The sequence below is a fragment of the Amblyomma americanum genome, chromosome 10 (assembly GCF_052857255.1).
Source record: "Amblyomma americanum isolate KBUSLIRL-KWMA chromosome 10, ASM5285725v1, whole genome shotgun sequence".
In the NCBI taxonomy this organism is placed as follows: domain Eukaryota; kingdom Metazoa; phylum Arthropoda; class Arachnida; order Ixodida; family Ixodidae; genus Amblyomma; species Amblyomma americanum.
This window is the reverse complement of record NC_135506.1, coordinates 45,100,143-45,161,090: the sequence shown is the minus strand read 5'-3', so window position 1 is coordinate 45,161,090 and position 60,948 is coordinate 45,100,143. Positions and strand designations below refer to the sequence as shown.

Genomic DNA, 60,948 nt, shown 5'->3' with positions numbered 1-60,948 from the left:
ATCACTCTTCTTAACCCCTCGGGTAAAGCATGACTCTTCATGCGAGTGATGGTTCCGCCAGACAGTGATGGAAAGGGACCTTTGACGTCTTAATAACGCGAGTTCCTCAGTTCTTGCTTTTGGCAAGCGATGAAGCGTGAATACCTGGCTTCCTGGCACGGTAAAAAGAATAATAATAATAATAATTGGCTTTTGGGGAAAGGAAATGGCGCAGTATCTGTCTCATATATTGTTGGACACCTGAACCGCGCCGTATACGGGAAGGGATAAAGGAGGGAGTGAAAGAAGAAAGGAAGAAAGAGATGCCGTAGTGGAGGGCTCCGGAATAATTTCGACCACCTGGGGATCTTTAAAGTGCACTGACATCGCACAGCACACGGGTGCCTTAGCGTTTTTCCTCCATGAAAACGCAGCCGCCGCGGTCGGGTTCGAATCCGGGAACTCCGGATCAGTAGCCGAGCGCCCTAACCACTGAGCTACCATGGCGGGCCTGGCACGGTGGAAAACGAGAAAATTGTTGATCCTTCATTAGCGAGAGAATACTATCCCGTACTTAAATGTGTATTATTTGACAAAGTGTGCCACCCACACTTAAAGGCCTGCTCTGAATTGTTTGGATTAGATGAATGATTAATAAGAGATTTATAAGGTACAATCCTTCATACTGTAGATTGAAATGGTCCTACTAGAATGCCCAATTATTCAGCACGTTTCTGTGACACCGCTGTGAGGAAGTGTGTGGGAAGACGTGTCATATAGAAAAGACGATGAACATTATTCAGTACATTGAGATGCCTTATGATGTTATCTGAAGTTTATTATCCGTGACGCATGTGCTACGTAACGTTCTCTGCTCCCCCCGCGTTGCACTCCTCCTCCCTCCTCATCACCTTGCTGCTCCAGCGTGGCCGGTACAGTGAACGTCACGTGGCGCGTGAGTCACGGAGTGTTGCGATTTGATGGACGTTGCTTTGCGCTACCCGCAGGCGCGCGGTTTTTGATTGACGCGAGAAATGGCGCCAATTTGTTGAGCCACAGCTGCGCGGGACATTGCGCTTTGAAAATTTTAACAGAAAACACTGGCGCCAAATCACGCAACACAAAGCAAGAAAGACAGTCTTTCTTGCTGGTCTTTCTTGCTGATATGGCTATTACTCATTGTATTATTAAAACTATATTATTAAAAAGTGATATGGCTATTACTAAGAACCGGCTGCAAGTCGTTGACTGCAGTCAGGTGACTATCTGTAAAAGTTAAAAAAATAACTATAACAATTAGGCAAACCCACTGTAAGGCAAAGCAAAAAATTTGGAAGGAGGCTTATAGCGCTACGCTACTATTGCTACACGACTATTGCAAAAACGACTACGTAGGAACGGAGCAAATATTTACTGACTTGTAGTGGCACTTGGCTGTTCAACGTTGCTTTTTTTTAAAAGGAATTCCGTAAAGAAAGCAAATGTGCATTATTATGAATGCCAGTTCTAACTAGATATGTCACTGAAATTCAAAGACGTAGGAGAACTGCGGGAGAAAAAGCCCATTCAGGCAGCCAGGACAGTGTCGCAGGTGGGCTGGACTCGGGCACGAACCTAACAAGGAAAAATATGCGGATTTACTTGTGCATGCCACGCCAGCCACGGGACGAGGAAAGCTCCCGACCCGAAGGAGCGTGACCGCCTTTCACGCAACTTCGTGCTCTCGGGGAGACATTGAATAATTCGCAGTGTTGTCACTTAGCTGCCCCCGTCATCTCGGACCATTTTTCAAGAGTCGCGACTCAAGGACGACGTCCATCTGTCTGGCGCGATTTCGCAGTTGTTTGATCGTCATGACGTGAACGAATGAATGCCTCGTATTGAGCCTGCTTTTGCATGCTCACTCAGGCGAGTGGACCCGTCTTTTGAGAGAAGCTTTAAGAGGGCGGGGGTCCGTCGCTTATTCATACATCGACATTGTAGACAGCCCGACCCTCTAGGCCACTGCTTTGGGCTGGAGTTACCATGCGCCTCAAGTTCCTAGCGGCTTTGCTCCTCATCATCAATGGCGCAGGACTCGGACGAGGTGAGTCAGGTGTTCAGTGCACACGGAAGGCTTGAAAAGTATATTTGAGTATTGCCTCAAACGCGTCTGTGCTTTCTTGCTGCGCTCCTGGGCTGTATATTTCTTGACAGATGAGACAGAGAGTGGGAAAAAAAAATTGTATGGGCTAGAAGAAAGAGCTGCGCAAATCCAACAATTTTTGACAAAAGCATTTTCGAGTGATAAAATGTTTACGAGCGCAATTTTTTTATATATTGTAAGTTTTCGCCATAGCAATCAATAAATCCGCAGATCTCTCGGCAGCAGCCATGAATTTTATTGCTATTAGTGTTTTTGCTACCATCAAAAGCGTTACCCATTTTTGTTCTACGGCAGTCTTAACTGTGCGAAGCGAGCGATGGAAGCACTATAAAAGAATGATTTCACTACGTATCAAATGAGTGGAGCATTACCTCTAATATACCTATGCCAGTACCTTACAGTTTTCCGATATTCAAAATTTTTGTCCATGATTGTTGGACAAGCAAGACAGATCGTGTTCTGAAAGGGACAGCCATACATATACTTTTCTTGAACGGAACTTGTATTCTAACGACGGCAACTCTGCACACCTAACTGCAGTTACGACAGCACGTCCGCAAACCGGGGCTGCAATTAAATGTTATTTAAAGAAAGGCACTAACACTATGCCCACAAAGTGCATCACAATCCCTTTACTGGGTTGCCAATAGCTTTAATACCTGCATTACTGGATGCTGCGGGCGTTGTTAGTGCAAGAGCTTTTTCGCATGATGCTTTCAATCGCCCCCTTATATGATAACCGTAGCAGCCGTAAATTAAGGCGGCATCAAATGTTTTGCGTTCGGTCATTCATGTTTCGCGGGCAAATCTTGGTAAAGCCAGCGGGCATTCACGGTGAGCGCTCGATTAGCCTGAATACGAATAAGTGCAGTAAATCGACACGCAGACGGAACTGCGAGGCACGAATGGATGTTGTCGGTCCCTAAACAAGATTTTAGAACCTCAGTAGTGACGTAGTGGTGGCGCGCTCGGGCCGTGTGGGGAAGACAGCCATGCCTGCGTTAGAGAAAACCGTTCGCGTCGTCAGCGTTATAACCACACAGAATGCACAATCGTTAGCGGAGAGGCTGCTGGGACTCAATCCACTGGCTCGGTGGTCGATTCTCTACTCCTCAGGGGATGAGAGGTTCGGGAGAAGCCTGTCGAGCTGCCACCTCAGGCTCCGAGCAAGTTTTTGGCATTAGCCGAAATGTTATCTCACCCCTACTTGCACCCTGCAGGTCAGGAAGGCGGACTCAAGGAGATGCTGAAAAAAATCGTCGAGGAGAAGGTCACCGACCCGTACAGCAAGGAGTTGTTTATGAGCAAGTTCTCAGACATGCAGACGTGCCTCCTGGACATGGCATCGATGACTCCACAAGTGGCCATGCAGGTTAGTAAAGGCCAATAATAATGAAAAGAAGAGGGTAATTACTCGTTAGCATCCGTGCAAGACTAGCAATAGGTCTACAAAGGAGTTTTACAGCTTTCACAGATATTTAATAATTGAAAGAAAATTTGTCCTGGTCCGGAGATCGAGCACGGGACCACCGCCTGTCCAGGGCATTGGCTCTATCAACTTAGCTAACCAAGACCGCTAGCATGCTGATGGTATAAAGCTAGACGGAATGCACCAACTACTCGAAGTGGGGGCAATGTTTGTGCGATCGATTTAAGGAAATCCCGCAAGGTGGAGTCGATTTATTAAGAGAGTAATTACTCTTAAGCATCCACCTAAGCGCAGCCAGGGGCGTGAAAGGAGGATATAAAGCGTTCGCAGAAACTTCTTAATTGATGAATAATTTATCCTGGCTCAAGATTCTGTGAAATCTGTATAGCTTTTTTTTTTGTAGCCGCAAGGCATAGTTTGGGTTTCGCTAATCAGTAATCACTCTAATATTACAAATCTGCTCCACAGTGGAGGATTCCACTAAAACATTACAAAACATTCTTACAACTGCGAGTTGTTGATCAACTCGGTCTCACGCTAATCTACATGCTGGTTGCTAACTAGGAAGCGCCAAAAACGGACGAGGGACGGAGTTGGGGACACAAAAACACGTTAAGAGCGCTACTACCAACTGTTTATTCATGCTGTAGTACAGGGGATATATACGGACAGAACTTCGAGCATGATACTAGTGCTAATCTCGTGCGGCACCTTGCTTCATGCACGTGTAGGGCAAGATTTGAGAAGACCACGATTCTTGACAAGAGCAGTAATTATAAGGCTAGGCTCGTTTTAGAGGCTTATTATATCAAAAACCTGTCCGTACGTTGTGTCAGTGACACGTCTGTACACGTATATTCATCTGAATGTGCTTTTTTAGATTCGTTTTTTGATTAACTTGTGCGCTTGACTGATGTCCGCTCTTTGTGCCTTCTCTACGCGCATGCTCGCCATTCCCTTCTTTTATATCCCCTGTACTACAGCATGAATAAACAGTTGGTAGTAGCGCTCGTGAACGTGTTTTTGTGTCCTCTACTCCGCCCCTCGTCCGTTTTTTGCGCTTCCTAGTAAACAACATGCATCGCCAACTAGCCCGACAGCTTTCTTTCCTGAACTACATGTTTGTGGTGAAACTTCATTCAGCAAGAGAGTTCGAGGCCCGCAGGCTCCCTGTGTCTCCGCACGACCCCGCTCACGGTCAAAACGTTCATATGGTGTTGGTCCATGACGTATGCGGCCCGGCTGACGGCGATCTTCTGCCTGGTCAGGCCTGCTGGATGTAGTGAGGTCTCCCAGTCCTCCCAGGTTAGAAGAAGCACCGGCCCGGCGGGGGAAGGGGACTCCGGGCATGTCAGGAGGATGTGGGTAACGGTGGCCTTGGGGTGGGAGTACAAGATGCATGCAGGGGCTACCTGCATAACTTTAGAAAGATTGGCTGGTGTAGCCAGTGTTCGCGCCTGCAGGGGACGCCAGACTGTTCGCTGGTAGAGAGGGATGGGTGAGGTGGCGAGCAGATTAGACTCTCAGCGCGGGAGTTTGCGGAGAGCTCAGCAAACGAGTGCATACGCTCCTTCGAGAAATCCCCCACGAGGCCCACCTGTTGAGAGTTGAGAATTGAGGGCTCCCTGTTGAGCAGGCGACACGTTCCTCCATTCCGCGCCGTCATCGTCGGCGTAGTCGGCTTGATACGGCACCTGACAGGTGGCATGTGAATGCATGTCACAGGTGGCTTGGCAGGTAGTAGCAGAGCTAAGCGCCACCTGTTACTGCAAGAGTGAATGAATGCACAAACGGAAGGTGGCTGCCACAGGAAGATCTCTGAGGGTGGCTAGCAGCGTTACACGCTACCTGCCAGCGGCGGTAGGTGGCGTCTGAAGAGCTGCGCTAAAATTTCGCACTACCCACGACCGTAATCGTCTGTCAATTTTTTCCGCAACTCACGTGGTCTAAAGTGAACTACACGTCACAGCCATTGTTCGGTTGATGAAGCCGAAACAACACGAGAGAAGATATTAAACTGGGAATTATTTAGCGGTCGTAGGCGAATACCACGTGGTGACCCATGTATCAATGTTTAACGTATCACTTGAAAGAAGAGAATACGCAATTAAATTAGGTGCCTATAATCTTTTAAGAGGAAACTACGAAGAGCATCCGGCGACTGCATTAGGCTCCATAGAATGAGAGCGCGTGTTTCATCTCTGTAGCTTAGGCAGCACTGCCAAGAAAAGTTGTATTTGTAGTTGCATTACAGTTGTGGTTGCAGTTGTATTGCCAACAGAAGTTGTAGAAAAGTTGTATAGCATTGCTTCTTGTTTTGGTACCACAATATACCTTATATGTTACGCTGCTGCAGCGGCCACTATAACGACTACTACTGTTCCATTGATATTCTATTCCAGGCAGTATAAATATCCTTTTCCACCAGCATGACGTGTTTGGATGGCCTCGGGCCAGCAGACAGGCCACATGGGATTAGTGACTCTGGCGGAAAATTTTCTCGACGTTTAACGCTGCTTTTCAGCAGAGTACTTTTTTTTAACCACTACCATCGTCCTGATAGTATTATGGCTTGTAAAAAAACGGAGACCACTGAACTACCTGTTGACGTTTCTACACAAGCATCGTATTTTTTCTTACCAACTTGCAGGTCGTCCAGCAGATGGTACCGGCCCTCAATGACTGCGGCTCGAAGCTGGCTTCGGAAGCTGACGACCAGAAGGCAGCTGTGGTAAAGGCGTTAGCCAATCACTAAATTTTCCGGCTCCTCAGTTCCGCTCGAAACTCGGTGTAATCTCCTTTTGTCCTGGCGTCCCGAACGCCAAACAATCGAAGAATGTTTAGATATGCTCTGGCGCTAGTTCGTGCTAAGGCAATATGGCGCAAGCTGGGTCCAGGGGCGAGGATGCGGCTCCAGAAATAACCGCACTACGACGCAGTGTCTGTGCCCTTTTCTTTCTATCGGCCTCGTCCGTAAACGGAGTATACGCTTTCTTGTCTTGCAGCCGGCACAATTGTTTGACGTGCTGTTGAACTATTAGTATACCATGCACCTACATTCGGCCACAGGGGCATTGCAGTAGTAGTGTTCACCGCTTTCAAGCCGTATAATAAATTAAACAATAAAGTGCAAGCAGTAAAACAAGATAAATCGAATATTCCGGTAAGGACAAAAGAACAGCATGTGCACAAAATGTGGTAGTAAAGAACACTCGAAATGAAAAAAAAAAGATTCACAGGCGGTCAGTGGGCCATGCAACGAAAATGTGTAGCAGTAGACTTTGATTCCTGTTTGCATGACACGACACATGAGGCAGGTAATTTCACATCCACCTTTATTGAACACTTAAGACTTTGTTGTACTTTTTTACACTTGACTCCCTTGCAGATTTAGATCTATTTCATCTCTAATCCCCATTATCTTTAGACAACCGCTTATGGAGGTGGCTCGCGCAGAAACACTTCAACCGAAGGATGGCATCCGGCGAGCTCTGCTATCTCCGCTCCTATTTTCAACTCATTTCTGTTCTCACTCTCCACCTTCCACGGTAGCCACCCGTCGGGTTGTCGCCGTTGCAACCCCCCTCAGGTTGTGGATTCTTCCACCTACTCAGAATTTCTCCTCCGTTTTAGTTAAAAAGATAATTATCAGAAATTAGTTAACCGGCAAACTAGTTCACTATATTCACCCGTTTTCTCATGTTCGCCGAAATTGATACTATTTTGCTGCAGAAGCCGTTTTCGTAACTCGAACAGCCTATTTTTAAAATTTAGTGACCGGCTTGCCTGAAACACCTGGTGTAGTTTTGTCAAAAGTGAAAAGAGACCCTTCCAATTAAATGGTGTTCACTTCTTCCGGCTGAAAGATGGCGCTGCTTGATGGCTAGTAAATCTGGGTTTACCTAGTGCGGGCAGTGAGGAGGGTGCCAATCAGGGCGCCTTGCAAGGTGTGCTTCCACGCAGCGCGGCGGAACGCTGGGTGTGGTGTAAGGCACTTCGTTAGGCTGGAGGTTTTATAACGTTGCCTGTCTTGAACATAATGGCTTTTTGACACGTGAATGTTTCATAACGGCGGTTACTACTAATGAAAGCAAATAAAATGGTATATTACGTGATAGCGTATACAGCTCGTTTGGTCGAATAGCTGTCGGTGTAGTAGGCGCCGCGTGTCGGAAATAATCGGGGGCCCCGTAAAAAAAATCCTATTATGCCAGCTGTTTCCCGCAGAATGTTCCGGATGGTGTCGCACGATTCAGCGTTTGGTACAGCATAAACTTACTAGTTAAGTTTGAGCCTATCTCGTGGCAGGGATTCGAACTGGTGACGTATTATTTGAAGGCCATGTAAAAACAATCGTATCATGGTAATTTGTGGTTCTAGTGATTGATTATTGATTGGTGTGTGATAGGCGATGATGAATTAATGAACTCTTTTTAAATAATTATTTGCTGAATGAAATAAATGAAAAAAAAATGGAAAAGAGGATTTAAAGATGTCAAAATGCTCAGAATGGAAAGCCAATGCTCGATGATACTAATTAAGAAAATTTACAGTGTGTATTTGATAACTTGCTTAATTGAAACAATTGAAAAAATTGAAAAATTCGTTCAAAGGCGTCAAACTGCTCAGAATGTGAAGCCTATACCACTACGCTATCGCGTCATACCATTAAGACGGAGCTTAAGTGTCCTTTCTAATTTTGATATTTTGAAAACGAATTATGCAATCAATAGAAAGCTAACTGAACTATTATCGTTCTGTGTCTTTGTTACAGTACATAAGCTGCACAGGGGAGGCGGTAGCCAAAGTCAAGGTGAGTGTCTTGACAAGATATTGAAACATGTTGCTCTAGAATATACATGCATGTCCCGGCAAAACCTAAGAGGTGTTTGTAACGAGGGCTGTAGTTAACGTTACCAAGGAACTGAAATGTTCCCTGCTCCAGACAATATGCAAGCTGAAAAAGAGAGACGTGCATATTTTTGGTCATCGAGAACACCTGAGCTCAAACTTTCCACTAAGCGTTTTCTGTACGTCGATTTAAAATGTACAGGATGTTTCAATCTTTTTGTCGCGTGAATTGTTAGAGATATGATTCCTCGAACCACGCTTTTGTTTCAAATTATAGATGTGGCTGAGGTTGATGCTATTAAAGTTATCTTAGCCTTGACAATAGCAGTCACCCAATATTTTTTTTTTTTTTGGTCGGGACACACCTTGGACGGAGGGACTTCTAAAATGCCAGAAAACAAATGACGCTTTCATATTCTTCTTCGTGTTTGGCTTGCACACTAGTAGTTCGCGGTTAGCACTATCTCGTGACTTCATCAATTTTAGTCGGCAATGTTTGCATTACAGGCTGGAACTGGAATGAACGATGATGACGCAAAGACCTTCGATGACGGCATGGTGAGTGCTATCTAGTACGTCTGGGAGTGCAACATGAAGGGAATAAAAAGGGCGTTTCCTCAACAGAAAGAGATATCTAGAGCAAGCCGGCTCTTAAGCAGTAGTGTCCTATTCTTCAGACATTAGTTTCGAATACGAAAAACCTTCTTTCAAACTGCGATTGTGGACATGTACCGTTGTGCCTGGGCTCATTTGGTAAGTCACTGAATTTTCCAAGTCAAAATGATTTTCGTTAGTTTGCAGCAATATAAAGATTATTTGATATTTCATTTTCATCCTTTTTGCTCACGGTAATCTTCATAACAATTTGTAAGCAGTGCTCAAGGGGTCAGCGAACCTGGTAAGCAACAAGCGTCTGTATGCCAATCTTCGAAATGGGCTTGCACTTTCCATTTGGGGTCATTCGCAGTGATTGAAATGTTCAATGTATGTTTCAATTGGCGCTTCAGAAATGATGAACAACAGTGTACAGTTTCCCTGCACGAGAAGCATGGTAAAGGATGGCCTGAACGTGCCAGAAAGTCTATCGTCGCAGTGTGGTATTAACTTCATGCTGCGACTGCTTTCAACCCACTCGCTCATTTCCTTGTATGCAGCAATCGTAAACAGTATTCTAGCCTGCGAGGTTAGTCTAAAAACAAAACAAAAATAAATATCGCCATTTTCATTGTGGTTCCAGAGGCCGGATCGGACGCAAAGAAACAGCTGTGGACAGCCTTGTGGGATGAAAAACCTAAAATACATACTCGTTAGTTGGGTTTAACTAAGCTTTTGCGAAAGTTTGTGGATGTAGCTAGCGCATACGTGTGCTAAACCACGGTATAAAATTAATTCGGTCTGTGTTTTCCGGTCGCGCCTGTAAGGTACATTGTTAAGCATTATTATAAGAAAATAGAGACCGTGTTTAATACTAGGGAGGCTTGCTTGGGAACAGATTTATGGGCTTTTACTAACAAGATTTACGAAAGGTAATATATGTGAAAAAAAACTTTTTGGAACCAGCACATCATACCTGGCTCTGTAGACGTTGAGTTTTGTCGTCGTCCTCGCTTGACGGGTTGCCAAAGAAATCGCCTTAGGACACAGCCCTTAACTTTCGTCTGCTCCTTGAAAGCATCCTAATGCTACAACGGTAAGAGGCTTATTACTAAGCGAGGCTTTCATTAATAAGTAAACGATCGTCGATATTTGGCACTAATCCTTTCTTACTTTCTTCCAGGAGTGCCTAAAGAAGGCGTTGGGCTTCTGATGATTGCGATTGTGCAGCGTTCGTCTCCAGGTTATTCTAGAACCTTGGAGAAATGCATTTTCTAATAGTTCTCCCGCAGCAACCAGTCGAATAAATTTTAAGCAATCAGCAAAACCCTTGACCGCTTTGACTTGAGTGTGCATTAATGTAGAAGAACTTCAGCCCACTTTCATGCTGCATACTATTGCCGCTGTCTTCTTTCGAATCACAGACGACAGTGGCCGCAGACAATTTTTCCTTCCTCAGCGCTCATTTCGAAGCCATACACCACCCACTAAGTGCCCATCAACCACCGAACAACATATATAAAGTAAACTTTACTTTTTTCAGCATCCAACGTCCACTGGACAGGAGTGATGTAGAGGGGGGGGCAAGCAGAAAGCCTTACAAAACAAGGCCCGCACCTCGTGCAGACGACAGCGACGCAGTGCTGACATAAAAAAGGTGTAAGCAACAGACATCTTAAACACTGGTGTACACTGACGGAAGCTATTAGATGTATGGTGCGCAAAAATGAAACAATCGTAGCAACATATTGCCAATATCCTGCCTAAAAGGCAACTTTCAATTTTTATTGGGCTCTCCATGATTATATGGAACTAGTGTGTGTGAGCTGCCGCGGCGGCTGAGTGGTTATGGCGCTCGGCTGCTGGCCCTAAAGACGCGGGTTCGATCCCGGCCGCGGCGGTGAAATTTCGATGGAGGCGAAATTCTAGAGGCCGTGTACTGTGCAATGTCAGTGCACGTAAAAGAACCCCAGGTGGTCGAAATTTCCGGAGACCTTCACTACGGCGTCGCTCATAGCCTGACTTGCTTTGGAACGTTAAACCCACATAAACCCATAAACCCATCATTCCTTAGGATGCTTAACATGACTGCACCGGTGAACAGATTTGTTATAACCCATAATCATCACTGGTTGCGGAAATAAATACGTAGATTTTGATTTTTTTTATTCAGACGGAGTATGTGCCAAAGAAGGACCTACCACACCCACTGACGGCAGATGGTGCGTCAACGAGGACGCTGTAGTCTGCGACCGTCCGCCACAACCGATCCTGCGCGAATTGCGGAGGCCGCGTAAGGGAAAGCGGGCCTTTATTTGCCGTAGAAAGGCTTCGCATTCCCAGGCGTCATGCGTGTAAGGTCTTCTCCGTTGTTTTTTCTGGAGGCTAGCTCGGTGACGCTTAGCACGGGGACGTCCGGGCCCACAAAGTCCGAGGTACCGAAGAGCACCGATCGCGTCATCTGGCCGATCGCGTTGTCGAGGTCCCTGATGTTGGTCTGGTTGAAATCTCCGTTGTGTAAAGGGTCATATGGTGACTCTCCCCGGTGGAAAATGAACGTGTGCATGGCGTAAGCGTCGCGCCAGTCAGGGTAGGAGTGCGGCTCGTACATCATGTGGAGCATGTCCAAGTTGATCTCCAGGCCGTAGTAGACGCGGTTGGCGAGGTGCGGATGCTTGTGGAACAGCTGAACGGTGGGGAGTTCACCAGCGTTGTAGTACCAACGGGAGTCGTTGAACCTGCGCGAGACGTACGCTTTGGTCAAGCGTGTGCACCGTAACGCCGTCGTCATATCATTTTTTGAAGAATGTTTGAATTTTTCAGTGCTAATTTTTCCTTGCATAGCCGTGAAAGATACGCCAGTGCTGTCTGTGCAGGTTGATAATAATGGCACGGCGGACGTTAATTACGTAATAGAGTGCAACGAAAGGACGACTAATTAACTTAACTAAATTGATCAATATTTTATGTTTTGATGTTAAGGAACAAGATTTAGGTTGAAAAATTGAAGGCCTTCGAACATAAAAGGCGAGCCGAGTTTAAAAAATTTATGAATCAGCATCGCGCTTCAAGACATGGACAAAAATTCTGGACAAAAGTATTCTTTAGCGGGAAATAGTTCATGAACACATTTTTCAATAATTACACACATGCTTTCATGTACACATTTATTTTCTATATAATGTAAAATTTCATTATAACACTAAGTATACCCGCAGGCCACTCGACTGCAGTGCTGCATTTTTTGCTATTAATGCTTTTATTATCGTCAAAAGCGCTCCCTATTGCTTTTTCATGGAAGTCCTAACTTACTTCGTGATGCGATCGTTGGAAGCATGCTAAAAGAAATATTTTGTTAAAGATCAGAAAATTGGACCATTATCATCAATATTTCCCAACAGTACCTTAATTTTTCACTAATCGAAAATGTTGTCCAAGAATGTTGGACCTGTATAAAGCGTAGAAAATACGCTTTTAGCAGCTCAATAAATTGGCTGTCCCTCAATACACCGGGTGTTTAAGCGAACACTTTCAACAATTTGTGAAAAAATTGTGTTCAGTATAGCAAAAAATAGGTGGGGGGTCACACACTCTGCCCCGGCGGGCACAATATTCATTCATTCATTCATTCATTCATTCATTCATTCATTCATTCATTCATTCATTCATTCATTCATTCATTCATTCATTCATTCATTCATTCATCTTTATTCGACATATTTACAGAGGTCTGGAACACAGACAAAAAGCAGAAGACAGCTTGACGGGGTCTGTGCCCCTTAACAATTCATGTTCGTACAGACATGTATAAATGATGGTTGGCAACGTCAGTTGCAAATTTATAATTCAGAACACAAAGAGTCACGACTGAAAACTGAATGAACAGGTCTGCCATTAATATCTGTGGACCAACAATTCACAATATGCTAGTAAAAAACATTCTGGGTAAAGATACAAAGTAGATACAAGGATAATGGCTCAGTAAAACAAAGGACGATAGCAAGGAAGCACAGGTGGATACAGGATAACAAAGCCAACAATCTGAATGTTAGAAAAAACAATTGTAAGTGACACGGTGATGAAAGTTGTAAAAACTGTAGGAAAAGGCATTGTCTTTCTTCTACGTTTTCTTTTAGCTCACACATTTTTTTTTTCATAGATTACGAATATTTAGTAGGGACGGTAATCTCACGCGTAATGACTTAGTACCGTGGTTGGTGCGCACTGATGGAATGTGCCATATTTCATGGTGACGTGTTTCATAAACGTTATCATTTCTCATCAGATTGGATAATGTTGCAATGATATTATTTCCTTGGTTTCTTGTTTTAAAGTATCGCTTGAGTAATGCGTCATTATACAGAAACCGGACTTAACGGATTTTCAGATTATCAAAGAGGGGTTCTGTATGAGCGTCATATGAGTAGTAGGAACTGATGCGCACAGCCATTTTCTGCAGTAACAACAGCTTGTTCATGTTAGAGGCAGTGGTAGTCCCTCAAATCAGATGACAATAGCTAATTTGCGAAAGAATGAGTGAGTTATAAATAACTAATTTTACTCTGGTCGGCAAAAACGAACGTAATTTGGTTATTACTCCAACTAATTTGGCAGTTTTGTTAGCCACCATGTTGACATGTGAATTCCAAGACAATTGTTCCTCGAATATGACCCCAAGACTTTTGTAGGAATGGACGATGTCAATAACTGATGTTCAGATCATTAGAATGTCAGTAACGGACACGTCCTGATTTTTTGCCCCGAAGAGAATGGCTTTTGTTTTAGTAATTTTGATTGTTAATGTGTTTACAGAGCTCCATTTGTACAATTTTGACAATGTAAGGTTTGCCCGGTCGAATAAGCCCACCGGTGTAGGTGAAGTAAAAAATATGGTAGTATCATCGGCGTAAATAACAAATGTAGCTGAGTCACCAATAGATTTTATGTCGTTAATATAAATATTAAACAGCAATGGGTCGAGGATACTCCCTTGAGGCACTCCGCTGTTAATTTGTCTAGTTTCAGATATGTGAGTATTAATGTGCACTCTTTATTGGCGATATTGGAGATAATTTTTCACTAAACTTAGGACTACCCCTCGAAATCCGTAGATTGCAAGTTTCTCTACTAATGTATGATTTATGCGGTCGAAGGCATTCGAGAAATTAATAAATACTCCTAGAGTTAGTAATTTGCTCTCCATTGCATGCTAAATGAGTTCTTTTTGAGTTAGAAGTGATAATTCGGTTGAAAGTTCCTTTCTAAATCCGAACTGAAATTTAGCTAATATGTTATGCTTTCACAAAATTCAGTCATCCTGTTGTTAATTAACTTTTCTAATCCCTTTGAAAAAAAAACTAGAAGAATAGGAATCAGCCTGTAATTGGTTAGGTTATGTTTATCACCGCCTTTCAAAAGAACGCTCACTTTTGCTATCTGCATAAATTTAGGGAATATGCCATGTGCAAAGGAGAGGTTATACGGATGCTCAAGGATGGGACTGATAATGTCTATGACGTGTTTTACGGGGCGCTTCTGTAAGTCATCCGAGTCGCATGATTCGCTGTTGCTGAAGGTGAGGAACGTGTCGCGAATTTCTTCACAGTTATTTGGTTTTAAGAATGCGCTGTCACGGAAGGAATATCTAATGTTTTTAAGTTCCGTGAATCATGGAAATCAGTCACCAGGGTGGCGAAAATTCTTTGAATGCGTTAGGCAGTGATGATCCTGATGTTGGTGTTCCATTTAACACCAAGCCTTTTAGGTTCTGTGAATTTCGGCCGTCGCAACCAAGAACATATTAAGTTTTCTCCATGCAACGTCACTACGTTTCATAATTTCAGTGTTAAAAATGTTGTGAAGATAAATTCTTCTGCTTTGTATTAAAAAAGTTCGTCACTTTGTTTATGAAAGCCTTAAAAGCGCGCAGGTCTTAAGGATCTTTTGTTACAATGAAACGTTTGAAAAGAGCGTCCTTTTGTTTAATTAGTTTTAAAGAATGGTTTGCTACCCATGGTTTACGAGTCTTTTTATTGTTTGTTGCCTTGCGGCAAAAAATTTTGTTACAAGCTAACTTAAATAATGACAGAAAAGTGTCGTAAGTAGTGTCCGGGTGCGATTCGGTGTAGAATTCTTCCCACCTAATTTGAGATATTTCATTGCGAAACTGTTCCAGAGTAAATCGGTTGATATCCTGACATGTCACGCGTTGCCGGGAATGAATAGTGTGTTAATTTGTGGTTTGTAATGAGAAATATTGGCAAGTGATCGCTGATGTGGGCGCCAATGGGGCCAGAATGATGTAAAACAGATGCTTGGGCGAGTTGGTACGACATATTCCTGAAAAACAGCGCGAACTTGAACACGAACAGAAGGGTATCCCAAACAACTGCTCGTCGCTATATCGGAATCCATCCTTCGAAGGTTGTTAGAAAAAGGAAAACCGGCTAATCCCGTTAACAAGGAAAAGAAAAGACTACCGTGGTTCCCTACATTCACCGTTTCACGCACAGGCTGAAAAAGATTGGCAAGCGTGGAAATGTTCGAGTCGTCTTCTCGGCTCCCGATAAGCTAGTTAAGATTTGTAAAAAAGTTAATTCACCCTATGTCGAGAAAGAATGTGCCATTAATCACGACAACCGTTTCGTAGCTTGCCAAGAAGGTATTGTGTATGCCATTCCGCTAACATGCGGCAAACAATATATTGGCCAGACAGAAAGATGCCTTAACGAACGCCTCAGAGAACACAACAACGTGTATAACACCGTGAAAGGGCATCTGGCCATTCATTGTAGAGATTTCGAAAAGAAGAATTGCCGTCCCAACTTCAAGAAGACCAAGGTGATAAGTAAGCACACGAATCAGCTAACCCGTGAAATCATCGAAGCCGAAAAAATCGCCAGATCAGCAGATACATGTGTCAGAAGCCCCTCATTGACAATTTCATGCAAAGAACTTGACTTTTTAACCACACGCAAGTGACATAGCGATGGCTTCCTCGGTGATGTGATTGAATTGTGAGTGTTGTGCTTCTTTTTGTTGTTTGGTGGCACCTATTTATTTCCCTGCTCCCAGCAATAAAATTTCAGCTGTAAGTCAGCGCCCGTCTGTTGCCTTCCTACTGTTCGTGTTCAAGTTCGCGCCAGAATGGTGTTTCCTATTGTGTATATTTCTTAAAAATACGTCTAATAATGTTTCAGTATCGTCATGAATTCGGGTGGGCCTGTCAATTGTGTTAATACAGGTGTTGGCATCGAGTATTGTAATGGGGTCTGATCGAGCTTTTGAGGCTTGAAGCTTATTAATATTAATATCGCCTCCTAATACAAGGTTGTAATTGTTGTCGTTAACCCATTCCAAAAAATTATCAAAAAATGAAAGAAAGTTTAATATATTGCCAGATAGTGGGTGGCACAGAACGGTAAAGGTGTTTGGGGAAGAAATAACAGGTTAGATTTCGAAATCTGGAGTTTTTTGTGTGTATTTTTCAATTATTTCTGTTGATAAGGCCTTTTTTTGTGATGAGCAGGACATCGCCTCCTCTACTAGACGGACGGTTAAGATAATGGCTGTCGCCCTCTGACAACTTAAGAACTTCCTTTTCATATTAGTGCCAAGTTTCAAAAAGCATGATAACATCTAAAGAAAACCAAAGGAAGGAAGCAAAGCATAGAGATTGTCCTCCTTACTGCGAGCGGATCAAGCGTTAAGGTGAAAACATGATAAGCAATCTTTAATATCATTTGTCCGATGCAGTTTTGTTACGTCATCAGGTGTTAACAAGCTGCTAGGCATGACTGCCAAACAGCAAAAATGGCTGAGGGGCGTCTTTCAGTCTTATTCTATCTTTTCTAATTCGCCGGTACATATTGCACGAAGCACACTTGATGTATCCGTCCTCCTTGCAAGAATTTTTCCTTTTTTGTCCACGCGTATTTCCGCCACTTATCCTTTTTACGAGCGACTGTCCTGCTGAGCAGTTCTTTCAGAGCCATACACAAGTGTTCATTGACACAGACCAGAGAATCACCAGTGAACCCAAGGTCTGAATGGCTGACCGGAGTCTTCCGAGCTTTCTCAAGGGCAGTGTTGCGTTTTCCACGTGTGCGAAATTGCACAACAACATTCAGACAGCCGCCGTCCTTCTTGGGCACACGATGGCAAACGTCTATGTCGTCCTCACTGATTGGTTCCTGGATGACGTCTCGCAGCTGCTTTAACACAGCTGGGAGGCTTTCGTCCTCCACCAGCGGAATACCTTTGAGCTCAAGGTTAGTTCCTCGAGTACTGCTCTTGATTTGAAAGCCTTTGCTCTGAATCCATAGCTGATGCTTGAGAACCCCTCTAATTGTCCAGGTGATTGACAAAAACCAACCAATTAGCTTTTTAAATTATCGTAGCTAGGTGGTTAGTCTCAAGTACAGCCATGTTGTATAGAATCTTTGCGTGTACTCTATGTAACGCACCTTTTCTTTTTTTTTTTGTACCAGCTCTCTGCTGTACTGCTGAAGGCTGCTCCTTTTGTTACGGGGTCAGACACCTCGTCAGGCAACCATGCCTCTAGTCTCTGCCACCAGCAGGAAGATGTGATTTTCCTGCAAATAAAAACTGACGGACTGACTGAATTGGCAGTTGGATGCCGTGAAAAAGACGCTGTCATATCAGTTCTTGAAACGAAGAAAAACTCAATTTCTGGGGTACTGCAACACGAAGAAATCCGACGCTTTTTCCCGCACACGACCGAAACTGAGCGCACGAGGAGCACCGGAAGTATGGCGTAAGCGAAGCGTCCCCTGATGACTTGTCGTGATGAACGCAGCGCCCAATTCGAAACGTGTGTGCTAACTTCCCTCGCTAGAGAAACTCGGCGCTCGGCTCAGACCGCGGCCGGCGTTATCGACTGCTTCGTCGCTCGGAGTAAGAAAATTGCAGTCATCGTCAGTTACGGGAACGTCGATTTTGAGAGCCCTGATGGGCGCATCTGCAGGCGTTTTTGTTGCGTGTGCGCACGCGCCACTTCTGGTACGGCTTCCTGACGGGCTCGTTTTTGTGCGTCATCATGAATGCATTCACTCACTAGGTGGATCTCCTGTTTTCTTATATTCGCTGCGCACCAGGAACCCCGTGCGCAAAAGAAAAGCTTTGTCAGCGTGGCAAGGAGAGCGCGCGGCAGTGGCTGTGTGCTGTCGGGCAGTTGTTTTTGCGGTTGTGTTAGCGTGTGTTAGCTGCATTTTCCCAATAGGGCGCAGCAGATTGCATTTCAGGTGCTCGTCTTCGAGGTGCGTGTGTGACAAGGCCATTGCAGTGCCAGTGTTTCAAATCACCTGAATGTGTGGACTAGTGCCGCCTAGGATCAAAGCGTCACGCCGCATTGTGAGAATTGTGGGAACGCCCGCCCCAGCGCAGCTCCAATACTCCACTGCCGAGAAGGTAGACACTGTGATTGCTTATGTGAGCGCGCAAATGGACGCGGAGCCGGCATCTAGACTGTGTGTTGCCCAACATCCTAGTCATCGTGGGCCGACTCGTCCGACGTTCATATCGATGCTTAATCCAATTAGGTCTATTGGATTAGTTCACGTTCAGAAAAAGAAGAGACCAGGGAGCGCAACCGAAGAATTTGACATAGATGACCTCGCGTACGTTTCTGTCAGGCCAGAATCAAGTGTCAGGGAAATCTCCAACGCGTACGAAGCCAGCCCAGCATCTGTTTGGAGGTCCCTATCCAGACACGGCTAGCACCCCTACCATGTGTGACTTCACCAGGAACTGACACCGAATGACTTTGAGAAACGACGTGATTTTTTAACTGCTGTCTAATTAAATGTGATGAAGACCCGGAATTCGTGCACAAAGTGATTTGGACAGAGAAGGCCCAGTTTTCAGGGACTCGAATGTCAACTTGCCCAATGCGCATTACTGGTGCGACAAGAACCCACATTGGCTACGCCAGCACAAGCACCAAGTAAGATGGTGAGCAAGTGTTTGGTGAGGCATTCATGAGGGCCGTACTGTCGGTCATTACTTCAACGACGGAAACATCACTGGGAAAAAGTGCACAGACTGCGTCCTAAATTGCGCCGTCTCTGAAGTTGTCTCATAGCTACCACTGGCCTGCTTGAACAAGATGTGGTGTCAGCATGACGGAGCCCCGCCACATTTCTTTCGTTCCAAGGTGCAACTCCTGGAGAGAACCTTTCCCAACCAATGGATTCGGCGAGGGCGAACAATAGCGTGACCTCCAAGATCGTCACCACTGGATACCTTCCTTGGGGATACGTTAAGAACGAAGTTTTCAATACGGAGCCAGCGGACCTCGAAGACTTTAAGCAGCGCATCAAGATATCAATTGAAAAAATTCCCCAAGAGATGCTAGTTCTGCTGTGAATTCCATCAAAGACCGCATTCTACTGTGCATCGCAATAGACGGCAAGCGTTTTGAACACGTGATATGAAAACGGCGTCTTTTCATCCCATATACCAGTTCTTTCCTGGCGTGTCCATGTGGAGCTGCAACCAACTAAATCCATAAAAGGTACAAATTTCATTCATTGCTGTTACTTATACAACTAGAAAGTGCTAAACAGCTGCGGACAAGGTTTCCTAATTAAGTACTAGCCCTTCTTACAGCACGGGGCGTGTCTGATCCAGCGCACGGCAACCGTATTGTAGGTACCAGCCTGTACGGAGCACCTTAGTGCTAATATCGCAGTGTTTTCAGTCGTTTCATCTATGAAGTCATTCTCATTTATTATAGCAGTCAATCCGATACCGCATAAAATAAATAGATGCTTGACAGAAATAATAGAATGCTGCAGTGTTTTCAGTCAGAATCGCTTCAACTATGAAGTCATTCTCATTTATTAAAGCAGTCAATCCGATACCGCATAAAAGAAATAGTTGCTTGACAGAAGTAATAGAGTGCATGTCGATATACCGGCACTATTTAATGTTAAACAGTAATCTGCATAGTGTCAATGAAGAGTACCTTTGTTCCTTTCAAGAAGCTATAGTGACGAAAATAACAACATCAAAACAACTCTTTCCGGAGTTAACCGGGCAGGCAGAGCGCCTGGTGTGCTTATCGGCGTTTCCAAAAGCGACGGCCGCGTAGCAGACGATGACTATAATTTTCCTTACTCCCAGCGACGAAGCAGTCGATAACGCCTGCCGCGGGCTAAGCCGAGCGCCGAGGTTCCCTAGCGAGGAAAGTTAGCCCACGCGTTTCGAATTGGGCACTGCCCTCATTACGATACGTCATCAGCGGACGCTTCGCTTACGCCATGCGCTCCTTGTGCGCTCAGTTTGAGTCGCGTGCGGGAAAAAGCGTCGATTTCTTCGCGCTGCAGGGCTCTAGAAATTGAGGTTTTCTTCCTTTGAAAAACTGTTGTGACGTCGTGTTGTCCACGGCATCAAACTCCCAATTGGGAGTAAGCACCCAACTACAATTATTAAAAAGTTAATTTGTTGGTTTTTGTAAATTACTTGCATATTGTGTCCGCCGGGACAGAGAGTCTGATCCTACACCTATTTCTTCGCTACACTGAACCCAATATTTTCAGAAATTTTTTAAAGTGTTCGCTCAATCACCCGGTATTTTCATTTCATGGCGTTGCAACACGCGGTACCGCAAAGGGAACCGCGTTAGCATCATCTGCGTTCTTAAAGACGTAAACTGCGCCTGTATTTGATCCAAAGAATGCCCATTTTATCGATGCGCAACGTGTAAAAGTCAACCATAAGAAATCTCAGGTGCGTTTTATTCACGTTCGATATCTCGAAGCGTGATGCCGATTATGGAATTTTCTAAAACGGCGTTCTGATGCGATTTTGACTGCGTTCAATTTCGCTATATAACAATGCCCTCTAAAGCTAAAAATAAAGAAGTTTTCAGTTAGTATTAGTAAATTAATAATCGCACAAATATTTTCGCCTCAGTGTTAAGTCAAACTACAGACACCAAACATCAGTATCTTTCATGGCTTCTTAAAGAAAAATAAGTATCGAACAGTTTGAAGCACCCTGTAGATGACGGAGAATGAAATGGGAAATAAGGGCAACATTTTTCGAACCACATGCATACAAAGTCGGGACCCATTTTGCAATTGTAATATTAAACCTTAAAGCTACTGGTTTGTGCATTATGCAAACATGACATCAGAGATTCAAACGTGGGCAATGCCTGTCCGTCTGTACTATGAAAGCAGTTGTGACTAGTAGTAGCAACTTAATTTGCTTTGCTATATATAAATTAATTTGCTTGCGAGGTGCAGAAGAGGATGCCCGAAGGGTGGACGCTGCTTCGAAATCGTTAAAATCGGCAATTTTTTTTAAATTGTTGAATGCGCTTGTACGCCTCGTTTCTTTTTTTTTTGCTACGGATCTCTGGACGCTAACAAGCATGGAAGATTTGGACAACCGCTTCTAGTTTGCACGGCTGCCACCAGGTGCTGCGTGGCGCTCAACATTGAAATTCATTTTTAAGAATGACAGAAAAATTTAAAGAAAGAAATGTCGCAAATAATTTATCGAAGGAGGATAGACCGGTTACTTCAATTGCTTCACTTGAACAAAGAGAGTGGAAAATGGCAGAGAAGAAGATTCCTAGTGGCACGTCGACAAGACAAGATGGTATTCCGATTACGTTAATAAAGAAGCTAGGACCGAAATCCAAGCAAGCATTACTAGAGGTAGTCAATAAAATGATAGTAGATGGAAAAGCCCCCGATGAATGGCGATTAAGTAGAATGAACATAATATATAAGGGAAAGGGAGACAAAGCTGACATTAGCAACTGCCGTCTCATAAGAGTGACGTCTGTGGTTTACAGGGTGGCGATCCAGATTATAAAGGACAGATTGCAGGCTTGGGTGGAGAACGAGGGGGTGCTAGGGGAGCTACAAAATGGGTTCCGGAAACAAAAGAGGTTGGAGGACAATCTGTTTTCATTGACGCAGTGTATAGAGATTGCTGAAAAGGAACATAGGCCCCTATGGCTAGCATAGTCGCATATTAGGGGAGCCTACGACAACGTTATTCAAGAGGATTTTTGGGACATACTGGGCACATTGGATGTGGAAGATGGAGTAATTAATCTTTTAAAAGGTATATGCATAAAGGTAACAGAGTGCTTATAAAATGGAAAAAAAATCTATCAGGACCTATACAGGTATAGCGGGGGCTTAGGCAAGGATGTCCTATGTCTCCTGTGTTCATGTTGTACCTGCAAGAGTTAAGAGACCGAACTAGAGAGGAGCGGACTAGGCTTCAACCATTCTTTTTGCAAGCAAGATAAATGAATGAGTAATTACCGGGAATAATGTACGCGGATGATATAGTGCAATTGGCTGACAACAAGGAAGATTTGCAGAAGTTGATAGACATTTGTGGTGAAGGGAAGATCTATTAGGTTTAAAGATTTGTGAGGAAAAATCTGCAGTCATGATATTTAATGATGAGGTCGGCGAGCATAGAATACAGGAGTTCATGCTAGAAGTAGTGGTTAAGTACAAGTATCTTGGGCTGTGGATAAATAACGGTGCTGAGTATCTGACAGAGCCCGAAACGTAAGTAATGACTAAAGCTAATAGGAATGCAGCTGTCACAAAATATAGGACATTGTGGAATCACAATAGGTACGAAGTGGTAAGAAGGATCTGGAAAGGGGTGAAGGTTCCAAGTCTGAATTTCGGCAAAGCGGTCTTTTGCATGAGACCAGATGTTCAAGCAAGGTCAGAAATTCAACAACGCGGCGTAGGAATTCTAGCTTTGGGTGCACATGGCAATACACCAAATCATGGGGTAGAGGGTGATATGGAATGGGTGTCGATCGAGAGCAGAGAAGCTAGCAGTAAGATAGCATTTGAGAAGGGATTGAGAAAAATGGGGGAAAGCAGTGGGCTAGGAAAGTTTGCAGATACCTTTGCATAAAGAGTGTTGACACGAAATAGAAAAAGCGAACTAGAAAATTGACAAGAAAATATCTGGATAGCAGTAGGGGTGCAAATCAGCAATTATCGGTTAAGAAAAAGGTTAAATAAACAGAGAGAGCTCTGTGGAAAACAGGGATGCCGACGAAATTAGCACTGAGAACATTTAGGATTTTTAAGCAGGAAATTGCCAAAGAAAATATCTATGATAATTGTAGGGGAAGCTCTCGGTTGTTTGAGGCGAAACGGGAGTTTTGCGGACTAAGACATATAGAGCCAGGTACCACGAGATAGACACGTTGTGCGTTGCGTGCGGAGAGGTGGAGGAAATCGTTGAACTAAATTGCTGTAAAAGGCTTCACCCAGCAGTGTAAAGCAGCGGAGCTGATTTATTCAAAGCATTGGGTTTTAAGGACAGCGAAAGAAAAATAGATTTTAAGCGGATAGAATTAACCAAGCGAAGTTTATCTTATTGGTGGCTAAAATCAAGACAGGAGTAAAATTTCACAAGCCATGGCTAGGTGGCTTGAACCACCGCCCGATTTAAAGGGTTCAGCCACATCCATCCATCCATCCATCCATCCATCCATCCATCCATCCATCCATCCATCCATCCATCCATCCATCCATCCATCCATCCATCCATCCATCCATCCATCCATCCATCCATCCATCCATCCATCCGTCCATCCGTCCGTCCGTCTGTCCATCCAACCAACCATCCATCCATCCATCCATCCATCCATCCATCCGTCCGTCCGTCCGTCCGTCCGTCCGTCCGTCCGTCCGTCCGTCCATCCGTCCGTCGTGCATCAGTCCATCCGTCCGTCCGTCCATCCGTCCGTCGTGCATCAGTCCATCCATCACAGGAATTTATAATGGCCGGTACATTCCATTGTTCGTATATGACAGCCAAAAATATTTGTCGCAGGATGCATTTTAATGGTCACATTTGGAGCTGGTAGGAAGAGCGTACTTGGTTATCGCTATATTCCCGCAGAATCGCTCGGGACTCATCAGGTCTTTAAATAATTACAAGCTTAAAATATTCCCACTGAGTTATGCAAAGATTTCTACTGGCGGCCGAGAGATGGCCGTAGTTGTTGAATGCCATGAAAAGCTGCGCGAGGGCGCATTGCCATTTGCTTACAGCTGCTTATCACAGAATTTTTTTTTCATCATTTACGCAAGGAGTTTGAATCGAGTGATTCAAATTATGTTTACTTGGTGGCTCCGATTATCGCACGAACGAATGCTGTTTTTGCTGAAGCCAAGACGCAGACATAGCCACAAAGAGCCCAACAATCGCATTTTACTAACAACGACAATTTGAATACTATTCCCACCGAGTGTCCCTTTAAGATCCTTTATCACCGCTTATTTGTCGCTTTAAGTGAGTGGTGTAAATTCGATGTGCTAAAAAAAATGGCTGGCGGCTTTGGCATTACTAAGCACGAAATACTGTACGAAAAAAGTTTTTTTTTTTTTGCACGAGGACACTACCACGCGAAATAGGTGTCCACTGACCCAGGGAGCCAGTTATGCACAGCTTAAACTTATCAGTCGTCAATGCCAGTGTACGCCAGTGGCCTATGTTCCAGTTCCGCGTTTCCGCAGCAATTTTTTCAAGGCCAACACGTACTGCACTAGTGCCTTGTAAATTCCACTGCGTTGTCCACGCCAACGAATGCAGGGCACTTCTTTTTCACTACTACCATATTGCTCAAAGAGCGAATATTAGTTTGAAAGTACTGTTAATTGATGAAGAAGACGATGTGCAATGCGCAGCGCAAGTGTGTGTTGCAGTTTATTGGAGGCTTTTTCGGCTGCGGAGATAGACTAGGGCTTCGAGCAGAGGCCAGCGAAGCTTTTGATTATTTTGATTTATTTGATTTACTTTTATTTGTTTACTTCACTTGGCACAAAGGCGCAAACACCGCAAGATCTTGCTCGTGGTTTAGCCATAGGAAAATGGCTTTCGCACACACAAAAAAAGAAGAGGTTTGTGGCACGCAGAACCAAATTGTACTCACTCGCGGTATGTTTCAAGGTAGAGTTTGAGGAAGCGGGAATCCTTGTGAAAGATCATGAGATTGTTGCCGAGATACGCCTTTGGGGGAACGGCAATCGTTGCCTCGTAGCGCAGGAATCGGCGCAGAGACTTCACCACAAACACGTCGCGGTCCAAATAGATGCCCCCGTACTGCATCAGGATGCGAATCCGGGCCACATCGGCCGAATGATGAATAACCTGCATTACGGGAGAAATACCTGAATCAGAAAAAAAAACGTTCAATATATTCGCACCAGTCAGGGATGAGGGACCGACTGGAACATCTGTGCCACAGCCCCGCTTACACGCGCTTATTACAGCGTTTACTGCGTATTCCACGTGGTCAACGCGCCCCTGGATTGCACACTCGGCAATTAACATTGTCAAAATATTGCCATCTCTCAGAACAGCTGCACATTTAAAGTTTATTTTGCCTGGCGAGTGCGGGGCAGAGTTCTCAATTAAGGCATGCGAAAAATATACAGACTACTAAAGGTTTGAGAAGTGGGAGTGATAGACGCGAGTTCGAACCCGGCCACGGAGGTCACATTTCAATGGGGGCGGAATGCTATAGAGCCCCTTGCATCTACTGTGCGATGTCAGTGCACGTTGAAGAACCCCTGATGGTGGAAATTATCCGAAGCCCTCCGCTACGGCAGCCCTCAAGCCTGAGTAGCTTGGAACTTTAAACACCGTAATCCAAGCAAAACGAAGGTAGTGGTATATTCTTCCACGTGCCGCAAAATATTATTTTGAAGTTACTCCATCGCTAGCATGGAGGAGTTAAGACTGCCATAGAAAACCAATGGGGAACGCTTGTGACGATCGGAGGAACGTTTTTGTCAAAACAGTGCAAAACGGGAGATCTGCGGATATATTGATTGCTATAGTGAAATCTTACAATGCATGAAAAAATTGCGTTCATAAAAACTTTTCGATTCAAAAATGGTTTGGTCCAAAATGTCTGAGTATGAAAAAAGGAAAACTTTCATCACGAACAAAGAGTTGTCAGTTCGCGCTTTGTATGTCGTCATTTGCTTCCTGTTATTCAGTAAAATGCCCAGCGTTGCATCGATGATGTACCGACTACTTAGAAAATATCCATGTAGCTACAGCAGCTAAGCATTTTTCACTGTTCAGAAATAGGCAGTACACAAGTTATATCGCATGTAAAGTGCGGAGGTCCTTTCCATCCACGTAAATTAAAGCAACAGAACCTGACAAGAATCCATCAAGACAATTAAGGCATAAATAGGGTTGAACAAGAAGGCCACATAAGTATATGAATGTTTAGGGGAACAAAGGAATCCCCCAACTGCGAAGTTTCTGAGAAAGCTCTATAGCTTTCGTTTGTAACCGTATGGCTGCGCTTAGGTGAGTGTCAATCAATAATTACTTCCTTATCATAAGTACCTGAAGGTCGGAAAGTGACGATGCATTGACGTCACGGATAATCCATAGCAAATGCGCTTGCATCTACTATACTGATACGAGGTCCCGATAGCAGGGTCCAGGGTGTCAACCAGGATTTCATGGCGGTCAGTCGACGCCAGTGGTTAGAATTTTTTCATTTTTGATTTTTGAGCAATGAAAATTGCGCAGTAATTGCCTCATCTCGGTGGACACCCGAACCGCGCTTCAAGGGAAGGAAAAAAGGTGGGAGTGAAAGAAAAAAGAGAGAAAGAGGTGCCGTAGTGGAGGGCTCCGGGAAAATTTCGACCACTTGGGGATATTTAACGTGCACTGACATCGCACAGCACAGGGGCTTTCTTGCGTTTCGCCTCCATCGAAATGCGGCCGCCACGGACGGGTTCAAACCCTTGAACTCCGGCTCAGTGGGCGAGCGCCCTTAACACTGAACTAACGTGGCGGGTGTTGGACTACCTTCAAGGGGATTGGTCCTTGTGTTCTTGAGTTGTACTTGGGTATAAATAAAGTCAACTAACGTGTTCATATCAAACTCCATTAGTTAGAAATGGAGTAGATGCGCTTAAAAATCTTTTTACACGTCCCGTTCATGAAATGACAAAGTTCCAAAAAGCACAAGTGCAGGAGATCAGAAGTCCTGAGAATTGCAGCACCAAGATGGAGGAGGCGAAGTTCTTAGAATCCACTGAATGCACTGCACTGAGTGCACTGCATTTCGCTTTCTCCGGTACAAGCGGTATTCAAATTCTTAGCAATGAACCATCAAACCTTCACTTTTAATCTGAAGTTGGGGAAAGCAGTAGTACATAGTATTCAGTTATTGACAATGACACCGTACTGATGAAATCTCCTAGTCATTATATTCGCATTATGTCAGTATTTTCTGCATGAGAGTGCACCATTTGTCAAGCGCACCGCTCAAGTTTTGTAAAGTTTTGTATATATAGCCTGTGACGGGACTTCATTTATATATACGGCGTCTGCCTATGCTTTGGTGCAGTTTTAGGCGTTAGTTGAGAACCGAAAATGTAGCAGAAAAAGACAGGCACAGTGGCCGGGCTTCTACGAGGGTGAGCTGAAAGCAACACGTGTGCTTGGATCCTGATAGTGTTAAAATTCTCCAATCCAGCCTGCCTCATTACTAGATGCGCCTTTTAAGAAACAAAAAAAAAACTCAAAATTATTTAATCCGAGTTAAAGGCGCCAACAAGCACGAAAACATTGCCTTCCTTGACGTCGCGAGCTGGGGCGGTTGGAAACGGGAATTTTTCGATTTACTTCAATTTTCCTCCCGAAGACCTCGCGGGGGAAATGGTAAGGCACGAAGGTGAAGTTGATGCCTTCGGTCCAGTTGACGAAAGGCCCCGTAAAGCCGCAGGGGCTGCAGTGAACCATGATGGTGTCGGGCCTGTGGTTCAGGAACATGGAGCGAAGGAACACCACGTCCATCATGCTGAGTTCGGTCTGATTGTACCTGCGCCCAAAAGGCATTGAATAGCATCGTTACGCTTCAACTCTGCCGCCCAGAGTAAGTGGTCGCTATTCATCATCATCATCATCAGCCTTACTACACCCACTGCAGGGCAAAGGCCTCTCCCATGTCTCTCCAATTAACCCTGTCCTTTGCCAGCTGCATCCACCCTTTGCCTGCAAACTTCTTGATCTCATCCACCCACCTAACCTTCTGCCGCCCCCTGCTACGCTTACTTTCTCTTGGAATCCACTCCGTTACCCTTAAGGACCAACGGTTTTCCTGCCTTCGCATTACATGCCCTGCCCAAGCCCATTTCTTTCTCTTGATTTCGAATAGGATGTCATTAACCCGTGTTTGTTCTCTCACCCACTCTGCCCGCTTCCGGTCTCTTAACGTTACACCTATCATTTTTCTTTCCATGGCTCGCTGCGTTGTCCTTAATTTAAATTGAACTCTTTTCGTTAGCCTCCACGTTTCTGCCCGTAGGTGAGTACCGGTAAGATAAAGCTGTTGTACACTTTTCTCTTGAGGGAAATTGGTAAACTGCCACTCATGATCTGCGAGAATCTGGCATATGCGCTCCACCCCATTCTTATCCTTCTAGTTATCTCCCTCTCATGATCCCGAAAAGCTATCACTTCCTGCCCTAAGTAGACGTATTCCGTCACAACTTCCAGGCTCTCGCTGCCAATTGTGAACTGTAGCTCACTTGCTAGGTTGTTGAACATTACCTTGGTTTTCTGCATGTTAATTTTTAGACCCATCGTTCTGCTATGCCTGTCTAACTCATTGATCGTGATTTGTAGTTCACCTCCTGAGTGACTCAGCAAGGCAATGTCATCAGCGAATCTCAGGTTATTTAGGTATTCTCCATTTATTCTTATTCCCAACTGTTCCCAATTCAGGCCTCGGAATACCCCCTGTAAACATGCGGTGAACAGCATTGGCGAGATCGTGTCTCCTTGCCTGACGTCCTTCCTTATTGGAATTTTATTGCTGAGTTTATGGAGGAGTATAGTAGCTGTGCAGTTGCTATATATATCTTCCAGTATTTTGACATAAGGCTCTTCTACCCCCTGATTACGCAATGCCTGTATGACTGCTGAGGTTTCCACTGAGTCGAATGCTTTCTCGTAATCAATGAAAGCTGTACATAGAGATTGGTTATATTCTGTGCATTTCTCTATCACCTGATTGATAGTGTGAATATAATCTATTGTGGAATATCCTTTACGAAAGCCTGCCTGATCATTTGGTTGATCAGCGTTGCCCTGACTCTATTAGCGATTACATTAGTAAATACTTTGTAGGCAACGGGTAGTAAGCTGATCGGCCTGTAATTTTTCAAGTCCTTGGCGTCTCCCTTCTTATGAATTAAGATAATGTTTGCATTCTTCCAAGCTTCTGGTACAGTCGAGGTCATAAGGCATTGTGTATACAGGGTGGCTAGTTTTTCTAGCACGATGTCCCCTCCATCTTTCAACAGATCTGCTCTTACCTGATTCTCCCCATCTACTTTTCCCCTTTTCATTGCTTCTAAGGCTTTCTTTACTTCATCTTTCGTCACTGGCGGGTTGACGCATTGCTGTGCACTGCTGTCTTTCAAATTAACGCTCTGATTACATTGGCTACTGTACAGGTCTGTGTAGAACTCTTCGGCTACGTTAACTATCTTATCCATATTGCTAATGACATTGCCCTGCTTGTCTCTTAATGAATATATCTGGTTTTTACCTATGCCTAGTGTCCTCTTCACTGCTTTTAGCCTACCTTCGTTCTTTAGAGCATGCTCGATTCTCTCCATAATAAACTTCCTTATGTCGGCTACGTTGCGCTTATTTACTAACTTTGATAGCTCTGTTGGTTCTATTCTGTCGGTAGGGTCAGACGCCCTCATGCTATGGCGCTTCCTAATCAGATCTTTCGTCACCTGAGATAGCTTTCCGGTTATCTTGCCGAACTGTCCTACCGCCTACTTCTACTGCGCACTCCGTAATGATGGCTGTCAGATTATCATTCATTGTATGAACATCAAGATCGTCTTCCTCAGTTAAAGCCGAATATCTGTTTTGCAGCGCTATCCTAAAGTCCTGTGCTTTCCCCCTTACGGCTAACTCGTTAATGGTCTTCCTCTTCACTAGCTTCTTCCGTTTCCTCTTCAAGTCTAAGCTAATTCTAGACCTTACCATTCTGTGGTCGCTACAACGCACCTTTCCGAGGACGGCCACATCCTGAATGATGCCAGGTTTAGCGCATAGTATGAAGTCGATTTCATTTTTAGTTTCACCATTGGGGCTCTTCCAGGTCCACTTCCTGTTTTTTCGTTTGCGGAAGAAGGTATTCATGACCCGTAAATTATTTCTATCCGCGAATTCGACTAATAACTCTCCCCTGCTATTTCTAGAGCCTATCCCATAGTCACCTACCGCGTGGTCGTGAGCCTGCTTCTTGCCCACCTTTGCATTGAAGTCGCCCATTAGTACAGTGTATTGTGACTTTACTTTATTCATTGCCGATTCTACGTCCTCATAGAAACTTTCAACGGTCTGATCATCATGGCTGGATGTGGGTGCGTAGGCGTCGCAATTATATCACTGCACTTTTTTAGATAATGGTCGCGTCGTTTCTGATTTCCTCTAGTTCAAAGCAACACAAATAAAAGTATGAGGAAAACGCTTGTTGAATTGTGTGCCTTTTGAGTGTGCACACACCGAAAGCTTCAGCTTGCGCCTGATCGGTATGTTGCCTATAACGTACATATCACATTTATAATTATCAGCAGGTGTTTATACCTGGTCAGGCGCGCAATGTGAGTTCAAGTACAAAACCTGTGACAGGCTGGGGATGGTACTGAGACGCTTTCAAAATTTCTTCAGGTATGCAGTAAGTTTCTGCTAGCGCAGTTCGCAAGCGACGTCGACTGCGCGCTGACCATTTAGAGCGGCACTATTCTTGTAGGAATGAAGGAAGGAAAACATTCCGGGGAGGTTATGCTCATTCTTTTAGGCGCCCTTTTTTTATTACTCCTTCAGCGCTTGTGCCGCCTGTTGGCGCTGCAGCCGCTCCATTTACAATGGAGTTAAAGAAAAATAATGAAAAGAGCCGAGCATGGTGACAACTGCCACCAACCCGTTTCAAACGGGACGCTCCTATATTCCGTCCATCCATCATAGGCCAGTTAGAACGCAGTTTGTGGCCGTTGTTAAAAGCGCCTGGACAAGATGGCCCCCAAAACCACGTGACTTCCATGGCACTTTTAACACGGGCATTTGCATTCGGAGTCGTTCTACTTTTTCTCCTCACGTTGCCGTGCTCTGAGTTCACGCGTACTCTGGGTTCCTACCCCCTTACTGAATGGCCGGTTACTCCACCTGGCTACTCCTGCACTCTTGGAAGAGGAATTCACTAGAGCTTACCAGCAGAGTCTATGCGCGTTAGTAGCATTACCACAACAGGCATCCTTCAAGTGCCCTAAATTTAATGCTGATCACAACGATTTGCTGCAGCATTTCGCACCCCTCTACAGCTGAGCTTCAAATTCGCTTTACCAAAAGCACAAATGCGTGAATTTTCCTTTAATCGTAATGCTGATTTCCAAAGCAGTCACAGACTATAACTTGGCTCTTGACAACTCTGGGGTCATGAAACTGACAAGGATGGACCAGTGCTTCACGATCGCTTGAATTGGCGCATGCCTGGTCCGATCCCGAATCATGCTTTTCTAACTCAAGAGGCACTTCCCACGTAGCATCTAGGACAAGCACATATCGCTCTTCGAAGCTTTTATATCATCGGCTGCTAAAAAATTCGCAATTTGACTCAACTGAACCGATGCATAGGTTAATGCTTTTTGAAGATATCTACAGTGTGTTTCACCTACGATTTTACACAATTTTCCAAAATTAGGCTTTTAGAGTTAGAAAACCGCTTTTTCTGCATAGAATTGTCAGCAGGGTAGTACATTAGAATACAGCTATGAGGTGTTAACCGGCAGGATGGTTAACTAAAATTGAATAATTAACTTTTTAAGAATTACTGTTTGGAGGCTTAATTATTGAGAAGCGTGCAGCCAACCGTAACTAATATCAATATCAGTTTTTAGAATTTCGAAAACGCAGTTACCCTCGGCTCTGTGGCCCAACAAATTTTCGCTACATAGCGCCAAAATACATGCGCATTCGAGTAGCTTGCAGGCTAAGCAACATCTCCAGTAGACGTAACTTGTCGAAATAGCCAAAATTTGTTGGCCACAGTGCCAAGGGTAACTGGGTTTTCGAAATTCTAAAAACTGATATGAATATTACTTACGGCGGGCTAAACGTCTTTCAATAATTAAGGAGCCGAACTGTAATAGTTAAAAGGTTAACTATTCAATTTTAGCTACCCAGCCTGCTATGTTATCACATCTTAGCTGTATTGTAGCGTACTACACCACTGGCAACTCTATGCCGAAGCGGTCTTCTAACTCAGAAGGCCTATATTTAATAAAAATGCGTAAAATCTTAACTGAAACTTCCTCTATACCTACGTTTGCAAGAGTGCGACAGCAATGCTTATTTCCTGCCATATTTCGTTGAGCACACACTCTAAACATGAAAGCAGTCAAAAGGGATTAAGCTGTCGCCTAGGGAGTGCGATAGACGAGACCTTACAACTTTTCTACTCCCATATAGACGTATTTGTTTTTATGGTGCAGAATGCCTTCAACGTTTATGTACCACATCAAGGCATGCGGGGCTGAGGCACCACACCTAATGTACGTCATGGAGGGGCCAGCCGCTTCCATATAGTTCGCAGTCTTCCTTGTTACTGGGCAGCCGGAGCATTGTGGCCAGTTCATGTGACAGGTGTGTTTCAATTCACTGGGCGTAGCCTGTTCGCATTCCCCAAGGAAGTCCATTTTGGACTCGTCGATTTGTCCCAGTCTACTTTCACCTCCTCAAGTGTGGCTTGCATCCCCCGGCTGATAACAAAGCTACACGCGTTGGTTGCCTGTCGCGTGTCCTGGGGAATTTGTCCCCAATTGTACGCGTCTGCCATAAAATATTCCGGTGAGACACTTTCGTACCCAAAGTTTTATTACTCTTCCAGGCCAACCAAAAGTTTTCATTATTCTCCACCTTATCTCATATGGGACCTTTTTTCGATGCACCTCTAGTTGTTAATTGTGCGTAACAAAGGTGCCTACCTGACAATATGTATGATGTTCGGGACGATGTCGTGTGCGTATCCAGTCGAGCCGTCGGCGTCGTAGAAGCTTCTCGGGCGGCGCGCGCGTAGCTCTGGGGGCTCCATCCATGACCCCTGAGTCCTCGGCCCGTAGAGCATCGCGAAGACCACGCACACATTGATAGACAAGCAGAATGCAAGGAACAAGTCTAGCAGAATCTCCCTGTGTGAATGCAAGCCGGCCCACAGCTTCAAACACTGCCTCAGATAGAGCTTTTTTGATAGCAGTGCAGTGCATGCAAAGAGAGATAAGATTACAATTGAGATCATAGGAATGGGGAAAGAGAGGGGGGGGGGGGGCGGCAACTTTTTCACTTTAGCAACTAAGCACGTAGGTAATAGGAAAATGCTATAGAATGAAGATGGTAGAAGGACATGTCATAATACAATGAGTACCATACAAGGTGCCCTCTGGTCGTTCTGGTTGATAGCACTGTAGTCACCTGAAACCCTAAGAATGCAGTAGATTTTAATTAGGGTATAAACACTCCTTCGTCTGGCTGTAATTGATATCTGTTCGTAACTTTTATCCACTCCTCTGTAGTAATGCTTTGCAACTGCAGGATGTGCTGTACATGAATAAAAATAATTCGGAGTTTCTTCCAAACATAAAAAAAACACCACCCTGCTTCCACGTTTTCGTAAATTCGGCTTCACATTATCATCTGATACCCCTCCCTGTTAGCGATTGTAACAGACAAGCGTTGCTGCGAGGTTTGATTTCCGGACGAGGGCGAATTTTTACAGCGATCGCTGGGATGTGCTTTAGTTTGACTTTGGTATGACCTTGCAAAGCTGATTAGCAAGTCTTTGGCCCGACCCATCCCCGAAATTTGACCTTGGCTGATTTGGACCTAAATCGATGTCGAACTATAAGTGAGCGTGCCCGACACCATGGCGATCTCTAAATTTGGCCGGGGCCATTGCCAAATTTTGACCCTGGCGATTTGGGAAATGCTTTTGCACTCTAATATGTTTAACCAAGACACTATGGTGTACTATATCTATCAAAGGTACGCTATGCTGCCCCATGTCCACCATGGTGGCTTGCCCTATGACGCTTGACCTTTGATCTTTGATATTTAACCTTAGGTTAGTTTTGTCGAGGTGGCGCTACTTTCAGGTCACGTGACATGACGTCAACGTATGGCGCATATATAAACGCCGCGTAGTCGTGCTTGCCTCATTAGCCATTGAAGAAGAGGAATCGGGACGGTCTGTCTAGCCATGCCAAAGCTGTCGCTCAGCCTTTGGGTATAACCGTGGTTAAACACGCTTAATGTTTTTGTTTAGCTCAGAAAAGAGCCTTAGCCGAGTAGTCGCTCTTTTAAAGCGAACGCCTTACTGGCCGCAGGTTGAGCAGTTTCGCGTGATTGCCGGAGAGCCGTGCTGCGCATGCGCGAGGAGCAGTGACGACACACGGCGCATTTCTCTCTCGCTCCCTAGCCACAACTGCGCATGCGCCACTAGTAGCACCACACGTGTTCCGCCAAACGTGTTCCGCCGCTGCGCAGGACTGCGCCTTTCCTGGAAATGCAACTTTCAATTCTCTCTTCTTTCCCTCCCTCCTTTATCCCTTCCTTTACGGCGCGGTTCCGGTGTCCATCAAGATATGTGAGACGGTTACTGTGCCTTGCGCGCTCGCCGCGCCAGCTGGCATGACGTCACATCGCACGGCTCGCCGCGGCAGTTTGGTGTGACGTCACACCGCGTTCCTCGTCGTTACGCTCGCCTCCGCTCGCTTCGCCAGCTGAGTCGCATGCCTGATAACATGTCGTAGGATTGAAAAGGAGACCACGCAACCACAGTTGCGTCGTTTTTAATGCGACAACAACATAGGTAGACAACCAGACTAACCTTAAGTTGCAATGAGGATTAACCAAGGCTAATCATGCTATGCCTTACATTTCGCTATGTATATCCTGGATATCCGAGCTAAGCCACTAAGCCGCAGCGTTCATTGGGTGACCAACCTCTCGCGATTAACCATTACTTTAACCGCCACCTGCCAGGGAGTCGCGTTGCCTATCCAGTGTGCGGAACGCCCTCAACGTTTGAAGCCAAGCCGCGCCTACTTACCCGATACACTGCAGCTTTCGCTCTCTAACTAGATCCAGCAGCAGTTAAACAGCAGATAATTTTTTTTTCATTGGGCTTCGTTACTGGCCTCTATCAGTTTTTCCTCCTCCTTCTTTCTTGTAGTCGCTAGGCTGTGCTCACGCAGATGGCAGTCAGTAATTACTTTCTAAATGAAATCTACTCCAGGTTGGAGGTGCCCTAAATACAACTGACTAATACCAATCGCGCCTGGAGTTGTTTATCAATGCGCACTCGCCCTGGCATTTATTAGCTGTGCTGGTCCGTTTGTTTGGTGTAACGAACCTCCCTGACAGAATATGGTGCTGGAACTGATTCCTGAAGAAGGCGGATATTTACCCCACTGGAATGTTCCTCGCAAAGCTGTACAGTTTTCGTCAGGAGCTGTTTGGCTGCCCTGAGGTAGATGCTAATGAGTAATTACTGCCTGATTTACCTACGGATCACCGCCTCAGCAGTCGCAATATAACAGCTAAAATTCAATACGTCCAATAAATTTAACCTAACGAGCTGTTTGTTGTGCCTTATACGAAGTAAATGGGTTGTTGAAACAATATATTGAGAAGTGCAATAGTGCGTTCAGCTGAGGAATCTCGGCAAAGCAGTGTGAAAGAGATTGTGACCATGAATGCTTACTCCAACCTTGGGACCCGACGATAAGCTTGTATGCTGGAAGTTATCAAAGAACTGTTTTGTTTTGAACACCTTTTACCATCAGGCGCGGGCGGAACATGTGTCAATTCCTCCTTTCAATCTTAAAATTCGAGCTTAACATGCGCTTTAGGCTCTACTCGATGCATTTAAAAATCCAAAAGAATACCTCAGGTATGTGTTGACCGCGAAATACGCAAAATGTGCTTCCTGTTTTACATCACATCGCGGTGTTTCGCGTTTTTGTTAAGAAGTGGCGCCGCCACACAGGGTGCTTGGAAGACGCCCACGAGCGAAACGCGTAGCAGCACTATAGCTCCGGGCCAATACTTGTACGGACGGGATTTCCGGCGCGGACTTTGCAAAATGCGGTGAGATGCACTTTGTGCCTAACAATTGGTTTACATGCGCTCGACTGGGGGTTGTGTGCGCTCCCGAGTACGACACAGTTGCATGAATGGTAACAAAGATACACTGTGAATGTCGGCAGGCAAATCGCGAAAATAAAGTCGTTACGCACCATTGGGTCTGTTTTCTCGATGAGTACTTAACAGCACCAAAAGATGCAACGGGAAAGTCCGGTTGCTTGGTCTTGGGCGCAGCACTATTCTCCTGTTCCATGGCCTGCCGTTGATGAAAAATCATATAGGAGCGTCTTCGTTCTCTTCACAGATGGGATGCTCTCGTGCCAGGGACGCGACCGCGCGGCTGCGTTTTTATGGAGGCGAAACGCTAAGGCGCCCGTGTGCTGTGCGATGTCAGTGCACGTTAAAAATCCCCAGCTGGTCTAAATTATTCCGGAGCCCTCCACTACGGCACCTCTTTCTTCCTTTCTCCTTTCACTCCCTCCTTTATTTCTTCCCTTACGGCACAGTTCAGGTGTCCAAAGATATATGAGACAGATACTGCGCCATTTCCTTTCGCCAAAAACCAATTATTTTTATTATTATCGTGGCAGTGAAGCACCAGGGATTTGGTGCTTTTTGTTTTTCCCACTTCATGTCTGCAGGTCGGAAACGGTTTTGTCAAATCTAAAGAAACAAAGAGCACTGCTCACTTCCCCGCCAAAGGTGTACTGTAATTTGTGTTCTCGGCCTGCATTTGACGCCCCCGGAGGCACGAAAATGACACCCGTCACCCCGGTGTAATGGCCTGCTAGCATAACTTATTAGCTTGCCTTTTCCCGTTCATCAAAGCGAAAACAAAGCTAACAAAAGAGTACCGGCGCGAAAACAAGACGGCATGCGGGGCGGAGTCGAAGGTGCGGCGTCCCGTAGAGGCGCACGCCGCGCCAGCTCTCTCCTTCCCTTTCCATAAAGACAGAAACGTCTGTTTTTCTCTCGCGTATAAACCGGTCAGGTGAGCCATTCCGGCAAGGTTAGGTGCTCCTAAGTTGGGACACTCCTCCTTCCCCTCCTCGCGTGGGGCGGCAAATAAAAGAAGCACGCCGTCAGAACCAGCCCGGCAGACTCTTAGACAACTGCGAGCACGGCGCACGTGAAGACGTCCCGCTTGTTTATGCAGTGCCAGTGTTCGTGATTTAGCTTGGCAAAGTGGAGGGCTGAGTACCAGTGTGCGCGCACTGTCATTGTACATGCGTGTTCGTGACGTATGACTAGAGACGACAGATCCCCAGAAAGGATTAATATACCACCCGGATATTCTTTGTGGTGACTTGTACAACGGATTACAGGCTTTGTTTCCACCGTTAAGCGCCCAACCGTGTGCTAATCACTTCTGGTAGCTACGTGCTTCATGAGCTAAAGGTGCGTGTACTGCGACGATTTGAGTTCTTGAATTGCTTCAACTAACTCCGCGGTAGTTTCTTTTTCATGAGAAGCTGAATCGCTTCTAGGGTAAACAGGCCGTAGCGAAGTCATCATCTCAAGATGCGTTGTGGGGTTTTGGTCATCGCTTGCTTCCTGGTCTCCGGATTGAGCTTGCTTGTCAACCTTGGAGTGTCTGCGGGCGGCGCCTGCGCACCGATTTTCCAATCTCCCGAAATTGGTGACCGCGCCACCTGCCCCTTCACGACGACGATCGACATGGACCCGAACCGGATACCTTCTGAGCTGCCCGTGGTGAAGTGTAACTGTCCAGGCAGCATATGCAGCGAAAAGGGTGACTTCCGCTGCCAGGAGGTGCGGAGCACGTTTAAGGTGGCGTACCGCGTCGGCGGGGGAAGTACCGCTTCGGAATTAAGCGACAAGGCGGTGGACTTGACCACATCATGTGTGTGCGTCGTCAGCAAGACCCTGATAGCTCGGAGCGGCGTCTACCGACCTCAAGAAAAAGACAGTTTTGGACAACCGGCGAAGTTCAAGTGAATGAACCGGGTTCGTGCGAAGCTCGTCTCGTGCAAGCGTTTGTATCGCTCTCTTGTGTGAATCCCGTTATTTTGCGTGCATAAAACTGTATAAAACTGCTCTTCGTGTCTCGTGCAGTATTTCACCAGGAAAAGGATAAGCGGGCTGGGCTGCCTACTACATGTTAGGACTTTTTTCACTTGCTTTTAGGCCGCTCGGTTTTGGGATATCATTTATCTCGTATTATGTGTAAATATTAATCACGTGAAAATACACGCATATTTAGCGTTGCGGTATGAGAAAAAAATTGAGAATGAGAACCGTGCATCAAATTTATTTAGTACCTCATGGCTAGAGTAAAGAATTGTAGGAGCGTCACTGGGCCGCGCGGGAGGCGCAGATTGCAGCGGGTGCATTGCTTAGAGAGGTGAGGCTGCAGAAATGGGTGGAGGGTGTTACACCTCCTCCACAATGCTGTGGTTGCTGCTCTAGCCTTAGTGTTTTCAGGAGACCGGAATGTTTAAAGTTTTAAGCGTGCAGGTCAAACTGTGGGTTCCTGTGATTTTGACGCCACTGGCACGGCGAACATTACTACGCATACGTTTACAAGCGTTTTACATGCTGAGAAAGCTTTCTATTAGCGTTAAAGCACTATTTTGATGGAAAAACCTCAAGCAAGATCTTGCGATTTGTGTGGGTTTTCGATGATTTCTGGCAAGTGAAATGAATAAATAAATATACAGCAAATAAACGTCCGCATTTGGTATTCGAACCCGAAGCGGAACGAACGGATGAGCTTCGCTGGCCACTGCGCGAAAGCATTAGGCTGCCTTTTATTTTAATTTATTTTGAGAACACTGTACGCTATTGCTAGCGATCGCCGCAGCCGAATATGCCTCGTGTTAAACTGCAACACACTCTTGCGTTGTGAATCGCACATTGTGTTCTTCATCAGCTAATACTACTATTAACCTGATATTCACGCTTCGAGCTATGTGGTGGTTGTAAATGTGACATGAGCGCTGCATGCGTTGGCGCGAACAACGTTGGGGCAGAAACACGGCACCAGAGCAGTACGCATTACCGTTGCCAACACTGCTACAGAAACTCTGCACTGGAGCATAGGCATCCGGCGTACATAAGGTGAATTGGCGTATACAACGAAAAAGTTGGGTCAACGATACCTCGGTCAACGTTAGTAGACATAGTCTAGTAACGTTGCCCTGGGTCAGTGAACAACTCAATCACGCTTTCAGGTTGGTGGCGGTGATGTTCACCTGCAAAAAAGTGCCCTTTCGCACAATAATCAGCGCTTACTAGTGCTAAACTATCAGCTATTTTTATTATTTGTTGACTTAGTGTTAATTTTCTCAAACTTAGTACAGACTTGCACCCATATTAAAGATCGTCTTCTTTTCCTTTATTACAACTCCCTTTTCGAAGAAAACACAATGCGAAGGCTTTACTGCACTTTACTGAAATGAGCCTGTGATATACCAAACAAGTTTTTCACGCAGCGCAAGATCTACATGGAAGCAGTGTATGATGTGGTGGTTGGCCGTGGTGACAGACTGGGCCGCCGCACCGCGTTCAGCATACCGTGTACTGGTGGCTATGGTCAATCGATGCGAATCTTGGTTCTGACTCTCAAGCGAAGAGATGAAAGAGCTGAACACAGCACAGCCTCATCGTTGCGCGATATTCAGCTAACGCGAGCTGGTGGAGAAGTAAATCAATTGCTTATCGCCATATGACTCTCTCAGGAAGGTGTTCCAAAAGCATTGCTGCTCTGTACCCAAATACGAATCAGGTATTTACATGTGAAAATTCTCGATCATCTCAGAAAACAGCTGCGCGCGTGCTTGGTTTTGCCGCCATTGCATCACGGTGCGCACCGATTGCCTCTTCATTGGCCGTGATGCGAGAAACAGCGGAAACTCCGGGCGAAAGGCCGATCTTCTCGAGCGCCTACCTTGTTGTTTATCTTCTTGCTTGCAGGTGAGTCGCGCAACGCCATAGTCCATTCTTCGACAGCGCTGGCATTGCTTCGCAGTCTTGTCCTTGAGCTATGGTCTGCGGTTTATACTGCTATAAGAAAAATGCCGAAGCAGTTTTTCTGCTTCTGTCTTGGTTTGTCGGCTGCGCTCGTATAGAGCTAAGTTAAATAATCCTTAATCTTGTTTTACCTATGTACTACGCGATTTATTTTGTTTATTTTTATTTTTACATACTGCAGCCGCTATTGGGTTTATTGCAGGATTGGTGTTAACAATTTCTGTAAAAACGGCAATGTACAACACACACACACACACACACACACACACACACACACACACACACACACACACACACACACACACACACACACACACACACACGCACACGCACGCGCACGCGCACGCGCACGCACACGCACACGCACGCACACATACAAAGATTACATCTGACATATGTTTGAATACATAGTGCGATCAATGTGATAGGCTGTAACTAATAAATTGAAGCAACGCACAATGAACACAACCGAAAAAAACATCATGTGGCACCAATAGCTGTTAAAAACGAGTTTAATGGAAGAGACCTCGTTATGCCAGGAAATAAGTTCCATTGTTCAATAGTACGAGGAAAAAAGCTGTGTTTGAAGTTATTAGTACAGCCGAAGTATGGCTTAACATTAAGGCAGTTATGACTCCAGGTTGATCGAAGAATATCAGGGGTAGGATGCAGTTTGAGCCGCAGAGATCCAGTCACAATACGAGCACTTTTTGCTAGAATTTTACCGTTCATTTGGACAAGGAGGCAACTCTTAAGGCAGGCAAAGGCGGCGTCTTGTGTTTCTTTTTTTTGTACTTTATTCAGCCTAATCCGCGAAATGTATGGAAAGAATTCTCATCTGGCCACTGAGTGCTCTAAATCAATCTGTGCAGGGAGCCTACGCCTTTTTATAGCTACAAATCTTTAAAGGGACACTGAGGGCAACACTGCGGTTTCTATATTTGTGAAAACTTACTGTTTGCATGTTTCCGGCTGTGGTATTGTTTGTTCGGCAGAAAAAGGCACATTCATCCCTGAGAAAATTGCATTTGAAAATTGGATGCTTTTTTGCTCTACTATATTCAAACATGTGATGTCAATAATTAACAGGACTGCGTGAAGTGATTGGACACGTCATCAAGCCGAAGAGATCGGCCCCGAAAATATAGATATTCACGTCATTCTAGTCTGAGCTTTTGTATTTCACTCCTTCGACCTTCTTTTACGTATAAAGCGCCGTTTTCAGGTATAGACGCCTCTTTTTCCTTAGGACAAGCTAATCAGTCGGTACGGGAAACTAAATTTCTATAGCTCTTTTAAGCGACGCCCACGCGATTACCAAACCTGACGATTCAAATACCAAGCTGCGAAATTGAAGGATATGTCTCCGAGCGACGGAGAGGGTTATCGCCTAGAACTGTAAATACGGAGGGCTCAGGCGGCTCCATGTAGCAGTATTTTACGGTGCTTTGCTGTCTACCTGTAGCATGCAAACTTTGCGGCTGACTGCTGTCAAATTTTCTTGATCTTCAACAGAACTTAGACTTTGGTATTCGGCTGCTTGTCATCGCCAATCATGAATACTAGGCAGAAACGCCAGCTGCACCTCTGAGCCCTGTGAACACAAAAAGAGCCTTAACTGTGCCGCCCAAAAAGTTTTAGAGGAAACAAAAAATAGGGGGTGTGTCCAACCTCTTCAAAACCGTGTCTAGGTTGCATAAATTGCCTCCAGACAGATCCTATGTCTTTTTTTCCCAAGCTTAGGGCACACTTCAAAAGGCATCATTCTAACTCATTCGCTGAAGAGTAAACGCTTTAGCAAAAGCTCTGCCACACACACAGAGCCAAAACTGTTTGACATGATATACGTAAGATTGCAGAAGCGCGGAAAACGTTTTTCCCGTTTTTTCCCCATGCTGCAGCCAGTTGCGAGTCTGCAGTTCGCGATAATGAATAAATGTGTTAATAAATATTAAACAAATACAATATTTTTTTCTTAAAGGCGCACTTCTGGAGGTCGTCTTTCGATGGTGGGAAATGCTAGAAGCCGGTGTATTGTGCGACGTCAGTGCACGTTAATATTCCAGGTGTTCGAAATTACTCGCACCTCTCGGCTACGGCGTGCGTTATAGCCTTAGTCGCGTTGCGACGTTAAAAATCATAAAATAAAACCATTTTAAATCTTCAAACCACTATTAAAAATGAGTAAAGTTAAGCTTACTAGGTTAGCGCATTATTCAGCGAAAGCTGGTTGGAATTTTCGACATTTCCGGCGGGTAAGGTCCGGACTTAAGAATTATTACAGAAAATCTATGCACGCGACGAGCCATGACACGCAAATAGCTACTTGGCTTTGCTTTTCTATTTCTCGCAAGTATTGCCAGTTCGCTTCGCCTCTATTTTCGAGCACGTTTAGCTACTTGGCTGGGTCAGTTTGTTTGAGAATGTTTAGTTACTTAACCTGTCTGCTTCGATCTCGTTTTGCCACTGGGCTCTGCCGTGTTATGAGCCAGCCTTACAGTGAGCGGTGTGGTCTCTGACTTTGGCGTCGGATTAGAGGACCTCAACTTCCGCCGGTGTTCTGAATCTACGACCATTCATCCAACGGCGCACAGTTTTCGCGAACATCCGTCGTGCACTGCTCTTCGTTTCGAACCAGGCCGCGTTCCGGTGGAGGCAAAAGGAAAAACGAAGATGAAAATTGCTTTTTGGGGAAAGGAAATGGCGCAGTGTGTGTCTCACATATATCGGCCGGCACCTGAAAGGAAGAGATAAAGGAGGGAGTGAAAGAAGAAAGGAAGAAAAAGGTACCGTAGTGGAGGGCTCCGGAATAATTTCGACCACCTGGGATCTTTAACGTGCACTGACATCGCACAGCACAGGGGCGCCTTAGCGTTTTGCCTCCATAAAAAAAGCAGCCGCCACGCTCGGCTTGGAACCTGGATCAGTAGCCGAGCGCCCCAACCACTCAGCCACTGCGGCGGGTGAAAATGAAAAGAAAATCGGTTTTAAGAAACGGAAGTGACGCCTGTTTCAAATATCTCGATGGACACTCGAGCCACGCAATAAAGGAAGGAATATTTGCGACACGCAGTGTCAACTAATACTACAACGACGCCGACAGTTTTTCGACCGAACGAGCTGTATACGCTGTTTCGTGAAATGAAATATGAAGGAAAAATGAGGACAGGGAGAGGCTTTAGCATTCGCGCTCTTGAACAGACTTAAGGTAATTTCAAACCGCTATTACCACCATATATCCACATAAACAAGCAGCGGATGTCGCCCATTCAAGCTCCACTGCATTTCTTTTAGTCTTTTTCTCCGTGATAGCCTACTCTTCAGCGGCGGCGGAAACCGCCGCTGTTGCACTTGCCAGACGACCCTCGACGCGCAAGGGCGCAGCGCTCATGTGATCACGGATTCACCGCAAGCCTACCGCAAATTCCTGGGCGCTGAGTTTATTACTATTAACTAGAGGGAAAGCTGGCGCCCCGCCTATGAGAGTTTGCATGGAGGATGCTCGAGGCCACCTCAGCCACCATGGGCGCTCTAAGCATCAGGCGGCAGAGAGCTACCGACTGCAGGACCCCAAAATTAGGCCAAAAATTAATGAAAAGACAAACGTTGTTCGATAATCGAGAATGTCCTAACATTCAATATACTGTCTATAAATTGCAACAAAAGAGTAGAAAAGCATGTGTATGTACAGTTTGTCTAATATAAGCGATAGAGTTCTCTCCCATTGGAAAAGTATTGCAGACCACAAAAGCCAGTATTTCGTGCTTTAGAGGCGCTCTTTTAAAAATATGTTTTCAAGAAAAATTGCGCTCGCAACAACAGTTTAGGAGGTTTTACCATAGCATTTCGGAAGACAAAAATTGCTGATGGCCCAGCTCGGTTAGGCCAGGATGTACGTAGCGAAAGCGCGGCGACTTCTATCTCGGATGAGTGCATTCACTACATGCGCCTTTATTCATGGTTGAAGCTTGAGCCGTCGTGGCGGAGTGGTAGCGTCTCCACCTCAAACGCCAAAGGCCCTGGCTCGAATCCGAACCGCGGCACAGGTTTTAACGCGAGAGCGTTAAGGAGCTCGTGTAGCAGAAAAGGAGGTGTCGGCGTCGGCGGCGTTGGCCGTGAGCGAAAAATCCTCCATCTCGCAGTGTACCCCACTGTCCGAACAGATTGCGCGCGACGGCATTAGGCGGCCTTTTCCCGAGCAGAGTTGGGCCCGGCTGCGAGGCTAGCGCGGGAGCGTTGCTGAAGGCTGCGCCCCACTAGAGTTGAGCTCTGCTGGGAGGCTAGTCCTGCCACCGTGCAGAGGGAGGCTAGCCGGCGCTCCCCCTCGGGCCTCTGCGCTACGTGGTTTGCAGCTCCGCGCGTCCATTTCACCGCAAGGCGTCGCGCGGAAGGAGCGATGGCGTTCCGTCGACTCCCTGGCAGTGCTGCAACACGCTGTCACGCTCCACTCCTAGGGCCCATTCACACTTGAGAGTCGCAGAGGTCGCGCGACCGTTTTGGTCGAAAAGCCACAGTCGCAAACGGTGGCGTTGCTCGAAAAGCGACAGTCGCGGGCCAGTCACTCGCTGCTCGATTTTTCAGCCTCGCGACTGCGAGTCGCAAACCGCTGAAGCAATCAGCGAGCGAGCCGAGCTTTCAGCAACGACGCAGCTCGCGGGTGCGCCAAGCTGCCGTAGTCGTCACTAAGCCTAGCCGGTTTCACATCGATGCCACAGCTGAGGGCGTTTCGGAAATGACCAGCGCTGTAAACAAGGTGCTACTTTCGTTAAGGCTTTATTGTGAACTCTGTCTCATTATAATATAAAAATATGCTCGATTTCCGCGACGCCTTCAGCAGCTGAGAAACGGCACTTTGGAGGGACAAGCGCGAGCGCAGTAGACGCGGCCAAAGCTGACGAAATTCTCGAAACCGCGCGAACGGCGTGATTCCCAAGAGTTCTCATTTCAAACGAGATTCGAACTAGAAGGCGACCCGCAGGTCGCCCTTGCAAGTGTGAACATCGCTGTTGTAGAAGTGCGGTGTAGTCGCAGGCGACTGCTGGTCGCGTGACCTCTACTACTCTCAAGTGTGAATGAGCCCTTAAAAGCGAAGCTAGGGATCCTAAATTTTTTTTTTCGTGAGTGTGCGGGGAGTTTCAGTGGCCCCCATACATGCCGCCACCGAATACGTTGGTCAGCGGTAAAACGCAGGCTCTGTTAAAGCGCGTTTATATTCCGGCTTAACGCGCGTGCTGCACGGCGAAATCACGTCGGCCAAAGCGAGACCCCGTATACTCCAACTGCGCTTCACCGCCGACGCGTTCGGCGGCTTCGGCGCACTTTGACCGCACTGGCGGAGACTTGGAGCACGTCTCTATTTCGCGCCGAGTGCGCAAGCCGCCGTCGGCCCGGCCAGACCGGTTCTGCTCCGCGGCGAGGTGCGCGTTCTGACGTCATGTGCCTCTTCGGAGCACCTCCTCGGAGCCGTGAGGAACAATGAGGAACAATTGCTCACGGCATTAATGAAAGTCGAGGTGTGTTGTCCTCCATCCGCCCCTTGCAGGGCCAGTGCTGACCTTACGACTGCCAGCTTGACACACCTCGGTCGTTTCTCGCCAGCGACATCTTTTTCAAGCTCACACAAATTTATTCATCGTCCACCCCATCCCATCCCTTTCTTCCCAGTTCGACCACATTGCCGAGCGAGGTGCAATTGAAGAACCCTTGCCTAAGTGCTCCCGCCTTTCATGTTTACCACCCACACACTTGCCCGAACTCAGATGTTTTGCCACCTTTCTCTTTCTATTCTGTGTGTGTCTGGGTGTTTTCAGGCACAGTGCACGTGTGTCTAGTTAAGCTCACGGCGCCGCTGATTCTGCCTTGAGTCGGTCTGCAGAAGATATTCCAGATGACGGAAGTCTCCTGCCGTGTCTGCGTTTGATTCTGTTTATTTCTTTACCCTTTATGGCCGGGACACGCGAGTGCACGGATCTCTCTAATTTTTGTCTCTTGGACGATTCCGCCACCGTCTATTTCCGTGCGCCTTATGCCGCGTTCAGACTACAGTCGCAACCGCCGTAAACGTCGTACATATCGCATTCTGCGCAACTGCTGTAACTTCCTTTTACGCAACTAAAAAACGCCGATGTTCACACGAGCCCTTCGGTAAGATACGTTTGTTACGACCGGCCAATCAGCGCTCTCGGAAAACTGCTCTCCGCATTTTTCAACATGGCGCCGGTTAGCAGGCGGGTGTTAGCGGAGGTCGAGGCACTTCAAGCTCAAAATGAGCTCATCATCGTGTATGCCCTTGACCAACGCAGACGGCGGCGTCGTAGAAGAATGTGGGTGCGGCAAATCTTCCTTGATAGAGCCGTAGACGGAGACTTCCACAATCTTTTTGCGAAGCTGAGGACTGGCGACACTGCGCTGTTCTACAACTTCGTGCGGATGTCACCGCAGCAGTTCGACTTCCTCGAAAGCCTTGTGAGACCACTTATTGAAGTGCAACAAACGCCACTGCGAGAATCTTTATCATCTGCTGAGCGTTTGGCTATAACGCTAAGGTAAGCATTATCTGGGCGTTTCTGCGTCCTTTTCTCTGCTTCAGATGATAGACGCGGATGCAAGCGAGCTGCGCGGAGGGCTGTTGGCGAAATCTGTTTTTTTTTGTTTTTGCAGAGAGAAAGCTGTTGTGTCATGTATAATAAGAGGATTTATCTTCTAGTCACAGCGATGGGCATATTTTAAAGACAGTTTCAAAGGCTCCGAAGCCCGTATCAAGTGCATATTTAGATATCCGGGGAGGGGGGGGGGGGGGGGGGCGTGCAATGCACTCTTGATGTAGCGAATTCACGCGGCTTTTCTACTTTCTTAAGGCTTTATGTATAGCATTTAGATTTCGCTACGCGAATTAGTGCGTAAAGTAAAGGCTTTTGCACAGGTGGGCCCTCATTTTTTTTTGGTCAGAAGTAACATTGTCCTTTATCATGCCTCTTGCTCACAGCGTAGTCTATGAAAATGAACTGGTGCCACTTGACAAAAGCACATTTTGCAAAGCAGCTGTCAACTGTTGTCTGCATGCAATGTTTTAGACAAAGCCAGCAAAAACCTATGTTGTCTTTTATATTCCAGGTTCTTGGCAAGCGGAAACAGTTACCAGTCCCTGGCATACAGCTTCAGGGTTGGGAAATCAACTATCTCGCAACTGGTTCCTCAAGTCTGCATTGCCATATGCAAGGTCCTAAAACCAAGGGTCCTGAGGCGGCTAGACCATAGGAAACTGAATTCCATTGCTGATGAGTTCATGTGGAGATGGAACTTTCCAAATTGTGTCGGTGCTATTGACGGCAAACACATTCATTTGGATGCACCGGTAAACTCTGGTTCCGTGTATTTTAACTATAAACGCAGCTTCAGTATGAACCTCATGGCATCCTGCGACGCGGGCTACAGGTTTACAACAATTTACATAGGGGCTGCTGGTAGTGAAAGTGATGGTGGTGTTTTTTCGTCGTGCGGGCTTGGAGAAGTCGTTGAAAATGCACACGATACATTCCCATCTCCTGCGGCCCTGCCCAATGGTGGCCCTGTGCTCCCCTTTGTGATGGTAGGAGACGATGCATTTCCTTTAAAAGTGAACCTGATGAAGCCGTACCCTGGTATCCAACCACCAAACACGCCAAGAAGAGTGTACAACTACAGGCTCTCCCGAGCACGACGCTGCATCGAGAATGCATTTCGAATTTTGTGTGCCCGATGGAGGGTCCTGCGGAACCGCATGAGTCTGCTGCCAAAGAATGCGGTTGCAGTCTCAGGTGCTTGTGTTTTTCTGCACAATTACTTGATGCAGGAGGGGAGGCTGCCAGGTGGCTATTGTCCACCACAGTTTGGAGACAGTACAAACAGTGCAGGTGTACTTATTCCAGGTGAATGGAGGAACAGCACAGAGCCCTTGCCACAGATGATTAGGCAAGGCTCTAATGCTTACTCTAGGAGAGCATCTGAAGTAAGAGACAGCTTTGCTACCTATTTTCATGGTCCGGGTTTTGTGAGTTGGCAATGGGTGTAAACGCAGAATTTACGTTGGAACTAATATTTCTCTGTGGCATTCTGTTCAAGTGACAGACGCCTTGACATAATGATTTGCTTTGACTGTCTGCTTTACTTTTGCTGACTGGATTGTATAAGTGCAGAGATATCAGTAATGTTTTGCAAACACAAGTGTTGTTTTCATAGTACTTTATTTTGTTGGCAAATGACATTTGCACTGCATGCAATTTTCAGGACATTGTTCAGTAACTTGATGCAATAATAAAAAATTATAATTTTATTTCAGTAATGTTTCTTACGAGTCCAAAGACATTGCACAACGAGAGGCAGTGTGAACACTTGTTTAATATATTAGAAATACAATACAAAGAAAGAAGATGATTAATATATTAGAAATACAATACAAAGAAGCAAGAGCAAACAAAACAAACTAGAGCAAGAAGCGAAAATAAATTGAAAGAATGGGAAACAGGCAGAAAATATTTAATAACTAAATGTTTTCTCGGGCTGTTTCGGTTATGGTTTCAACAGCTGAACGACGGCGGTGACATCAAGGACGCATTCATGTCACGTGAGACATGGAAGAACTGTGGTAGTGTCACTGCTTTCTTCATTTTAAGTAACACCGACTCATATGCAAGCCTCCTCAAGAGTTGGAATTTTAAAAAAATGAACAAGCAGCAATTATATCAGAGGCTCACGTGTATGGTTCTACAACTATAGAGAAAGGGCACTGCACAAATCACATTGCGAAACGCCTAGGAACAGCCCTTCGGCAACTGAAGACTCCACTTCCACGTGGAGAAAAGCTAAAGGACCCAACAATACAAAAGAGAATGTGTAACCTGCAGGTATCTATTCAGAATTTCAATATCTTTGATGCAAGTTTACAAAGGGTTGATACAACAGTAATGAGCCCCAGGAAAATAACGATACAAATGATCATAATTTTTTTTTCGTACTACAAAATTTTATGAGCAAATTTTGGTTAGTTATTTGGGTTCTACAGTTACCAAGCTGCAAAATAAGCTAATGCTCCTCATTCTCAGTAAAAAATTTCTACGCAAAAGCATGTGCGCAAGAAGGCCTTTATTTTATGCTTGGTAGCAGCTGAGCAAAAAGTATGCATGCTACAAAAAAAAAAACTTATTAGTTTTCTGAAGAAAGCAGAAAAAATAGTATAAGCACACAAAGTTTCCTTGTTCTGGGACAATTAAAAAAAATTTTGTTTCGAGTAGCATCTCCCCTTAAACACTTCACCTACACAGTTCCCACTTCGAGTTATTGATCAAATCACTCTCGCCCTACCATAAGCTTGCCGCCCCAATTAGCGCCGTTGGTAGAGCGACTGCTCCGGTGAAGCGGTGGTCCTGGGTTCAAACGCCGAACCAGGACGCAGTTATCTTTAACTGCGAAGTTTCTGTGGAAGCTGTATATTTCTGCTCTGTAGCCGTATGGATGCCAATGAGTAATTACTCCCTTATTGCAGTTTTTGCATGTTTCACATGACCTGAACACGTATCTGGCTTTACAGCATATGATTCAGCTGTTGAAGCCGAAATCAAAATGATATGAGAAACCAGAGTGGAAGCTTGGACGAGTTGGTGATGGTTCACTTACCACATAGCGCTAAACAGACACGGACGCAGGGAGGCAAACAGGACGAGCGCCCGTCCTGTTCGCCTCCCTGCGTCCATGTCTGTTTAGCGCTATGTGGCAAGTGATATGAGAAACGATTTCACCAATTATTCGCCACTCTCAGGGTATGCTGCCTCAATTAACAAACTGTGAATTTGCAGCTTAAGCTGCTCTTTTCTGCGGCCATCCACCTTGCCGAGAAGGCTTTTTAAGCTCAAAAGAAAATGCTCGTCGTCGTCCACGGACATGGTAGCCGTCGTCAAGTCATTCAGCCTCTGCCGGTTCGCTTGCAGAGTTGACATCATTATTTCGTCAAGGTCTGTCCTCTTTCTTTTCGCGCGCTTGCCGAAGTTTTTGCCTGGCGCAGACGTTACACTTGAGGCAGGCTGGCCACTTGGGGCAGGCTGGCCGCTATGGGCAGGCTGAAAGTGCGTTTCATTACTGGGCTCCATCGGTGCTGAAGCAGACACTGAAGTGGACAACCCTTCCGTCTCATCAGGCAGTGCAAGCTCCTCCTCAGTGCTGTCTATATAAAATGAGCGGCATAAGCCTTCAACAGAAGCAGCCGAGTCAGCGGCTGGATCAAGCGACTGCGCATGAACTGCAGTCTCATCTCTTTTCGCCAGGCTGTGGATGGTATGGGAAAAAAACATAAGATGCTTATATGCACACATAAACTCAAGCATAATTAACAACACAAAGAGAATAGCGCATGCAAGGTTGTGTCACACAGGGCTGTTTATAAGCTTCCTGTTAACACGCGACAAGTCAATGATGCCCCATTGTATGGGCTGGTTTTAGCTTCTAAATATTTTCTGCTCCCGGAGGCCTTTTTGTGATAGTAGAATGGAGCAGAAACGCTAGCCATGTGCTCTGGAATGAAGTAGGTTGTGGTGAAAAAAATAGATCAGTTGTGTCCCACTGATTGTTGTTACTTCAGGAAGTGAGGAAGTCAAGTACTACGTACATGTCAAGCATGCTATTAAAACAGATCGCCTGTAAAGTGCCAATGCCGAAATTCAGAGTACAAAGGATGTACTGTGGGCTACAGATTTTTTTTTTTCACCAAGGGGCCAGTTAGTCTACGCAAAAATGTAGGTACACCAAGCGTGGTTTTATTTCTTTCTTCATCGAAATATGACGGCTGCAGCCAAATATATCAACCCATGCTTTGCAGTAAAACACCACAGCCACCGAGTACCAAAGGAGCTAGCAATTGGCTTTTACCTTCGACGTTGTATTGCGTCGGCTAGGAACATTAAATTTGGCATCAATGTCCATCCTTTCTCGACATCCGCTGCGCCACTGCCGGACTTCGTGTATACTTTCCTGAGGCGGAGGAACTTCTGCCTCAGGTAGCTCCACCGATGCTGCAGCACTGGCACTGCATTGAACATAGGAAAAGAACGTGTTTACATATTACACATTGCACATATTTTTCTGAAAAATGCGTTCGTCTAAAGAAAGCTCACTGCTGCCATATTATGCTGATCTCATTTTTACAGCCCAACATGAGGTATATGAAAATTTGTGCGCACTACCGTAAAAGTGAGCTATGAACGTTCATTTCAGCCTACCAGCTCGAGTTCGGCAAGCTAAGATCAAAAACAAAGGGGGTCACTTCATCGCTGATTAAAGACAAATCGATAGCATAGCCTGTCGCTATATACACTCGTGCCATTGAGACACATAGTGTGACCCACTCCCATAGCCAACCTTGCACGTGTTGGTTTACAGTGCGGCTCCCAGTCGACGGCTGGAGCAAGTTGCGACTAGCAATTATGCGCTACAACTCACGTAGATTTCAACGCAATCAATCACCACTTGTGCGCTAATTCCGGGGCCCGCAATTTTTGCCCTAGAAATCACCGCTTCACCACGTGTGACAGCGAAACAACACCGGGAAAACGCCTCGACGGGAACAGCACCGCCGACAATATTGTCAACGCTCGCCCAGCGCCGTAATCGCACTTTTCTAGACGAGGGAAAGCATTTGACTGTTGCGAGTTTGTCCGCAGATGGAAAAAAACGAAAAGCACTTACCGCTTTGGTTCAGTGCGCTTGCTATTTCGAGCCAGGCGTCGTTTTGTAGCTGCTTATCCCTGTATGTTTTTAGTCGCTGGTCGTACAGAAGCGGCCTCTGCCGCACTTCTTCTATCAGCAGCTCATCTGATAATATAGAAATAGCTTCCGCACTGTTCATGATGAAGCTGCGGGCAGACCACACGGTGACAACACGAGCGAGCCGAGACAATGTGGCAGTGTCGGCATGTGTCGGAAAGGCCCCAGCGTCGCTTTGAGCGCAAAATTTGAAAAGACCGGAAGCCCCGTGACCGGAAAATGAAAACCGAAACTGATGCGCGCATTGGCCGAGCAGTAACAGTTGTATCTGTGCTTGTCGTAAAAGTCGCGGGTCTACCGACATTTACGTCCGCGCTGGCAGCAGACTTTGCGTAGTTTACGCTCAATGCAACACTCGTCTGAACACACTCACTGCGTTTTTTGCGTTTACGCTTACGATCCTTACCAACGATCCGTGCGTAGCGTACGTAGTCTGAACGCGGCTTTACTCGCTCCCGCTCTTTTGCCTTGAGGGGTGGCCATTGTCCCATCCCGCCCCTCGTTTTTCTTTCTTTGTTGTCCCGTGCCGAATCCCCGCGGCTGCGGTGTGGGCGGCGGGGACAGCGCGTTTTTCGTTTTTATTTTTGCCCTTTACCTTTCTCTCTCTCTCTCTCTTTTCTAGTATTCTTTCCTTTGTGCCCATCTTCTTTCCAGCATCCGTTTGCATGTTTTGTTCGTTTGTTCATGTGCCGTACATGTGTGCCAATGCCAACTCCTTAAGTAGAGGAAGAAGGTCGCTGTAACTGCAGCCTTGAGAAAGGACAGGCGAGATATATATATATATATATATATATATATATATATATATATATATATATATATATATATATATATATATATATATATATATATATATATATATATATATATATATATATATATATATATATATATATATATTTGCGAAAACATGAGGTACTTGACTGCTTAAAATAATATAATAATATACATCGAAGTATACGCTTCATTTAAGGAAACATTTTTATTTTACTCGACGTTTCGATCAGAGGACCGATCTTTTTCAAGAGTGATCGGTCCTCCGATCTAAACGTCGAGTAAAATAAAAATGTTTCCTTAAATGAAGCGTATACTTCGATGTATATATATATATATATATATATATATATATATATATATATATATATATATATATTACATATCAAAGCGCCTGTGTTCTTCCCACCGATGAGAGCAAGCATTCATGTAAAACTATCTAAACACCCCTCCCTCTCACAGATATCTCAGTAAAAGTGGAAAGCTGGTTCAGGACGCGAACCATACCACCGCAGTCAAATCAGAAGGCGTCGCCGGCACTTGCGCATTCAGTGCAACAGTACCACGATCCCAGGGGAACACTCTAGAGTGGGTTTTAAGAGCGGGGAGCACAGGTCTAAAAGTAATATTGATTTAAAACAAGTCGAATACCCCGGAGGATAAAAAATGGCATAGGTGATTATGTGCTTGGAAGAAGAGAACATGCAGTGTTCATTAAAAACGATGCTTAAGAGTAAACACATACACGGTGAGCAGCAGGTAATTAGTGTGGGGAGTGAGAAGTATTTAGCTTGATAATGTACTCATAGGTGCCACCCACAGTTGTGGCTTATATTGTCAGTCACAACTGCGGGGCCTCTCAGTATATAAAAGTACCTGAATCAAAAGTTCGTGTTTTAAGTAAATATTTCTACGACAATCAGACAAATAGCTCTTGGCAGTGTACAGTTAGGGCTCTTCTTTTACATGTTTTTCATTTTTCCGAATTCGGGGGTAGGGGGGGGGGGTATATTAGGACGATATGTTTTTAAACTCTCATTGCGATACAAATCGACTTGTTCTACGCAGAGATATTTAAGCCGGATATTTCTGGGCGCATTTCTTTTTTTGCTGCAAAAAAAAAAAGACTACAATCACTCACTTTTGCACTCGGCATATATGCTCCATTTTGTTTGGTAATTATTTACATTTATAGAGGACAAATGGCAAGTTGCCCTAAAAAGTTTACCAAGTTAGATATTTCTTCATTACTCCTTACCATCGCCGCCATGGTTTATTCGGCCACCGTGCAAAATTTACCGCGTACTTTGAAAGCATTTAGTCAGGGACCAGTTTGAGCAGACAACGGGATTGGAATAGGATGTCATTACCGTGGTAGTGACTGGCTCAATGCTGCCAATCAGTCGTGTAATCTGCACCCGCGTTTCGGCCCCTTGCTTCTAAAGGTACTTTAAAAACGTGGTCTCTAAGTAAGCCTTGTAATTAGTCACAATCTATTTAAGAGTTTTAAATTAATGTTAACTGAAAACACCCCTCTAAAATATGCACAATGTATCTGGCAATTTTAGAGAGGTGTTTTCAACTTTCTGCATAGGAAAACTATGTTGTCTTTAGTTAAAAGCCGTATTTTGGGCAGAAATTGCGTTTAACCCTAATGTATGAGAAATATTTCGCACTGCAGGAATTGGTAACAAATGCAGTATATTTATTGACCCTGTTGTTCTCATAGAGGCACCGTACTCATTTCTAAAAATAGAGCGAAATAACAACAGAACTATAAACTTTTCCCGCAGCAAGTACGCAACGGCACCTCAAGCAACTTTCAGGATTTAGAAGTACCGCTAAATACATACAACAAAAGTAACAAATGTGTAATCGGTCACACTGACTATTAAGCAATAAAACTAAAGATAACAGTTGTAAATACGTTGTAGAAAACGATCGCATGATCCATGCATGAAGAAAAACCGCAGACTAAATACGTAGCCAAGCGTCCGAAACTGCTAGTAAATGGCAACCACAAGCGCAAGATTTCCCATGTGTACTCGTCGCCAACGCAGGTCACCCGAAGGCAATAACACCGGCACACACTGACTCCGCTCTGCTACATCAAAATAAATTTAGCGGCATCATTAAACCTGAAGCGTGACACAGTCGTTCTGTACCCCGAACTTCTGAAACACCAAAGCACGCGAGGCCTAGGCAAATAAGGACTCCTGAAGGGATGGCTCCCCCAGTGACCCCGTTGACTAAGGCTGCTTGCGCAGACACCAGACACTGTGAAGTTGATCGTCTCGTTCCGAAAAGAACCGCTGCTATCGCGACGCACAACCTGCATCGACTCCTTCACCCCGAGGCAACGATAGTCACCACGTCGTCTGCACAATTCTCCAAAATGATTTACGGAATCCTCCAATTACGTAAATCATTTTCATGCGAAACGCAACTCTTATGCTTCACAAATGAATTGCATTGCATTCTTGATCGCGGTTCCCGTGCTGATTCTATATTTATGGATTTTTCTAAAGCATTTGACAAGGTTTAACATGAGCTTCTTTTTCTTAAACTAAGCAGCGTTAACATCGATTCCACATTACTTGCATGGTTGTATTGTTTTTTTTTTTCAAACCGAAGTCAGTTCGTAACAGCAAATAACGTCAATTCAGATTCCTCGCCTGTTGGCTCTGGTGTGCCTCAGGGGTCCGTTCTTGGGCCCCTCCGCTTTCTCGTTTGTATAAACGACTTACCAACTACTATATCGTCTTCCGTTTGTCTTTTTGCCAATAACTGTCTATTTTACCGCGAAATTAATGGCGATAAGGATGCATCTGTTCTTCAGTCAGATATTAACAAGGTACGGGATTGGTGTAACATGTTGAATATGAAGCTAAACATTCCTAAATGCAAGCATTTGCCCATTTCTCGTCAGTCTAGTACACACTCTACCTACTGCATTAATGGCATCACTCTTGAAACTGTGTCGTCTTATAAATATCTGGGTGTCCATGTCTCTTCTAACCTGTCTTGGAAACCTCATGTTGACAACATTATAAATAACGCTAACCGCATCCTTGGATACCTTCGCAGAAATTTTTCATGTGCACCGAGTTCATGAAAACTACTACGTTACAAAACTTTGTTCCGCACTAAATTGGAATATGCTTCATCGGTGTGGAACCCTAGTGTCGATTCTCTCATTTCTGACTTAGAATCAGTTCAAAACCGTGGTTGTCGTTTCATACATTCCAACTATCATAGTACTAGTAGTGTAGCTGCCAAGAAAGCTAACCTTTCCCTACCGCTTCTTTCCCATCGCAGGTCAATAGCTTCATTATGTACTTTTCACAAAATTTATCATAATCTTTATCTTAAAGAGAGGTTGTTAGAAAGATCATCGTATATTTCAGCACGCATTGATCACCGCCACAAAGTTTGGATCCCTCCTTGTCGCACGAGATGTTTTCACGATTCATTCATACCCAGAACTTGTGTCAGCTGGAATCACCTTCCCCACGATATTGCTGAAATTACTGATACTGTTGCCTTTCGTAACGCTGTTACTAATTTTATTTAAGTCTCGGTCTATATCTATGTTTTATGTTATTAGCTGCTGTTTTCTTTTGTGGTATGTTTTGTGTAATGCTGCCTTTTGCTAGTGCTGTTATTGATATTAGACCAGTGTGTGCTGTAACTATATTCAAAATATTTAGCTGCTGTTTTTGTCTTTTGTACTTGTATGTTATTCCCACACCCCTCTGTAACGCCTAACGGCCCTGAGGGTAAATAAATGAAATGAAATGAAATGAGACACTCGCACTTGGCGGTGGGTATTCTTATCGGAATTCAGTTTGGGTCGACGTCCGTCACATTCGTAAATATACAGAGAATTTTGTACGCTGTGGTGGAGATGCGTCCCATCGCAAAGTTGTGAAGGGCCGTCTTGGAACCGCTAAGAATTGTTTTAGCACTATCCTGAATGACTCCTACAGCGATGGCGGCCTCCTCAGCCACTACTGCTTTGTCCCCGACCACCATGGCTGCTACCTACGCGAACATCCACACAGTTTTCCTCACCATACTCTTCCCAATAACCACATTCGTCATATAACATTCCAAAACCGCCACTTATAAGAAAAGTTTTTAACTTGCGTAAACAACAATTTATGTCAGATTTCAGGCTGAAGAATGTGTATCTCGGCTAGTTGGTTCATAGAACAAAAATAGCAACAGCCAGCAAGAAAGTACACGCAGAGAAGGGACAAGACATGAAGCCGCGTCATCCTCTTGTGTGTCTAATCTGTGCGTCGTCGCTTGGTTGCTGGCAATTGCACTTTTTGCGGGTTTCAAGCAAAATACAGAGCGACTTTCTCCTTGTCGCTGAAATGCCTCTGGGACGTATACCGCGTCGTATACTGATTTCGCGGCCCGTTTCACATGCTGCGACTGGACCGAAAATATCCGGTTTAGTCTGTGAGGCCGCAGTGCGATTTTCGGCCAGTGCTTTCACATGCAACACCGACACAACGAATTCGGTCGGAGAAACAGGCAAGGTTGCTTGGTGTTTGTGTAGGCAACCCATTATTAAAAGCGACAGAAACGTCACACGGAATATGATGATGATTTTATGGCTAACGTATTTTTGGATGAAAGGCAATATTTCGCATGTTTTGATTAGAATAAACAGTTTTGCTTCCTCGGCGGCAACAGCTCTTACGTGACCGCACGCCGTCTCGGCGCTCCCCAATGGTCATTCGGAGTACGAACACACCGACGCTGCGACTGAATTCCAACCCCACGGAACTCGATCGCAAGCCGTCTGCGACTAGACCGACGGCTCTCCTCTGTCGCAGACCGACAGAATTCGCAGTGTCGCAGGCGAAAATCGCATGCATGTGAAATGGTCTGTACACGTGGACAAAAAGTAGTTGCAAATAACACATTTGACATAATGGTTGTTCAAAATATAGCGAAACAGCAAAACGAATATTTAGCACGTTTACGTAATTTTTTTCGTTTCTGCCAATGCTTTCTTTTGGTGTCAAATTTCCCCTCGCCAGTGCAGTATTCCCGCCATGTTTTCCAGTCAGAATAAACCGGATCAGTAGTGTACAGCCTGCAAGTTTCAGAAGCCCTTCTAAGAGGGCCAATGACGTATTGTGTACTGTAAAAGATACTAGTACTGCCAGCTTTGCGGTATATCGTCCCTTCATGGGATGATGTTCTTTCTTTATGTAGAAGCAGAGCATATCAGACTATAATAATCTACAGATTCTCATGCAAAGGAATGATTGTGCGCATGGGTGACGCGGTTGTCTATGCGCAGGTAAAATTCCTTGTTAAAATGGGACGATATTTTCGTTTTGGATGGGGATAGAGTAACATAAACGAAATGTGACGCTGTGCTGAGTTTCATGATGTTAACCACGAAGCCCACTGCACATCGTTACGTGGTTTGGTTTGGTTTATGGGGGTTTAACGTCCCAAAGCGACTCAGGCTATGAGGGACGCCGTAGTGAAGGGCTCCGGAGATTTCGGCCACCTGGGGTTCTTTAACGTGCACTGACATCGCACAGTACACGGGCCTCTAGAATTTCGCCTCCATCAAAATTCGACCGCCGCGGCCGGGATCGAACCCGCGTCTTTCGGGCCGGCAGCCGAGCGCCGTAACCACTCAGCCACCGCGGCGGCTGCACATCGTTACGTGCATCACGGCCAACCCGAGGGCTGCACTGTACAAAGGCGACACTGAAATCTGCACTCCGAGGCCGCAGCCTTTCGGCGTGAATTGAAGTGCAGTGTGCACATTTACGAAGGTTGTAAACACTGACTACCCTACCATAGCGCCCGCCATATCAAATGTCTGGTTCAAATGCACAGGCAATGGATACAGAAAATCACATCCGTGAGAGCTTTAGTACCTGCGCCCATAGTTGGAGCGTAGCTGGCAAGTCACAAGGACAGGTCCGGACTGCCCTCCACGTCTGAGGCGGAAATCATAATGACGACAGTTGGTACCGAAGCCGAGCGTGCTGTCGTGCTTGATCTAAGCCTGCCATGCTCTTGTCAAAGTATATCACAGTTATCGGTCAAAGGGAAGGAATTTTTTCATTCTGACCTAAAATAAATGTTGTCTCCACCAATGCAGAGATCAACTGATTTGGTTTATACTGCAAACAAAGCAGGCCTTTGATGTGAAGACAGAAGAAAAAAAGCGTACGGAGACCACGCGTCCTACAAACTTTGTGCTTCACCCCGATCCTTGATCTGTTTTATCTTCGGTTGCTTGATCTGATCGTTGGTTTCGTGCGGCCCGGGGCTAGGTTGTTGTGCCACGGCCTTGCGTCGACTGTCGGGTGCCGACGAATGCCTTGTGTCGAGGCCGACGAATGCCTTGTCTCCTTCGACGTGGTGTACCTTTTCACAAACATCCCCGTGAAGCTTGCGGTGACCGCTACCCGAGACGCCCTACAACGCGACGACACACTCAGAGCACGAACCCCGCTGAGTGTAAATCATGTGTGCCGCCTCCTGGAGTTGTGCCTATCAAACACATACTTCTCTACAAACGGGGAATTTTACCGAAAAGTGAAAGGAACACCAATGGGAGCATCCATCTCTGTCGTCATGGCCAATATAACCATGGAACACATCGAAAAATGAGCCCTCAACTCATTCCACCTGACACCAAAGATTTTCCTCAGGGATGTCGACGACTGCTTCGCCGTCATCAAAAGATCGAGACTCAAAATTTCCTTCGTCATTTAAATTCCGTAGAACCTGACATTCAGTTCACGCTACAGGTTGAACAAGAAAACTCCCTGCCGTTTTTGTATGTCCTCGTGTCCCGAAACCACAGTACCCTTCAATTCTCCGTATACCGCAAACCAACCCACTCAGGCCGGTATCTCCACTTCTCTTCGAACCACCCGAAAGTCCATGAAGCATCAGTGGTGAAGACGCTGTTCAGAAGAGTTGAGACACACTGCAGCACAGAACTTGATAGAAAAAAGGAACAACGCACGATATTCAAAAAACTCATCATGAACGGCTACCCAAAAGACTTTATTCAAAAAACCATTCGACGTCAAAAACACAACATTCGTCAAAAACTCAACGCACAAAGACCAACGCCACCACCAAAATACGTCACTTTACATTATGTCGGAGGTGTCAGCGAGACCATCGCCTGAATCCTGAAAATATCGGGTCTCCAGGTTGCGCACAAGCCCACAAACACTGTTGCGCTTTGCCTTCCTGTTCCCAAAGACCGGCCGCCGAGAGAAAGAGCCCAAGGCATTGTCTACAAAATTCCATGCGCCGACTGCGACGCAAGCTACATCGGCGAAACCAAAAATTTCAAAAAAGAATTCGGCAACATCAAAACGACGTCCGCACATTCGCAATAGAACGCAATCCAGTAGCCGAACATTCCGAGGACTCTGACCATTGAATCAACTTAGAAAAAACCCGCATCCTCGGAACCGAACCAAATTACCACAAGAGGCTCCTTCTGGAATCCTGGCATATCCAAACCACCCCGAACAATATCGACCGCATAAAAGGAAACCTGCCCCCAGTATACGCCCAGGGATTCGCTCTTCAACTCAACGCAAAAAAAGTCGCGTCACCACGTCCCTGCAGTGCGCCAGCGTGACTAACAACCTAAACCCCCTCCCCCTCCCCCGCGCCTTTCGCGTCCCAGCTGTCGTACGTTTGACCCCCCCTCCCATTATTACTTAAAAGACGCTAGGTACTGCCCTCAGTCACCCCTGATGAAGGAGCCGTGTCGGCTTCGAAACGTTGGGTTAAAGTTGAAATTTTTGGTTGGAGATGTGCAGTTTATTATAAGTCTCCAAACCCTACCAGACAGGCAAATCTGTCAAAATATTTAGTTTTTAGAGACTGCGGTACAGTTGAGACTTTGGAGCATTAGTTCGTTCACTGTGCCACCTTCCTCAGTTGCTTCGCGGGATGCTCGCGCCCTACAGTGCGCTCAGTACCATCCCAGACACCTCACCGCGTTCCGTGGCCGCGTGGCAGTGAGCGCAACAACGGCAGAACAAAGGCCAGCCTTTGTGCATACATCGGCTTGACGTACCGTTTGCTCCTCGCCTGGTGAGCCGCGCATAGACGAGGATGTTCCACGTGGGTTACTGTTGGGATG

General features: G+C 45.5%; 2 protein-coding genes across 2 annotated transcripts; one reads left to right on the top strand and one right to left on the bottom strand.

Annotated features, from left to right (window-relative positions):
• Nucleotides 1–1,949: 1,949 nt before the first annotated feature.
• LOC144107636 (uncharacterized) lies at nt 1,950–10,314 on the top strand. The gene is made up of 6 exons (XM_077640736.1): nt 1,950–2,065; nt 3,346–3,497; nt 6,205–6,285; nt 8,329–8,367; nt 8,913–8,963; nt 10,183–10,314. The coding sequence occupies exons 1-6, from the start codon at nt 2,005–2,007 to the stop codon at nt 10,210–10,212; spliced, it is 414 nt and encodes a 137-aa protein (XP_077496862.1). The 5' UTR covers nt 1,950–2,004; the 3' UTR covers nt 10,213–10,314.
• Nucleotides 10,315–11,013: 699 nt separating this feature from the next.
• LOC144106668 (uncharacterized) lies at nt 11,014–36,510 on the bottom strand. Its single transcript, XM_077639507.1, has 5 exons — nt 36,380–36,510; nt 33,071–33,274; nt 27,687–27,882; nt 24,961–25,178; nt 11,014–11,737 (listed from the first exon to the last, which is right to left on the bottom strand). Exons 1-5 carry the CDS (start codon nt 36,502–36,504, stop codon nt 11,311–11,313), a joined length of 1,170 nt encoding a protein of 389 aa, XP_077495633.1. The 5' UTR covers nt 36,505–36,510; the 3' UTR covers nt 11,014–11,310.
• Between the last annotated feature and the right edge of the window lie 24,438 nt (nt 36,511–60,948).

What these genes read in the sequence shown, in the direction of transcription:
- LOC144107636 (XM_077640736.1), top strand. Translation starts at nt 2,005, where the DNA reads ATGCGCCTCAAGTTCCTAGCGGCTTTGCTCCTCATCATCAATGGCGCA. An exon ending in CTCCACAAGTGGCCATGCAG is followed by an intron (nt 3,498 to 6,204) that starts GTTAGTAAAGGC and finishes ACCAACTTGCAG; the next exon opens with GTCGTCCAGCAGATGGTACC. An exon ending in AGACCTTCGATGACGGCATG is followed by an intron (nt 8,964 to 10,182) that starts GTGAGTGCTATC and finishes ACTTTCTTCCAG; the next exon opens with GAGTGCCTAAAGAAGGCGTT.
- LOC144106668 (XM_077639507.1), bottom strand. Translation starts at nt 36,504, where the DNA reads ATGATTTTTCATCAACGGCAGGCCATGGAACAGGAGAATAGTGCTGCG. An exon ending in TCGAGAAAACAGACCCAATG is followed by an intron (nt 33,275 to 36,379) that starts GTGCGTAACGAC and finishes GCATTCACACAG; the next exon opens with GGAGATTCTGCTAGACTTGT. An exon ending in TACCTTGAAACATACCGCGA is followed by an intron (nt 11,738 to 24,960) that starts GTGAGTACAATT and finishes CGTCTCGCGCAG; the next exon opens with GTTCAACGACTCCCGTTGGT.